At 45.2% G+C, this 72,089-nt stretch overlaps 3 protein-coding genes and 3 pseudogenes across 4 annotated transcripts; 1 reads left to right on the forward strand and 5 right to left on the reverse strand.

Annotated features, from left to right (window-relative positions):
- Nucleotides 1-9,271: 9,271 nt before the first annotated feature.
- Nucleotides 9,272-11,260, reverse strand: LOC147977924 (uncharacterized; annotated as a pseudogene).
- A 2,735-nt stretch (nt 11,261-13,995) lies between these two features.
- On the reverse strand, nt 13,996-18,221 carry LOC147977925 (deoxyhypusine synthase-like). Of its 2 annotated transcripts, none has more exons than XM_087546028.1 (8): nt 17,921-18,221; nt 17,559-17,813; nt 16,978-17,145; nt 16,614-16,832; nt 15,828-15,911; nt 15,254-15,359; nt 14,953-15,188; nt 13,996-14,439 (listed from the first exon to the last, which is right to left on the reverse strand). In XM_087546028.1, exons 1-8 carry the CDS (start codon nt 17,954-17,956, stop codon nt 14,353-14,355), a joined length of 1,191 nt encoding a protein of 396 aa, XP_087402154.1. In that variant the 5' UTR covers nt 17,957-18,221; the 3' UTR covers nt 13,996-14,352. The 2 variants fall into 2 exon arrangements, with proteins under 2 accessions (XP_087402154.1, XP_087402153.1); XM_087546027.1 differs by having other exon boundaries at nt 17,559-17,819.
- Nucleotides 18,222-30,996: 12,775 nt separating this feature from the next.
- Nucleotides 30,997-32,649, reverse strand: LOC147977926 (putative F-box/kelch-repeat protein At1g12870; annotated as a pseudogene).
- Nucleotides 32,650-34,551: 1,902 nt separating this feature from the next.
- LOC147977927 (F-box/kelch-repeat protein At2g43270-like) lies at nt 34,552-36,773 on the reverse strand (annotated as a pseudogene).
- A 31,126-nt stretch (nt 36,774-67,899) lies between these two features.
- LOC147977928 (F-box/kelch-repeat protein At2g43270-like) lies at nt 67,900-68,887 on the reverse strand. Its single transcript, XM_087514593.1, has 3 exons — nt 68,879-68,887; nt 68,559-68,819; nt 67,900-68,502 (listed from the first exon to the last, which is right to left on the reverse strand). Exons 1-3 carry the CDS (start codon nt 68,885-68,887, stop codon nt 67,900-67,902), a joined length of 873 nt encoding a protein of 290 aa, XP_087370719.1.
- Nucleotides 68,888-71,269: 2,382 nt separating this feature from the next.
- Nucleotides 71,270-71,808, forward strand: LOC147977929 (uncharacterized). Its single transcript, XM_087514594.1, has 2 exons — nt 71,270-71,422; nt 71,638-71,808. The coding sequence occupies exons 1-2, from the start codon at nt 71,270-71,272 to the stop codon at nt 71,806-71,808; spliced, it is 324 nt and encodes a 107-aa protein (XP_087370720.1).
- The last annotated feature ends 281 nt before the right edge of the window (nt 71,809-72,089 follow it).

Consider the following 72,089-nt stretch of genomic DNA (forward strand, 5'->3'; position numbering starts at 1 on the left):
GCAAGCATCTCGGAGTCGGAATATACGCTTTGATAAGTTGATCAAAGGATATAGTTTTATACAGACTTGCGGTGAAGCCTGTATTTACAAGAAAGTGAGTGGGAGCACTACAGCATTTCTGATAAGTATATGTGAATGACATATTGTTGATCGGAAATAATGTAGAATTATTCTGCAAAGCATAAAGGAGTGTTTGAAAGGAGTTTTTTCAAAGAAAGACCTCGAAGAAGCTGCTTACATATTGAGCATCAAGATCTATAGAGATAGATCAAGACGCTTGATAAGTTTTTTCAATGAGTACATACCTTGACAAGATTTTGAAGTAGTTCAAAATGGAACAGTCAAAGAAAGAGTTCTTGCGTGTGTCATAAGGTGTGAAATTGAGTAAGACTCAAAGCCCGACCACGGCAGAAGATAGAAAGAGAATGAAAGTCATTCCCTATGCCTCAGCCATAGGTTCTATAAAGTATGCCATGTTGTGTACCAGATCTATTGTATACCCTACACTGATTGGCATGGGAGTACAATAGTGATCTAGGAGTAGATCACTGGACAGCGGTCAAAATTATCCTTACTGGAATAAGGATATGTTTCTCGATTACGGAGGTGACAAAAGGTTCGTCGTAAAGGGTTACGTCGATGCAAGTTTTGACACTGATCCAGATGACTCTAAGTCTCAATCTGGATACATACTGAAAGTGGGAGCAATTAGCTAGAGTAGCTCCATGCAGAGCATTGTTGACATAGAAATTTGCAAAATACATGCGGATCTGAATGTGGCAGACCCGTTGACTAAACTTCTCTCACAAGCAAAACATGATCACTTTTTGGGTGTTAATCACATAGCGATGTGAACTAGATTATTGAATCTAGTAAACCCTTTGGGTGTTAGTCAAATGGAGATGTGAACCAATCACATAAAGATGTGAACTATTGATGTTAAATCACATGGCGATGTGATCTAGATTACTGACTCTAGTGCAAGTGGGAGACTGAAGGAAATATGCCCTAGAGGCAATAATAAAGTTATTATTTATTTCCTTATATCATGATAAATGTTTATTATTCATGCTAGAATTGTATTAACCGGAAACATAATACATGTGTGAATACATAGACAAACAGAGTGTCACCAGTATGCCTCTACTTGACTAGCTCGTTAATCAAAGATGGTTATGTTTCCTAACCATGGACAAAGAGTTGTTATTTGATTAATGGGATCACATCATTAGTTGAATGATCTGATTGACACGACCCATTTCATTAGCTTAGCACCCGATCGTTTAGTATGTTGCTATTGCTTTCTTCATGACTTATACATGTTCCTATGACTATGAGATTATGCAACTCCCGTTTGCCGGAGGAACACTTTGTGTGCTACCAAACGTCACAACGTAACTGGGTGATTATAAAGGAGCTCTACAGGTGTCTCCAAAGGTACATGTTGGGTTGGCGTATTTCGAGATTAGGATTTGTCACTCCGAATGTCGGAGTGGTATCTCTGGGCCCTCTCGGTAATGCACATCACTTAAGCCTTGCAAGCATTGCAACTAATGAGTTAGTTGCGGGATGATGTATTACGGAACGAGTAAAGAGACTTGCCGGTAACGAGATTGAACTAGGTATTGGATACCGACGATCGAATCTCGGGCAAGTAACATACCGATGACAAAGGGAACAACGTATGTTGCTATGCGGTCTGACCGATAAAGATCTTCGTAGAATATGTAGGAGCCAATATGGGAATCCAGGTCCCGCTATTGGTTATTGACCGGAGACGTGTCTCGGTCATGTCTACATTGTTCTTGAACCGTAGGGTCCGCACGCTTAAGGTTTCGATGACAGTTATATTATGAGTTTATGAGTTTTGATGTACCGAAGGAGTTCGGAGTCCCGGATGAGATCGGGGACATGACGAGGAGTCTCGAAATGGTCGAGACGTAAAGATCGATATATTGGACGACTATATTCGGACATCGGAAAGGTTCCGAGTGATTCGGGTATTTTTCGGAGTACCGGGTAGTTACGGGAGAAGCAATGGGTCTTGATGGGCTTTAGTGGGAAGAGAAGAAAGGGCTAAGGGGCTGCTGCGCCCCCCCTCCCCTCTAGTCCGAATTGGACTAGGGAAAAGGGGGTCGGCCACCTTTCCTTCTCCTCCACTTCCTTCTCCCTTCCTCCCCTCTTGGTGGACTCCTACTAGGACTTGGAGTCCTAGTAGGACTCCACATCTTGGCCGCAGCAAGCCTTGGCTGGCCTCCTCCTCCTCCATCCTTTATATACTGAGGCAAGGGGCACCCCATGGACACACAAGTTGATCTTCATGATCGTTCCTTAGCCGTGTGCGGTGCCCCCTCCACCATATTCCACCTCGGTCATATTGTTGCAGTGCTTAGGCGAAGCCCTACGACGGTAGAACATCAAGATCGTCACCACGCTGTCGTGCTGACGGAACTCCTCCCCGACGCTTTGCTGGATCGAAGCCCGGGGATCGTCATCGAGCTGAACGTGTGCCAAGAACTCGGAGGTGCCGGAGTAACGGTGCTTGGATCGGTCGGATCGGGAAGACGTACGACTACTTCCTCTACGTTGCGTCAACGCTTCCGTTGTCGATCTACAAGGTACGTAGATCACACTCTCCCCTCGTTGCTATGCATCACCATGATCTTGCGTGTGCATAGGAAATTTTTTGAAATTACTACGTTCCCCAACACCACTACCTCGGAGGAGGCGGGGGGGGGGGGGAGGTTGATGAAATATACTCCCGGTAACTTTCTTGTGAATAGCATGGTAGCTTACACGTCATAGACCTGGCAACTTTTGTACACTGGTCCTAATTACTTTAGCCGGGGGAGGGGGGTTGATGAAATATCCCCTGGTAACTTTTATGTGAATAGCATGGTAACTCACACATTGAGACCTGATAACTTATGTACCTCGGTCTTGATAACTTTGACATGGGGGGGGGGAGGGGTTGATGAAATACCCCCAGGTAACTTTTGCGTGAATAGCATGGTAGTTCAAACATCATATACCTGATAACCTTTGTGCCTCGGTGCTGATAACTTTGGCGAGCGGGTGATAAAATGTACCCATGGTAACTTTAATGTTAATCGCATGGCAACTCACTAATCGCAGACCTGATAACTTATGTACCCAGGTCCTCGTAACTTTTCCTCCAGTGGGGGAAGGGCAGGGGTGGTTGATGAAATATTCTCCTGGTAACGTTTATGTGAATAGCATGGTAACTCACACATCGCTGACTTGATAACTTATGTACCTCGGTCCTGATAACTTTGGCATGGAGGGGGGGGGGTTGATGAAATATCCCCCGTTAACTTTTTTGTGTGAATCACTTAGTAACTCATCATCGAAGACCTGATAACTTATGTGTCTCGATCCTGATAACTCGGTCCTGATATACCCCATTTTTATGGCCTGGCAATTTCTATATAAACAAGATGGTAACTTATATACCACAGACGTGGTAACTTATTTAGCATGGGCGTGATAACTTTTGACCCAAAAAAAAGTCGTAGGAACATATCAACATGGGATCTACTTTTGAAGGTCTCATTGCGACAAATCTTTTATGTGAAAATGGTTTTTCAATCGGAGCGACGGTCTGAGCTACAAAACATTTTAAAGTTTGAAATAGGGGGAAATCTAGCATGACATCAGCTTTTCGTCTTTTAGTGCATATATGCATGTAATTAGAGGTAGGAGTGCACATGAAAAGAAAATTAGTCATTTTAATGCATGCATGTATATAATTAAAGTGAAGTAAGGATCGTTCTTGCCTATTGCTAAAATACGAACGTTTGGTAGTTATAAAAGTCCTTTACTTATTATAGTATGCAGTGTTATTGCATAATAGGCATATTAAGCAGCAAGTAGCCAGGAGAAACCAGGGATTTGAGATCATCATGAACAAAATTTAAAGTTCATTACACACTTGATGAAACAAGTGACACATGCATCTTGGCTCTAACATCACATTGATAGAGTACTGAAATCATCTCCAAAAAAAGAATGAACAAAATAGTGACCGTGGATGGAGTGGCTTATCTTCACCTCGTGCTCAATGCATCCATTGTCCCAGATCCCGGGCTAGTCTTCGCCGCCGCCGCCGCCGGTAACCGCTGTATCTTTTTGAGCCTCACCTCCCAATTTCAGTGCAAAATGCAGCCATCATCTTGGAATTCCTTGATAATATCCCTGCCAAGTGCACCATATACAGCTACTCTAGTATGGTTAAAGCAATAAAGGAAGTTGGGTACCTTTTGTTGGATGTCATCCTTGGATTCATATCCAATTGATTGAGCAGCTCTATTGAGGGCATTGTTGGTGCTTCCACCTCCTTGGACATTCAAAGTAAGGCTCCAGATTTTGTCTTCCGAACCTAGTTCAGATTGTGAATAATGAGAGAAAAAACTATCGAATATGTCGCCTTTCATTTTCAGCAGTTTCCCTTCAAATGTGAATCCATCAATGCATGGATATGTTTTCTATTAACACCCAATCTGAAACAAAGCTAACTATAATAAATTAGAGAACACAATTCAATAGTTTTCAGTGATGTTACCAAAGAATTATATAATGTTATTTGAAAGCGTACATCATACCTTTACTGCATTGGTATTCATAATTATTTGAGTGGCGAACTGAGCTTTATTTACCTACTATATTTTTTTATTCGCCAAAGCCTAAAATAATATAACCTTGGCAAGACGTATCCGTAAACCTGCACAACCTCAGGTTGTAGTTCTGCTTGATCTATCTCCTCCAACACCCATGGTTAAAACTTTGAGAGTTATATATTGACCTTAACCGATAGGAAATAAACACAATAACAATGGACAAGAGCATAGTGCATTCAGTGCATCACTTTATGTTTATACAATGTACATGATGATCAAGCGAGTATCATATGTTGTAAGAACTAAAGCCTCTAACACAAGTTGAATTTGAAGATTGCAGAAATCATGAGAAGCAGATTGAACTGAAAGTAATTTATAAAAAAAATTGAAAACATAAGTAAAAAAATTGAAAACTATGAGAAGGTAGTGCCTGGAGCCTCTATGCTTGCTCTGTTTCGACTTCTTCTTGGACTAAAGATGTTGAGTAACTTCGTGCCTGCACGTCAGTTCTTGGTGTTCGGCTCGCTGTCCAAGTTAGCGCCATGGTCGGGGCCATCGCCAGCGGCCAGATGGCCGAGCACATTGGACAGAAAGGGGTGAGAAAATCTTGACCCCTCCCTCCCTCCGAATGAAAATTAAGAGTTGAGCTTGTATTAGTCTCAAATCTCATGAGTTATTTAATTAGTTGCGTGTGGCATTTGATACGATAATCAGAGAAGAGAAATTGGTGTTGTAGACAATGTGTAGGTGAAGACTTTTTCTGAAAAGGTTCATTATTTTGTTCATGTCATATGCTTGCAAGCTGCAACAAATTAATTCTTGACTACACTAAAGTTTTAATCTTTTATACAATGGACATGCCTACTGAATTTTCAGTCGTTAACGATGGTGGCGATTCAGAACATCATCGGTTGGCTCGCCATCTCCTTCACGAATGTATGGCATGATGCACCCACATGTTTCCCAAGCTTATTTTCTGTCATTTCTCTTCTCGCGACGATACGAGCTTCATGCTTGCTAATCGATGTTTAATCCACATGACTCATCACTTCTCTACATGGGACGACTGCTTCAAGGATTTGGTGTTGGTGTCATATCATACATGGTTTGTAATAAAGTATCTTCACTGCATGATTATTCTGTGCCTAGGATGTTCATGACTTTATGCTTTAAGGTTTTGAGTACTTCTCAGCTCGTTCAAAAATGTTCAGAAACAAGAGAGCAACTAATATGTCAATATACTGGATGCAGAATGGTCCAGGGTTTATTTTTTTGGAAAAGATGGTTCATTGTTTATACCTACGCACCCCTACCAAAACTAAATTAATCTTTTGAAATTAGAACATTTTTACTTTGTGCTTGGGCCTCAGTGCATGCTGATTTTTATGGCTTTATGCTTTAAGAGATTCAGTACTTCTCCATCGTATATACCAACTTATTTTATTGCCAACAGACTATTGAGCTACTTAATAGTTACAATACTAACTCCTATGTATGAATTAGGCATGCGATCATACCAGATGCCTGTATACATCAGAGCTCCTCAGAGCACAAGAGGATCGCTTGGCTTCATGAAATCCTCAAATGCAGAATCAGCAATAGCTATGCAAAAGAAAAGAAGCACAGTCAGTATGCTACATGACATGAGAACAACAGATGACTACCTAATCTAAGTACAACATAAGTTTCGTATAAATAGGATCGAAATGAATCATAATTGATGGTTATAGTCAATAAAATGCCAGAATGAGTTATATTGACCAACCTAAGTACCCAATATTGTTACGTCCATTAGACAGTGTGCAATCAAAATCATGTGATAGTTAACTATTTCTAATCCAATAGATTGTATACAACACAGACTGATATTTTAGATTCAAAAGAAGAATCCAGTATCAAAGGCTATCTGAACTTACTTTTGAATCACGCCACCGCTAGTCCACTGCCTCCTGATGATAACACCATCAATCATTAGGTTGGTTTCCATCCATCAGTATGTTCACCCTTGAGAAGTCCAGGCTAGGGTGCTACAATTAGGATCCCTATCAGATAAACGAAGAACTATATTTCTTGATATAATTGGAGGGATTCCACTACCATAACAACAGGTGGATGCAGCTGTTCAACCCGGGTGGGGAGCATACAAAATCTGCAAAATAGGGAGGTTAGAAGATGATAATTTCATTAATAGTTCGGTACACACAGTACTTTATAGATGGTTGCTCACATATCTAAATGCCGCATTTCTTGGTTCATACGTAGCAAAAATTCCTTGCAATATTTTCTAGAACCAGGAACAATCACTGCATTGTGAATGTTGCATTTCTGTTTCTCTCACGCAGCTTCAGAAGGAAATCGCGGATCATGAGCTTGCGGAGCAGATGGAGGAGCCCATGGCCCAGCAGCTGGAAGCGGACATCAATGCTCTGGTTTATAACAAGCAGCAACTGGCCCTGCGAGCAAAAGCCACTATCCATCAATGAAAAGAAAGAGGAGATCCAAAGGAAGGTGTGCAGATTCCTACCATGTGTCATCATGATTTCTTTTATTTCTTCTGTGAGCCCAAAACTCTATTATGGTAATATGATTACGTTCAATTTGGTTGAAACATGGCATGGCATATGATTAGTAATTTAGGTTCTGTTTGTGACATTGCATTCGTCAGAATCTAGGTCTACTTGAACCTCTGCTTCAGCTGCTAAACTGTCTTATACCATTGTAGAATTCTTATAATGATTCTACAGCGTCGCAAAGGCCTTCTGTTCATTGTAAATTTCTCAAAGCTTCATATACAATTAAGTTAATTAGAACGATGTGTTCCTGTAGTATCGCTTTCCATCCAAAAACTGATTATTTTTTGTGGATTTCTGGCATCATGAGTTTCAAATAAAGGATAATCCATACCTAGAGCCAAGCATGCTACATGGTCTATGAGTTTCTGATCAAAATACATCATGCATTGTCATACCAGGTCGAATATAAGACAGCTTTGCATAGTTGTGGTGTAATCAATTCAGCCTTGTGCGTTTGGCGTGGCATCGATCATGGTCTTGTAGATCAAAGCTAGAGCTACTTTGTTAAAAACCTTCCCTCTAATTTACGGAGGGGGATGAAGCAGGAAATCTACAGTTTACCATCTGCAAAGTGAACTCTCTGCACAGTCTGTTGAAACTACTTTTATATCCACCATTTAATCTTGCGTCTTGACATCTGCTTGTCACCGATTGGTATTCGGCTATACCTTGTGAATGAGGCTCTTGAACGCCTGATATATTGCTCTCGCTAACTTAAGCTGATAGTTTGATATTCTGCTCAAAAAGCAACAACTCACTGCATAATGTTATATTTGTTGCGTTTTTACTGCTGCATGTGACCCAGGCTGATTTTGAGACTTCTAAACATTCCCAAGAAAGCTCGAAATTGATGTCCAAATCAGTAAACTCGCCAGAAAAATTTCAGGTGGCTAGGCACAAATCTATCAAGGGATTAGAGGGCTAAGACAGGAATCAATAAAATTCAGAGTTTCGAATCTAAGTGAACACCTGTTATTGCTGCAACTCCCCTGCATCAACTAACAGTCTAATACATGCCCTATGGCAGCATATATTGAGTGATTCAACTCTGTTACTGCCTTACTCCTTACTGCAGCCATTACAACAAAATATGCAGATTATAAAACATGCAAGGAAAAAAGGGAGAGCTGCTATTGTGACACTACACTGCTCAAAGTAAATTGATTCATATGAACCTCCATGGGCAGTGCCCACCATGATTTAGAGAAGTATTCGGCAGTTGGAAAAGGTAGGATGCATCGTACCTGGTCGGATCTGGAACGGTTGGCCCTTGCCGGCGCAGACGAAGCGGATCCGTGTCGATAGTGTCTTGCCTCCGCATGATGGTGGTTCTTGTTGAGCTACTTTTGGCGCCGCCGGCAGCGCCCTCCAACACATACTCGTCCTCCCTGCTGGCTATCTCCATGGATTCAGATTGAGAAGAGAAAGGGGTAGGAAACGAGGCGGCAGAGAGGGGTCGGGGGTGAGGGAAGGGGAAGAAAGTAGGCGACTTGCCTGGGTCGAGAGAAGGTCTGGACGATTGGATGTCGAGTTTGTTTCCTTCTTCGGTGGTTGGCGTCGGAGGACCTGGCCATGGGCCGATGGGGCGAGGTAGTGGCAGCAGCAACCCTAGCGTGCGCCGAGGGAGAACGGGTGGGTGCGATTTCCTCCTCTCTCGTTTTCTTCTGGACAAAGCAAACAACGCGTTGGGGCAGCAAAGGTCAAACCGCCGATTTTTTTGTCTCTAGCTAATCTGACGTGGACTGCACGAGAGCACGCCCCGGATGCGCAGCTGAATGTGTTTAATAAAAATATAGTTCGTAGTAGTTTAGAGAGACGGTGGCCATCCGCATGACTCTGCCTCATCGAGTGGCGATCAAAGCACAGATGATAAAAATAAACAAAACACACAAACTGGTTCGACGCAAGCGATGGTCGCTTTATTCTGATTTTTAGATTTTCAAAATTTCTGTCGGAGCAAGTAAAGTGCTTGATAGATTATTATTTTTCAGAACTTGTTGGTCTGTATTTACAAAAATCATCTGGTCGCATGAACCAAAGAGAAAAATGAACTAACCTATGCTATGAGCTTCCATATTTAATTTCCTCCGCACGAGGAGAAGTTGAGGCCCGGTGAGTGCCGACTGGAAAAAGACTTTCCGTGTAAGGTATAAGGTTGAAGAAGTACACATCCTTCCAAGCAGGCTCAAGTTCAACTAACCCATGACGTTGGTATCTCAGCCTATTCAATTCACAAGCATTTGTCAGCTCACGTGTCTGCAGATCGTAGAGGCAGTGCATGACATTGGACCGTAGCATCAGCATGCCCGGAAGAAGAGCGATTGGCTGGCACGGGCCCATCCCATGCTACGTGTACCACGGTTCCCACACAGAGCTGGCCCCGTCTTCCACCAGCGACCAGACCATCACTAGCCGATGCACGTCACTAGTCTCATTGACACTGTAACTGGTTAGACACAACTCCTCATGCAACACACTCAAGTTCAAGTGTTCAACATCTTTGTTGCTGCCATCGATCCCGAGGTTCGATAGATCAGGAGGCAAATGGATGACGCTCAACGCCTCATCATCCAAGCCGAAGCGGAGGAGGCGGCGTGGGTGCGGCTCCAGGTTGGTATCGATGTCGGCGATCCAGTACACACCCCCATTCACAGATTGCGCGGTCACCCATGGATAGGCGTGGTGCCACTGATCTGCCGTGATTTCTCTCCATCAAGGAGGAACATGGTCACCCACGGTGCACACCTCCACCCCGTTGTAGAATTTATTGTCTCTCAAACGAATGAAGAACTAGACCACCTTGTACATGCCACAACGAAGATCACGGCCTAACCCAATGATGCATTGGGAAGGGGGGAAAAGGTTCGCCTTGGTGTCTGTGGGGACAAGCACCAGGCCTCGGAGGCGCCTTGCTGCCACTGCTATAACTCAATGTATCATTTGATGTCGCGATCCAGGCAGTGTCGGGTGATGAGAAAGGATGGGTTCTGCTTCCATCTACAGGCGGATATCTTAAGGTGCCGGTCGGACCAAGGAGGGGGCGGATGTGGTTGTGCCTGATTGTATCAATCCATCGAACCAGCTTTGAACCGTTGATTTGTTCTTCATCCCACGATCCGTATGACTCTTTATTCTTTTTCCATGCACGGTCCGGTTAATCGCAACAACCACGAATCAACACGTACACCCACCTCGTGGCAGCCAAGTAAGACTAGCTAGTAGTTTACACGGACGGGTGGCTCGTCTCTCACTCGATGGAATGCTACACATACATCGGTTTACATGAGTTTTACAAACAGATGGGTTATGATTGGAGGTTAAGGGCATCTCCAACAGGTTGTATGTTAGTTTTGTTAGTAAAATATCCATGTCATCAACCAACAAGCTATCATACAACTACTCTAATAGGTTGTATGTAAACTATCCAATAGATGGTGAGACAATAAATGTGATTGCTCTCTATTTCACCTTGGAGCTTGTGCAAAGGTTGTTGGTTAATCTACATACAACTTTGCTCTCTCTCCACATTTAATACATGCCACATCATCACTATGTCCTAGGTGGCAAATTTACCAACACCTATCTCACAACTGTTGGAGATGCCCTAAGGGGGAGGAGGGGCCCACTCCCATGAAAATCAGGGGAAGAGTGTATGTTTAGCATTAGGGCGCTTATAGGCGCTGGCGCACCGGCCGAGCGTTTCGGCCGGTCCAGCTCAGGCCATCGGATTTGAGCCACGCAGCCGTTGGATCCAGGCAAAAAAAAACAAATCACCCCCAACTTCTTCTTCCTTGGGCAGTCGGCCTGGATCCGCGTCTCCCGCTCGGGGAGCACGGCACCGCGCCTCCTGTCCCCTCCGGTGGTCGTCCCCGTCGTCAGTCCCCACCCTCGCCGGTCTTCCTCGTCGCCCGTCGGATCCCGCCCTTGCCGGCCATCCTTGTCACCGGTCCCCCACCCTCCCAGTCTCGTTGTCGCCTCGAACCATGCAACTGCTCCACCTGCTGTTGCAGCTCTTGATGACGACGGTTGTAGCTCCGCTGCCCTCGCCATTGATGCTTGCTGCAGGAAAATACGTCGCCACCGGCCGCGAGTCAATCAACGCCATTTGAATGGCTGTAGCAAAAAACTCCAATGGTAGTAGCAAAATCCTGCTACGGTTGCAGCAAAAATATCATTGTCGTCCTCACGAGGTCGCAGCTCTGCCTGATGGATGTAGCAAAAAGCTTTGCCGGTAGTAGCAAAATTCAACTACAGTTGCAGCTTCCCCTTGTTGTGCAGTGCCATTGAAGCTTTCTATGTCCATGGTTGAAGCTTTTTTCAACGACTGTTGAAGCTTTTCTAGGTGACGGTTGCAACACTTATATACGCGGGAGGATCTGGGCATGGCGGCAGGCAGCCATGGCGGCCGGCCACGAGTCAATCAACGCCATTTGAATAGATGTAGCAAAAAACTCCAACGGTAGTAGCAAAATCCTGCTACGGTTGCAGCAAAAACATCATTGTCGTCCTCACGAGGTCGCAGCTCTGCCTGATGGATGTAGCAAAAAGCTTTGCCGGTAGTAGCAAAATCCAACTACGGTTGCAGCTTCCCCTTGTTGTGCAGTGCCATTGAAGCTATGTCCATGGTTGAAGCTCTTTTCAACGGCTGTTGAAGCTTTTCTAGGTCACTGTTGCAACACTTGTATACGAGGGAGGATCCGGGCATGGCGGCAGGCAGCCATGGCGGCCGGCCGCGAGTCAATCAACGCCATTTGAATAGATGTAGCAAAAAACTCCAACGGTAGTAGCAAAATCCTGCTATGGTTGCAGCAAAAACATCATTGTCGTCCTCACGAGGTCGCATCTCTGCCTGATGGATGTAGCAAAAAGCTTTGCCGGTAGTAACAAAATTCAACTACGGTTGCAGCTTCCCCTTGTTGTGCAGTGCCATTGAAGCTTTCTATGTCCATGGTTGAAGCTTTTTTCAACGGTTGTTGAAGCTTTTCTAGGTGACGGTTGCAGGGCATGGTGGCAGGCAGCCATGGCGGCCGACGAGGGAGCGTCTAGCCACCGGCGATGGAGCTTGTGGTGGCCCAAACGCAACCCGAGAGGAGGGGGAGGGGGGAGGGGATGCGCGCGTGTGAAGGCTATAGATAAGGGATGGATCTGGCCATGGCGGCCGGCGAGGGAGCGCCTGCCCGCCGGCGATGTAGCTCATGGTGGCCCAGTCGTTGTCCGATGGGGGAGGGGGGGGGGGAGGGGAGGGAGAGGGAAGGATGCGCGCGCGTAAGGCTGAAGGTAGGGGATGAAGACGCTGAAAAAAGGCGAGGCGCGTTTTGCCAGCGTGGAGTGCAAACCGGCCGAAAGTTGGACCGGCGCACCGCATCCAAACATTTACCTTAGCATTATTGGATGGAATCCCCACCTAACTTAAACACAGGCACAACACGTACGTCCTCCTTCCTTGCCCGTCGCCCGCCTCGGATTCCGGCTGGCCTGTACAGTTTCACGGCGTGGCGTGGCGGCTTCCGCTGTCCTGTTTGCTGGGCTGGGCCTCAAGCTTAAGCTTCCCGTCACCCTTCCTGAGCAAAAACATCAAGGCCCAAAGGGGAGGCCACGACTGGGCCGCCCATTTAACGCTCACGGTCACGACCGATGCACTGTGTCGTGTAGCAGTCCTTTTTAGATGGTACTTTTAAATTTCGATTTTTCTAGAAAATACGATTTTTTTATAAAAGATAGTGTTTTTTGGAAAATGCGAACAGTTTTTGTAATTTCTGAACATTTTTTAAAGGCGAGCATTTTTTAATTTATGAACAAATTTTGAAAACACAAACATTTTATGAAATTCCCAAACTTGTTTGGTTTCCTTTCGTGCTCTTGTTCTTCTTTCCGTTTGTTCGACGATGCAAGAACGATTTGATAACCTGTCATTGTGAGGACTGTACGTGTCTCTAGCCATTATTATTTGACGGCTCGTTCGGTTTACAGGATTTCCAAATCACAGGGGTAGGAAAAGCAAATGGTTAGAATGAGATTCCAATTCAAATCCTTAGAAAATTTCCATGAGGTCTCACGTAATAATGCTAAGAATGCTCCTCGGGAATGAACAAAATAATCCTGCAAGGAATGAGGTCAATATAGACACAATCCTCTGAAATCTTGTACCTATGTTCCGTGAAACAAATTCTACACAGATGAAAAATTCCCGAGGATCAAAATCATGTAAGAATCCTCTAGGAAAACCACAAACCGAACAAGCACTCAGCTGGTTAATTATGTCTCTTCACCGGATGTTTAAGAGATGATCATGATATAAATGAAAAAGAGGAATACGACTTGACGTAACTTCCAATTTTCTCATTGAGGACCTTCTTGACCCCTCTTCGAGAGAATGCACATTGGGCGCTCGACATAATGTAGGGGGGGGGGGGGGGGGGGGGGGGCATCTCGTCCGCTTGGCATTCGCTGTTGTGTCTACTTGCAGATGTCATGCTCGTGCAAGATGGTTGCGGATGAGATGGCGCACAAAATGCTGGACATAGGAAAGCTATATGGCAATGCTATTTTGTGTTGAAAATGCAAAATAACCTTCAGCAGAACTGAAGGGTACAACAATGTTGACTTGGTGAGGGGTGGTCGGTCATTCTGCTTCAGCTGTGGCAACGCAGACGCTGGTCAACGAACCGTGATGTAATAGGGACCATAGCATTTGCAAGAATTTTCATAATACCGTATCACGATCTGTATTTACAATTTTAGCAAGAATTTCTCACCCGGTTTGTATGAGGGATCAAGCAACAAACTGATTCAACCAAACAACTTTATTTTGTTGGCCCAATGCTGTAAGCCTTTCCACTTTTTCAAGTCCCCCGTCTTACAAAACCAAATGATCCTCACCAGGTACTTTGCTTGTAAAGTCGCAGTTTTTTCCAGAGTCAGATAAAGAGAGGAACGACTCAATAGTCCATTTCCTCTTACACAATCTCATTACAAAGCATACATTTGGTATTACAATCTCAGGTGTACATCGAGCAAAAGAAACCAGTAATCGTGTCCGGCATCTGACAAAAAACCTTCTATGTTATCCTCCAAAGAGCCCGGACAAATGGTTGGAGATCAATAAAAAATAAATTTCAGGCCCTTGGTTCACAGCCAGAAATTCAGTTGGTTGAATTTGCACTACGAGACCTCCGTGCAAATGTTGCGGCTACAAGTAATGGGAAAGCGATAGTAGCATCACAGTGAACCTGGATTTCCAAAAGCTGGAATGTTAGATTACAATAATGATGATCATCAAATATGATGTATGACACCATTGCATAGCAAAAGTACGTCTCTTGAAATCACTCGTACTGCCATAAACTCATAGGCTGCAATATTATTCTACAGTGTACATGGGAAAATGATAAATCAAGATGGTCTAGATATTATAAGCAAGCTCAGGATCATGCATGCAATTTTCTACTCCCTCCGTTCCCAAATATAAGTCTTTCTACAGATTCCAACAAGTGACTACATACGGAGCAAAACAAGTGAATCTATACTCTAAAATATGTCTACATAAATTCGTATGTTGTAGTCCATTTGAAATGGCTAAAAAGACTTATATTTAGGAAGGTAGGGAGTATAAACCAATTGCAGGACACATAAGCAGGTGCATCATGATCATTATACCCTAATACCTAAGGAAAATATTACCTAGTACTGGTATGCAAAACACAAAACAAAAATATCTCAAACTTGTGAACATCTATATATACCTTTACAGGCTTTGCTGAACCTTTGATCTTTCCCCATGAAACTGCTTCATCTGGGTGTGCTCCTGAGTCGCTTCCATCAAACTCTTGAGCTGTGTTGATATAGGCTGCATAATCTGCACCATTGCGAAACATATTTGCATTGCATATGTGATGCTTTGGAAGGCCTCCACCAAGAATTATGGCCCCCGTCTTCCTTGGGCTTGCATGAATGGCTTCACCATTTATCAGCCTTATATCTGCAAACCATTCAAGCATTTGAAAACAAACACAAAGTAAGGATATCAAATAAAGTGGAACTTACCTTGTACAATGTCGATAATAAGACCAGGATTGCGAACTGCATGACAAAACAGCATGTCTCCGAGTGATCCATCAGTCAATGCTGGGCAGTATACAGGAATATTGTTCTGGTCGATTTTAACGAGTCAGCACTTTGCAACTTCAGCCTTTGCACAAATAGTTCTTGAAAGTAAGAATTTCAACACAGAAAAAACAACCCAGTGTTAAGCATATTCTCCATGGAATAAAGTGAAGGACAACCCAACAAGTGTAACAGCCAGCCAGCAACTCTACCATGCTACATCTCCTAAACTGTGACCAACCACTTCACATAAAATAAAAGTTTGGTTCAGGAATGATTACTATTTCTGGGTAAAATCATGATACTCAATACGGTAAAGAATTTTTTATGGTAAAATAAAACCAATATGAGAATCAAACTCAACAAAATTCTTAAGAAACCCTAGTTTATCTCCCTGTTTAGCAAACATAGTTATTTACAGGCTTCCTAAATATGATCAGCATTTACACAAACACATGCTTGCAGACTTTTTGATAATTTGAAAAATAACGAAGAACTTTCAAAAGCATACTACCTTGTATGCCCAGTAAAGGTAGGAGCTTTCATCATTTATTTCTTTGCCAAGACGAGCAATCACTTTTGATGGTGTCCAGACATTCTATAGGTAACAAGAAGTTAAAAGAAACATAAGTATGGTCAGCAGTGAAGCTTGTAGAAAGAACTCACATTGTAGGAAATGCTGGATTATCTTTAATTAAACAATCAAATATCAACCGAGCTGCAACAATATCTGCGTAGACTTCAGCAACTTGTGCAGAAACCTATAAAGTGTACTTCACACATTAGGTTTGACAAGATTCTGTAGTCTGGATGTTTTATTCCTGCATATACTGCTAGATGCATACATCTGAAAGAAAGGAAACTCATGGAGCCGGGTTACAATAAAGTTCGTGACTTCATGTTATGTAGAATTTCAGTTGTTTTAAGCATCCTTACTATAGCATGTGAAACAAATAGTGTCTGCTTATTTGCTGTTCCAGAAAAGTAATTGTGTACCCTTCAATTAAGGAAATTTTCAAAGATTAGAAGACAACCCTATCAAAATTATATCACTACTAGTTTCGCTAAATACAAGATATAATTAATGTACTCTCCTATTCATGCATCCCCTGCAAATTACCAACTTTGCAGCTAATTTATGCATCAGAAGCTTCCATGTGCACTATAATGGGCCCATGACACGTACAAGGAAGGGTAGCCATAATCCACAGTATCAGGGGATTTCGGTAACTAGGGACATACCGAAGGAAAACTAAAACAGATTATTACCAACTGTGTTTAAGCCAAGAGGAATGATTACCTCAGCAGATTGTTCTTGTAGCATCTGGTCAAAGAGTGGCATGATCCAGTTTTCAAACTTGCAATAGTTATCATTGGGCACCAACAGATTTCCTATCCGGTTAAGTCCTTTTGACCGTAGAAGTGCCCCAGGTAAAGAAAATTCACCTCGGTAAGTTGGTGCGAGGCATTTTATGAGGTCTTCCTCTATACCCCCAGCTGTCGTAACAATAACATCCACCTGAAGAATTTTGTGGAAAATATCATCAATGGCAATGCAGTTAGTGAAGTTAGTAATTGACTGGAACAAACACAGGTTCTTAAAATGATATTTAAAGTTGTTTTCCTTTCAGATTTGCAAACGTGACACAAGTTGGAGCACTTACCATGTGATGCTGAGCTAGAAACCGTATAACATCCCGTATACCGGAAGAAACAAGGTTTGAAGTGAAACCAAGAAATATCTTGCACCTGACAGATTCTCTGTATTTCGGGTCAAGTTCAGCTTCATCACAGTCCTCGCTTGGCTTCTCATGCGACAAGCTCCAATCTAACTTCATTGTAGAAAATTATTACAGTGGAGGAAGTGTCAGTAGAATGTAAGGAGTAGCGAAAATCGGCAGAAATTCTGGAAACGAGTACTTAATTTTCGGAAGCATGCATAGTGATATGACAGGCATTCCTTCATATAGATCATCTCCAGCTAATTTAATGCAAAGCACTTGGATTAAATAGGAGACGCACACACATTCAGCTAGACTGTTCAGATACATCTAAAAGATTTACTTTGGGGAAGAAAAAACACTTATCAGCTTCACCCTGGCATCGAAACGATATATATATCCAGCTATCTAAGTGCTCCAAATGGCGAAATAAATTACTCCGGTGCTGGAGTATCTGCGAACTAATCCCATGCTGAAAAGGGCAAAGCTCGCGGCTGAGGGAGAAAGGGAAAAGGCGGGCATACCATCTGATTGACGACGTCGATGGCGTCGCCGAGGTTGGACGCCTGGAAGCCCGTGGAGGCGAGCGAGCCAAGAAGGCCGTCGAGGCCGAGGCCGGCGTCGTTGAAGTCGGCGCCGGCGATTTTCATGAATCGCGACTCGTCGAGGGACTCGGACGGCTTGAGCACGATGGCACGGACGCCCTCCATCTCCTTGCTAACAACCTCAGTGGCCCTCATCCCGTCACCTCCCATCTCCTCCTCCTCGCCGCCTCCTTGCTGCTTCTAGAAAAGAAAAGGGGAGTAAAATCAAAATCAAAATCAAATCAAATCCCGTGCGGTTCGCAGGCTAAGAAGTGGAAGCCAGGGGATGCAAGGGAGCTCACCTTGTCGCGGGGTACCACCTTAGCGCCCAGAAGCATGGCGGCGGAAGGGAGGGGAGAGACGAAGGAGGTCAGCGGCGGCGGGGATCCGGCCGGCGTGGTGGAGAGAGGCCTGGCCTACTCGTCGGAGAGGGCGTCGGCGGCCGGCGGGCTTGGAGAGGCGTGCGTACGGTGTTTTGTGGGGAGCTCGGCGCGGTGGAGAGGGAGGGAGAGGCGCCGTCGGATTCCGGCTCCGGCTGGCCTGTACAGTTTCACGGCGTGGCGTGGCGGCTTCCGCAGGCAGGCGGTGGCTGCCCTGCTGTTTGCTGGGCTGGGCCTCAAGCTTAAGCGTAAGAGAGGGATGCACGGCAAAAAAGATCAAGGCCCAAAGGGGAGGCCACGACTGGGCCGCCCATTTAACGCACACGGTAGCGACCGATGCACTGTGTGTCGTCATGGCACTGTAGCAGTCTTTTTTAGATGGTATACTTTTAAATTACGATTTTTCTGGAAAATATGATTTTTATATGAAAGATAGTGTTTTTTGGAAAATGTGAACAGTTTTGTAATTTCTGAATATTTTTTTAAAAGGTGAGCATTTTTTAATTTATGAACAAAATTTGAAAACACAAACATTTTATGAAATTCCCAAACTTGTTCGGTTTCCTTTCATGCTCTTGTTTTCCTTTCTGGTTTGTTCGACAGTGAAACAACGGTTTGATAACCTATCTTGTGGGGAGCGTGCCTCTAGCCATTATTCTTTGAGGGCTCGTTCAGTTTACAGGATTTCGAAATCACACGGGCAGGAAACGTAAATGGTTAGAATGAGATGCCCACTCAAATCTTTAGAAAATTCCATGAGCTAGCTCTCACGTAATGCTCCCCCTCAGGATTGAGGTCAATATAGACACAATCCTCTAGAATCTTGTACCTCTGTTCCTCTGAAACAAATTCTACACAGATGAAAAAATCTTGAGGATCAAAATCTTGTAAGAATCCTCTAGCAAAACCGCAAACCGAATAAGTCCTCAGCGGGTTGCTTATGTCTCTTCACCGGATGTTTAAGAGATGATTACGATATAAATGAAAAAGAAGAACATGACTTGATGTAACTTCCATTTTTCTCATCGAGGATCTTGTTGACCCCTCTAATTTTGAAGATCTCGACGCGAGGAATCCAACGATGAAAGCGGTTCGAGATTTGGACGCACGGTTTGAGAGATAAAATGTTTTGAATAAACGGATCTACGAAAAAAGGGAAAACTCCCAGGCTGCGATAAGTGGCGTGCTGCATGTGCGCCACTTGTCGCAACTAGGAAAATTGGATGATCTTTGCAACAAGTACTCCTTAATTAGTGATTTCGGCTACAAGGCCTTCTAGAATTAATGCACTACTGGGCCATCTCTTATGGGCCAAAGCCACGTTACAAAATTTATTTTATACACTAGTAGAAAACAGGGCTATGGTCCAGGCCGGCTCAGCCCATTAGTCCCGGTTCAGTCTAGAACCGGGACCAATGAGGGCATTGGTCCCGGTTCGTGAGCCCAGGGGGCCGGCCGGGCCACGTGGGCCATTGGTCCCGGTTCGTCTGGACCTTTTGGTCCCGATTGGTGGGACGAACCGGGACCAATGGGCCTCGCTCCTGGCCCACCACCATTGGTCCCGGTTGGTGGCTTGAACCGGGACCAAAGACTTCCCTTTAGTCCCGGTTCATGTCATCAACCGGGACCAATGAGGTGCCTATATATACCCCCTCGCGCAAGAGCAGAGCACAGTGCTCTGTTTTTTCTGGCCGAGGGGGAGAGGGCTTTGTGGTGCTCTAGCTCACCTCCTATGCACATGAGGTGTTCGATGGAATGCCCGAGCCACACTACTTAAGTTTTCTCCTCTCGATGATAATGGACTTCTATTAATTTGGACACTTAATTATATATAATGCACGCAGATGAACCGGCAATGGATGTACGGTGACAGACACACCCGCGAGTACATTAAGGGCGTGCATGAGTTTCTCGGTGCAGCTGAGGCAAACAAGCAGAATGGTTTTATGTGTTGTCCATGCACTGAATGTGGGAATACGAGGTCTTACTCTAACCGGAAAATCCTTCACTCCCACCTGCTTTACAAGAGTTTCATGCCACATTATAATGTTTGGACGAGGCACGGAGAAATAGGGGTTATGATGGAAGACGGCGAAGAAGAAGAGTACGATGACAACTATGTGCCCCCTGAATACGGTGATGCTGCAACGGGGGGAAATGATGATACCATGCCAACTTTCAACCTTTTCAGAGTTCATTTTGAAATGCTTTCCAATTTCAGAGTCATTTAGCTCAAAGAATGAATTAATAGCAAACAGAATGAACTACAAAACTTTTATGAAAATAAAAACAATCAATTAAAATATTATGTTATGATCAACTAAAATAAAACTATAATATTCTTCAATAGCAAAAAGAATATAATTTTTGTGACCTAAAATCAAACTATAAGTATTTAATTGTAAGTATAAATAAAAAATAAATAGCAAAGAAGAAAAAAAATTCTATTTTTATAGTAAAGTTATTCATAAACTAGTGATTCACACAAATTTTTAAAAATTCAAATTTAAACTATTCAAAATTTAAAACTAATGGCACTAACAGAAAGTTTATAATTTTTGTGACCTAAAAGCAAAAATAAATCACTAAAAAACTGTAAGTATTTAGTTGTAAGTAGAAATAAAAAAATAAAAAACCAAAAAAATGTAGAAATAAAAAAGAAAAAACCAAAAAAAAATGCCTCCTACTGGGCCTCCACGGCCTGAATACGACTAGAAACCCTACATGGGCCAGGATTCAGGCCCGCAGAAGGCCCAATAGGCCCACAGGCAGTAGCAAGTTTAGGCCCGAAAGCCTGCATTAGAGAGGAGCTCGAATGGGGAGGCACACCAGCGCTTATAAACCAGTGCCGGCGCCCTTCAGCTAGCGATGTGGGACTAAACTTTTGGGCGCGGGGCAGCACAAGGCCATTGGTCCCGGTTGGTGGCACCAACCGGGACTAAAGTGGGCATTGGTCCCGGTTCGTGGCACCAACCGTGACCAATTTTCGGCAGCCCAAAGGGCGGGAAGCGGCGGCCTTTGGTCCCGGTTGGTGGCACCAACCGGGACTAATGCACACCTTTGGTCCCGGTTGCTGCCACGAACCGGGACTAAAGACTCTGCTATATAAGCCCACACTTTGGAAATTTTCGCCAACTGCTCCATTCCCCATCGCCGACGCCGCCAGGCTACTCGTCCTCCTCGTCGCCGTCGCCGCGCCCTGCCCCGTCACCGTCGCTGCGCCCTGCCCCATCGCCGTCGCCGCGCCCTGTCGCTGTCGTCGTCGTCGCGCCCTCCTGCCCGTCGCCGGCCGCCCTGCCCCGAGCTCGCTGCCGTCCGCGCGCCCTGCCCCGAGCCCCGCCTCCTCGATCGTCCCCGTCGCCGTGTGCCGCCCCGAGCCCGCGGCCGTCCCCGTCGCCGTGTGCCACCCCGAGCCCGTCGTCCCCGAGCCCCGCACACGCCGTCCCCGAGCCCGCCGTCCTCCTTCCCGTCGCTGGCCTCCTCTCCCCGTCGCTGCCCGCCCCCAGTGAGCTCCCCCCTTTCCCATCCCCGTCGCCGACGATGCCACCCATTGCCGCCGCTGCTCTCCTGTTCATATATGCAAAAGTTACATTTTTAGAAAATCATCTATATATGTTCAGAAAAGTTTATATGAATGTGGCTATATATGTGTGGCTATGTATGTGTATATGAATGTTCAGAAAAGTTTATATGAATGTTCAGAAAAGTTCTATATGTATGTGTGGCTATGTATGTGTATGTGGCTATGTGTATGTGTGGCTATATATGTTCAGAAAAGTTCGAACATGAGAGGGGGGATGATAGATGATGATGAGGGGGGGGGGGAGGGGGGACGTCTGACATTCATGAGAGAGGCGGGGAAGAAGGGGAAGAAGAGGGAGAAGAAGAGGGGGTCGAGAGGGGGTCTAGGGTCGCCGAGGGGTCAAGGGTCGTCGAACATGAGAGGAGGAAGAGGATAAAAAAAGAAGAGGAATAAGAAAGAAAAAAGAGGAGAAGAAAGAATAGAGGAGATTCTTCTTCCTCTTTTTTTTATCGGGAACGAAGGTCGTCGAGGGTCGCCGAGCGGTAGAGGAAGAAGAGGATAAAAAAGAAGAGGAAGAAAAAAAAGAGAGGGGTCGACGGTCGCCTAGGGGTCGAGGGTCGAGAGGGGGTCTAGGGTCGCCGAGAGGGGAGAGGAAGACGAGGAGAAATAAATAAGAAGAAGAAAAAAGAAGAAAAAGAAGAGGAGAAGAAGAAAGGAATAGAGGAGAAGAAGAGAAAAATAGAATATATATATATATATATATATATATATTCTATTTTTCTCTTCTTCTCCTCTATTCCTTTCTTCTTCTCCTTTTTTTTCTTTTTTTTTCTTCGACACGTGGGGGGGGGGTCGAGAACGTCGGGCATTCATGAGAGAGGCGAGGAAGAAGGGGAAGAAGAGGGAGAAGAAGAGGAGAGTAAGAAGAGGAAGTCTTCTCCTCTATTCTTTCTTCTCTTCTTTTTTCTTCTTCTTCTTCCTCCTTATTTTATCGGGAACGAGGGTCGTCGAGAGGGTCACCGAGCGGTAGAGGAGAAACCCTAAATAGAAAGTATTGTCGGTGTGAGATACATGTACCGTCGGTGTCGAACACTACATCCACATCCCACAAGTGGCGCGGGCTTCGACGCCCACGTCACTTGTGGGACGTGGATGTAGTGTCCGACACCGAAGGCCACATGTATCTCACACCCACGATACTTGCTAGCTATTTAGGGTTTCCTCTACCGAAAAGAAGAGGAGAAATAAATAAGAAGAAGAAAAAAGAAGAAAAAGAAGAGGAGAAGAAGAAAGGAATAGTGGAGAAGAAGAGAAAATAGAATATTCTATTTTCTCTTCTTCTCCACTATTCCTTTCTTCTTCTCCTCTTTTTTTCTTCTTTTTTTTCCTATAGGGTCGAGGGTTCCAGCAGGGTCGTCTAGGGGTCGAGGGTTCCAGGGTCGTCGAGGGTTCGAGGGGTCGAGGATCGCCGAGGGGTCGAGAGAGGTTTCCTAGTGTCAAAGTATTGAAGAAATCCATGCCTTCATCATTAGCCGGAAGTAACCAGGGCATGTTGGTACGAAGTTCTGCAAAGTTGTTCTGGAATGGAGTCCCGGATAGAATAATCCGCCTTTTGGTACGAATTCAGCACAGGCCTTCCAAATAGCGATATTCGGAAGGCTCTTGCTGAACTTTGTACCAAAAAGCGAATTATCCTATCTGGGATTCCGTTCCAGAACAACTTTGAAGAGCTTCGTACCATCATGCACATGTTACTTTCGCCTAATGATGAAGACATGGTTTTGTTGAATCCTTTGACACTAGGCAACCTCCCGACCCCTCGGCGATCCTCTCGAACATGAGAGGAAGAAGAGGGTCATCTAGGGGTCGAGGGTTCCAGGGTTCTTCTCCTCTATTCTCGATATATACCCCCTCCCGATAGCTTACTATGATTAGGTAGCTAGTTCTACGTTTGGCACTAATATATCCATCTGTCATGTTTGAATAATAATTGCCATGTTGTAAATATTTGTAGAAACTATGGACAACGCCCTAGACGAAGCAACAAAAGAAGCGTTGTTGAGGGACATAATCGTAGAAGGAAGTGATGCCATCTCGTTGTTTCTCAACGAAACCGATGGTCTGGAAGGAGAGGGTGAACAAGCTGGCTACGGTGACCTAATGCCGGTGCAAGAAGAAGAACATGAGGACGGCTCCGGTGACCGAACCGAGTCCGGCCAGGTATATATATTAGTTAAGCCTATGCTGACTAGCTGATTGATGCATTCATTGTTTTGGTATGTACACATATTAATTAAGTCTTTGTTCTTTTTTCCAGCCCTCTGGATCGAGCACAACTTCGGTAAAGAGACGAGGCCCGAAGAAAAAGTTGAGCTCGGATGAAAAGTTTGAGATCATAGCAATCGCGCCCGACGGCCAACCTATTGAACCCCTCCAGACAAAGAGCGCATTTGTTGCTCAGTGCGGGGTTCTGGTTAGGGACAAGATCCCGATAAGCATCCAGCAATGGTTTAAGCCGGCTACAGAAGACCCTGAGGTCTCTTATGTCAATGATATGCAGAAAAATGATCTTTGGACTGAGCTGAAGTCAAATTTCACCCTACCGCCTGAGGATAATCCAGAGAACCCAGTTAAAGAGAAATTAATCAAGTCTTTTGCTCTGAAGAGGATGGCAGAACTATTCAGGAGGTGGAAGAAAGGGCTGAATAAGTTTGTCGAAAATAATGAGACACCAGAATTCAAGGGCAGATATGAGAAGATCAGAGATCACTGGCCCGCATTTGTGGCCCACAAGACATCGGAAAAGAGTCAGAAGATGTCGGCGACAAACAAGCAAAATGCTGCGAAGAAGAAGCTTCACCATCGCACGGGGTCAGGTGGCTACCTCGTAGCCCGGCCTAAGTGGTCCAAGACTGAGAATGATCTGGTTCATAAAGGGAGCGAACCAGAGACAATTAACTGGCCAGACCGTTGCCAGACTTGGTTCTTCGGGGCTGGCAGAACCCTGGACCCTGTAACAGGGAAGTGCATTTGGACGAACGATCAAATGGACATACCAGTCAGTAAGCTTAAGCAGTATATCGAAGCAGCGCAGGAAGGGACGTTCTTTCCAGACAGAGAGAACGACGAGCTCACAATGGCCCTCGGGAATCCTGAGCACCCTGGACGGACACGAGGCATGCCAGGCTTCATTCCGTGGAAGGTTGGGTTTTCGGACGCAGGCGGTTACAAATCCCATGAGAGGAGGAAAAAAGTGCAGCAGACCCAAATGCAGGCGCTGCAAGCAAGGGTAGACGCGATAGAGGAACGAGAAGCAAATCGCAGCAAACGTACTGCCGAAGCCTCCCCCGAAGCTACCCCGCCATCTCAGCGCAGAAGCAGCGTGGCTTCCACCTAGCTGCTTCAGCCAGAGCATGCCTTGATGGCTCCTGCCAGCTATCCCGTGGATGCTATAACGGAGTCTCAAAATTGCCACCTTATGACGCAATGGATGAATTTGAAGGTCAAGGCGGCTGTTGGCTCTGTTTATCCTACTGAACCCGGCGCAACTTTTCACTGCCGGCCGATTCCAGAAGGATATGCTAGGGTGATGGTGGATGAGATAACGGAGGGATTTGAGGACCTCCAGCTTGACCACCCTACCGGTGAAGGGGAGACTCGGCTGGGGTCTGCTCTGAAGACTCCATGCCTATGGCAGAAGGAGCTCATCAACCTTCCGAACTGGACGCCACCGCCTCCTCCTCCTCCTCTGGCGAGTCAGGGCACTCCGCCTCCACCGCCTCCTCCTTCGGCGAGTGACGATCAGGGCCCTCGGCCGGCTCCTTCTCCGGCGCGTGGCGGCACTCCGCCTCCTTCTCCGCCTGCGCCGACGCACCCGAGCAGCCAACCTCCTCCTTCTCCGCCTCGTCAGCAAGGGCGGAAGAGACCTGCCGCCGCTCCAGCTGCTCCGGCGCGTCGTAGTCCTTCTCCTCCGCCTCTTAAGCAAGTAAAGAAGACAACCGCTACGTCTGCTCGGTCAGCGTCTAGCAGTACAACCAGAGGCGGGAGGACATACATATTCGGTCCTTCTCTGAAGACTCCAGAGAAGTTACCATATGAGAGGACCCTGGAGGAGAACGCCGAGATCGCGCGAGAAGAAGTGAGGAACTTCTTTGAAGGGGTGAAAGCAAAGAAACATCCACCTCCGGAGGAGAAGGTAGATCGGGTGAAAGTGAAGCGCACTCTGGCTGCCCTGACAAAACCACCGAAGTCTGATCCGCCGAAAAGAAACTATGACCGCATTATTGGAAAGGAATTTGCCGAAGCGGAGCGGTCGGGAAGTACTGTCAGTGATCAAAGGCTGAAAGAACGACGAGCTAGGAAACAAATTGCCCAGCTCGACGAACAAGCGAAGCAATCGTGCCCCCCGCTTAAGGTGCCTAGCCACAACGTCGCTAATGATCCGAGGATGGTGCCCGGTTATAGCAATCTTGCAGATTACCTGCCCGACGAAGTACATTATGAACCCATGGACGTGCAGATACAAAGATACGAGTACGGGAAGCCTCTCGTCAAAGATGAAAGATCTCTATCAACGATGATGCGAAGATTGCATGATTGGTACTTGAAAATCTGCAGAGACTCTGGGGGGAGGAGTACTTTGTATGTGAAAGTTAAAAAGGAGCATGACCTCGTCGGAATTGATCTGTTGTCTGTTCCATTTGAGGAGTTCTATCAGTTTTTTAATCAATTGGCCCTTGATAAAACAACGGTCGCCTGCTACTGTCTGTAAGTAGTACTACTTCTGTCATTAAGTTTCTCTATATAGCTTAGCTCTTTCATTGCATGTATTTATAATCATCCTCACTATATTATGCAGATTGAAGATCGCCGAATTGAAGAAAAGACAAGTCGGTGATATTGGGTTCATTAACACATATCTCATAGATGCAACTGAGGTTAAACTTCATGCCGCAGCTACCGAGGCCAACTTGCTACGATCGTTCGTAATAAATCAAAACAAAGATATAATACTCTTTCCTTACAACTTCAGGTGAGTGTTACTGTCTTGTGCATATTCGGTTTCCCTTATATATTAGTCAAGGTTATAGTAATGTAATTGATGAGTTATGCATGTGCGTGCAGTTTCCACTATATTCTCCTAGAGATTAAGCTTGAGCAGGGAGTAGTAACCGTCTTAGAATCTAAACGAAAAGATCCCCAGGACTATGCAGACATGACTCAAATACTCCAGAAGTAAGTTAAATCGATCATTATCCACCATATCAGCAACTTTGTTCATTTCCTGATATCAAGTAATTGTTTTCTTTGTCCGGCAGGGTTTGGAGAAAATTCACCAAAACAGTTCCGGGACTGCCGAAGGAGCTGGAATTTAGACACCCGAAAGTAAGTACTATAGTAGCATGTTCCGCGCATCTCCTAGTGATTCAAGCGCTAGTTTCATCAATACCATTTAGCATTCTTGCTTATCAGTTTGATTGACCTCTATTTCTTGTAAAGTGGTTGTGGCAGGAACAAGGGAATGATTTCTGTGGATACTACATCTGCGAGTCCATCCGTCACACGACCTGTGAGCGGGGCGGGTACTCTAACGAACAATATGAAGTACGTAAATAACAACATTCACAATTTTATTTTATTACCATCATTTGTGTTGAGTTTCATTCATTCATATATATATGTATTGACCCCCTTCTTCAAATTAGATGTTTCGGAAGCGGGATGAACTCCTAGCACCAGCTCGCATGCGAGCAATTCAAGAGGAATTGGCGGCATTCTTTCTTGACCACGTGATCCCTGAAGACGGAGAATTCTATGTGGACCCTGAGTCCGTATGATTATATTTGTAAGAGATAATTATTGTATATATGTAGCCGGTAGTGTCAGATAGATATACGAGAACTTGTTGTTCGACCAATCTCTCGGAGAAGGAGAGGTGGTCAATATCACTTCTCTCTGTATGCATATATGTTCATGACGATCTTCTGTTTCCTTCGTTTGCTTACTAGCTAGCCAGCGTGTCTAGTCCTCTCTATACGTATGTATAGTACGTAGCGTCGACCAAGCACGGACATAAGAGAGGACACTTCTCTTTATTAATTATAGCTAGCTAACACAATATATGAAACAGCTAAATTAACCCCCCAAAACCCCCAACCCCCCCCCCCTTTCAAAAAGCAAACAAAAACCCCAGCCACAGAAATGCTGACGCGTGGATGCCTATTGGTCCCGGTTGGTACCACCAACCGGGATCAAAGGGTCTCCTGACTGGGCTCTGCGCACTGCCCACGTGGAGGGCCTTTAGTCTCAGTTTTTGATTGAACTGGGACTAAAGGGGGGAGATATTAGTACCGACACTTTAGTCCCGGTTCCGGAACCGGGACTAAAGGCCCTTACAAACCGGGACTATAGGCCCTTTTTCTACCAGTGATATGGGCAGGTCGTCTTCATAGAATTTCATGGAGAAGGCGTTTTTCTTTAGCAGTACTATAAACTAGAGAGGATGCATGCATCTTTTTTGTCAAATAGTCTCACCTTGCTTTCTTATACCAATTTCCACCAATTCATAAACGCTGACAAGTTGTCCGAAATATCAACAAGCAGCCTACACAAACAGAGGAACACAGAAGAGAATCCATTGCCAGAGAGATTAAGTAAATAGAGGGTTTTCCTGCAAAAAAAAGTAAATAGAGGGTTAGTACAGGAGAGACGTCCATGGACTACGAGCTTGGACTGCACATTGAGATTGTGGGCTCGGACGTGTAGAGAATTTAAACCGGATTTCCTACTGAGAGGAAGGAAGACAACCCGGGGGTCGGCGAGACATCCGATAATGATGGTTGAGACGTGCTTGGCTACAAAAAAAGTGCTCCGGTGAGAGTTGAATTGCATGTACATCTCTAATATATCATGCTAAAAGTATATATTTTTCCAACGCCTCTCTCTCCCTAGAGTAAACGACGTCATCGGCCCCAATTCCCGACCGTCGCTGGTCGTGCCACACGCCGCTCTATATCGGCGTAACTACTTCTTTTTCTTCTCTTGCGAATACCCGTGCCTTCTCTGTGTGCAGCCTGCCGCTTACTCTATCTGCTCGGGTTTCTAGCATTGCTGTCGCCATGGACATCGAAACGGCCTTCCTCTATTGGACTACCTTGACGTTCTTCACACGGTTTACATATACTTATTCGGCTACGAAGTGCATTGTTTTTTTTCCTGTTGCAACGCACGGACCTATTTGCTAGTATTTATTAAAGTTAGTATAAAATTGAGTCACTTATTTCGGGCCAGAGGGAGTAGAAGACATATCGAAGAGGACGATGGCGAAGATCGGATGGCCGGACCTCCCGCCCGAGCTGTTGGGTGACGTGCTCTCGCGCTTGCCGTCCTACCTCGAGCACGCCCGCGTCCGCGCCATGTGCCGCTCCTGGCGCTCCAGCGCGCGGACGCAGCCTCCGCTGCTCCCGTAGGCCGGACTCCGCAGCGGCGCCGTCCTCGACCTGGCCGAGGGTGCACTTGACCGTCCGCCTGTCCCAGAAGAAGACGTCGTCACCCGGGTCTCCACAAGCCGTCTGCTCTTTCTGGTGCGCCGGGACGGCAGTGCTTCCTGATTAACCCTCGCCCCGGCGACGCGGCCCCTCAACGCATCGAGCCTGAGTACCTCTGTGCTCACCTCCAGTTCAGCGACTTCCTTCAAGTGCACCCTCGCTGCTCCAGGGACACGACAGTCCCTGGACAGATCACCCACCTTGTCGCTAGTAGCATCCGCAGGTCATCGTGTCCGATCACCTTGTCGCCATCATGATCAGGCGTTTGCACACGAGCAATAACTACAACATCTACACTCGTGGCGGAACAATGCGCATGGCGTGGGCGCCTCCTCCTGAATTCCCCGGACGTGCCGTCGACATGGCACTCTTCAAAGGGAAGCTCTATATCCTCGTGTCAGAAGTGTTGCGCCGCAGCTATGAGCTCCACGCCCTGGACATGGCCACTGGAGAATCCGTCCGATGCATACGTAGCAGCACGCCGCCAACAAGAGTGGACGAGGGCTACAACCGCGTACGCGAGGTTTGCTTCTACCTGGTCTCCTCCGGTGACCGCCTATTCATGGTCGAACACACGATTGATCACATGACGTATCAACAGACGACATATTTGTCGTCTTAGTTTGAAGTCTTCGAGGCGGCTGACCTGGACCTGGCCGACGGCCTTGGACAGTGGAGCGAGGTCGACACGCTCATGGGACGCGCCCTCTTCGTCAGTGAGGGATGCTCCGAGTCGCTCCCCGCCGGCGGCATCAGAGCTAGGGAAGATTGCATCTACTTTATGAGTGAGCGTCCAAGGCTCAGCCCAAGGGCCATGAAGGCTACCACGACAGAGCTTGAATCAGGGTTGTACAACATGAGAGATGGGACGACAATAGCGCCATTGCCACCGTTGGAGACGGCGATGACATCTTTAGTGGATGGTCCATGGTCTTCCACTTGGCTTTTCCCACCGACACTTTTGAGTTCGCCGCGACAGGGGTTTGAGCTGCTCTGTCACTCCTTTCAGAAGATTGAAGCTAAGTAAGACTAGTTCATACTCCCTCAGTTCTATAATGGAGTGTCTATAGATTTTTTCTAAATGTCAAACATTACAATTTTTGACCATATTTATAGAGAAAAATGGGTACATCTAGAATGCCAAATGCACATCATTGGATACATGAGTTATATTTTCATAATGTACATGTTTTGTACCGTAGATGTAAACAGTTTTCTCTATAAACTTGGTCAATGTTGGCAACGTTGACTTTCAGAAAAAAAATTCTATATGCACTACATTGTGGAATGGAGGGAGTAGTTTACAGACACCGACCTTCACGAGCTCATTTAGGGGGGCAGGTTTAACTAGCAAGAAGGATCTTGTAAAAACCGTGTAATTCTATGTACCTCTAGCATTACTCATGAGTGTAGCATTTTCGCTTTGTTGAGCAGGTCGACAGCTATATGCTTGCGCGTGACTCTGTCGCCCTCTGCCTCATCGAGTGGCGATCAAAGCACGGATGATAAAAATGAATGAAATACATAAGTGGTTCGGCAAGAGATAATCCCTTTGTTTTGTTTTTAAGAGTTTTTGTTAGAGCAAGTATTATGGTCGAATAGGTTATTACTCCCTTTGTAAACTAATATAAAAGTGTCTAGATCACTATTTAAAATAGTGATCTAAACGCTTTTATATTAATTTACGCAGGGAGTATTTTTCAAAACTCGTTGACCTGTAGTATTCACAAAAATCATCTGGTCGCATGAACCAAAAATAAGACTGACCTATGACTATGAGCTTTTATATTTGATCTCCTCCTTCTTTTTTAACACAACTCATATAAACACGCATACACTCATCCCTATGAAGCTCACCAAAAAGAAAAGAAAAATAAGTATCTCAGAAAAAGAAGGGCGGGGCGGGGAGGGCGAAGGCTATCAGAGAGTCAGGCCGGGTGAGCACCGACTGAAACAAGACTTTCTGTATAGAGTATCACGTTGAAGAAGTGCACATCCTTCCAATCACGCTCAAGTTCGCCTGACCCATGACGAAGGTATCTTAGCCTGCTCAACTCACAAGCATTTGTCAGCTCACGTGATTGCATATTATAGAGGCAGAGCCCGCCATTGTACCATAGCAACAACGTGCCCGGGCCTGGAAGAAAAGCGACTGGGTGCAACAGGTTCATGAGATACAACGTGTAACGTGGTTCCCACATAGATGTTGCCCCATCTTCTTCCACGAGCGCCCAGATCACCACCAGCCGATGCTCATCATTAGGCTCCTTGACGCGATAACCAGTTAGACACAACTCCCCGTGCAACACACTCAACTTGAAGTGTTTATCAACATTGTCGTCATCGTCTTCAGGGTCCGACAGATCAGAAGGCAAATGAGTGAGGTTCAACGCCTCATTCTCCAAGCCGAAGCAGAGGAGGCCGCGGTCGGTATCATCGACATCGACGATCCATTACACACCCCCATTGACAGATTGCGCTGTCACCCATGACACGGCATGGTACCATCGATCTGCCGTGATTTCCCTCCATGCAGGAGTAGCAGGGTCGCCCACGGTGCACACCTCTACTCCCATATAGAATTTATAGTCTCTCCAAGCAAAGAAGAACTGGACTACCTTGTACATGCTAGTGCGAAGATCATGACCGAACGCAATGGGGCGGTGGATGGAAGCGGGTACCAGGTAGTGGCTGCTCTCCGGAAGCGTGACGATGCCCCTGGTGGCCGGGTTGATGAGGTACATCTTGGTGTCCGTCGAGACGAGCACAAGGCCGTCGCAGTGGCAGAAGCAGAGAAACAAACAAAACTTGCCGGTGAAGTCCGATGCGTGTACGAGCGAAGCGTCGGAGGCGCCTTGCTGCCATTGGGTGTGCGGGGTGATGAGCAAGGATGGGTTCTGCTCCCATCTGGAGATGGATATCTTGAGGTGCGACAGGACGAAGGAGGAGTCCGATATGGCTGTGCACCAGGCCTTGCTGACGCACTTGAAGCGAATAAGAGACTTGATGGGCAGTCGGGTCATGATCTCTGAAACAACCTCGTCCGGCAGCTCAGGAGTCGGTTCCTTATTCCTTTTCTGCTCATTGGTTGTATCAGGTGGTTGCTATATCAATATAGCGGGGCGTAAGCCTATTTCGGTAAGTCGTCATGGCGTCCATGGAGAAGTAGGGAAAAACATATAGGAGGAAAAAGAAAGAAACAGCTCGGGATTGCTAGTAGTTGTGGGTATACGTGTGTGCATATATATACACAACATACCTGAGGTTTCCCACTTGAAGACGGTGTCCATGGCAGCCTAAGATTAGGTTTACACCTTTTTTTTCTGAAACAAAACAAGGTTAGACGGTGTTGGATTTGTATCGGATTTACGTGTGCCTAGCGCAAGATGAGTCTGTCACTACGGCGGTGACTTTGCGTGCCTGTGCATGACTTTTTCTCTACCACGTGTGTGGAAAACTAAACTAGCAATGGAAACTCTCCACCTCAGATGACTGATCCTATCAATCCACCGGACTAGCTCCGAGCCGTTGATTTGTTCTCCATCCCACGATCTGCATGACTCTTCTTTTTCTTTTTCCATGGCCCCGTTAATCACAACCACGAATCAACACCCCGGTCTGCCCGTTCCCTAAACTATATATGCCTCCTTCCTTCCCTAAACCTAATTCTTCATGGCTGCCGCCGAATACAAGCTGGAGTCGAGACCTCCCGTAGTGCGCGAGTCATGTGGTGTTCGTGGTGGGCATGCACCAGTTTCATCTTGGAAAACGAGGACGGCGAGGTAGACAAAGACATCAGCGACATGTCAAACATCGCCCTTGGGAACAAGAACTCCAGAATGTTAAGCGGCGGGAGTCGGTTTGGCCAGCAGCATCGTACTCCGACTGTTTTGTGGTGGTTGTTGTTTCATATAGCGGAGGACCATAGGTCTCTATCGTAATGCTAAATCTAACAGTAAGATAGGTATGAGAACGAAGGTTAATCTATCGAGATACAATAGGGAACACAAGAACGTATACAGTTTCGACAGTGGAGATAACAATCCTAGTGTTGTTTCTCTAGCAGTTGCTCTTGCATACTTTTATTTCTATTTTTATTTTTATTTTTGCCATGAAGTTGGTCTTGCATATTAACATTACAAGAAAAAGTATGTCCGCCGAGTGCTTTGGGCTACGCCGAGAGCCAGATCACTGACACTCGGCAAATACAGTGTACGCCAAGAGCCATACTCCACAAAAAGTGGAACATTGTTGAGAACTCGCTGTCTTGTACTGATTTACGTAGCAATGTTTACAGGCATAAAAAAATCTTCTGGTCGCATGAACCTAATAGAAAAACGAACTAACCTATAACTATGAGCTTTCATATTTGATCTCCTTCCATCATGGTGGCACTCGGCACAACGAAAAGTTGACGCGTGCATTTTGGCTCAAAGGTGCCGGATGTAGCCCTTTCGCCACTCAGAGCATCTAGAGCCGGACTTGTAAATTCGATCCCTCAAACACTCATGGATACGTCCGGATGCGTCTGCGGGCACTGGCCGGCCACTCAAAAAGTATCATCCACATCTGTGTATCTCAAATCTGATACCTATATTTATGGTTTTGCTATAACTCAGCTAGCTGAATTTTAATTTGGTTTCATTCACTTTGTCAGCTGTCAGATCTTGTGGCATTGTGATTCACGTTTTCTTGAGCTGACAAGCGTTGTGGTGGTGTGGTGGTGAGTTGACAAGCGGAAGCGGAGGCGGAACGATGCGCATTGTGTGGGCGCCTCCTCCTGAATTCCCCGGACGCGCCATCGACATCACGCTCTTCAAAGGAGAGCTCTACATCCTCGCGTCAGAAGTGCTGCGTCAGAGCTACGAGCTCCATGCCCTGGACATGGCCACAGGAGAATCCGTCCAATGCATACGTAGCAGAACACCGCCAACAAGAGTCGACTAGGGCTACAACCGCGTATGCCAAGTCTGCTTCTACCCGGTCTCCTCCGGCGACCGGCTACTCATGGTCGAACACACGATTGATCACATGACCTATCGACATACGTATTTGCCGTCTCAGTTTGAGGTCTTCTAGGTGGCCGACCTGGACCTGGGCGACGGCCATGGACGGTGGAGGGAGGTCGACACGCTCATGGGACGTGCCCTCTTCGTCAGCGAGGGATGCTCCGAGTCACTCCGGCCGCCAGCGGCATCAGAGCTAGGGAAGATTGCATCTACTTTATGAGTGAGCGTCCAAGGCTCGGCCCAAGGGCCAGGAACGCTACCATCACGGAGCTCGAATTGGGGGTGTACAACATGAGAGATGGGACGATAGTAGAGACGTTGCCACCGCTGGAGTCGGCCACGTTATCTTCAGTGGATAGTCCATGGTCTCCAACCTGGCTGTTCCCACCAACGATTTGAGGTTTTGAGCTGGCGGTGGCAGGGAGCCGGGCAAGGTGAAATCCACTAGTTTCAGAAGATTGAAGCTAAATAAACCTATAGTTCATAGTAGTTTACAGAAACGATGGCCATGCGCATGACTCTGCATCATCGAGTGGCGATCAAAGCACGGATATACAAATGAACAAAATACACAAACCGGTTCCGACTCAAGCGATGATCGCTTTGTTCTGATTTTTAGAATTTTCAAAGTTTCTATCGGAGCAAGTGAAGTGCTTGATAGATTATTTATTTTTTTAGAACTCGCTGGCATGTATTTACAAAAACCATCTGGTCGCATGAACCAAATAGAATAATGAACTAACCTATGACTATCAGCTTCCATATTTAATCTCCTCCGTTCATGGAGGCACTCCCGCACCAGGAGAAGTTGAGGCCCGGTGAGTGCCGACTGGAAAAAGACTTTTCGCGTAGGGTATAACGTTGAAGAAGTATCATCATCGTCATCATGCCGTCATGCTGACAGAACTCTCCTTCGGCCTCAGCTGAATCAAGAGTACGAGGGACGTCACCGAGCTGAACGTGTGCTGTTCGCGGAGGTGCCGTACGTTTGGTACTTGAATCGGTTGGATCGCGAAGACGTTCGACTACATCAACCGCGTTACTAAACGCTTCCGCTTTCGGTCTACGAGGGTACGTAGACACACTCTCCCTGCTCGTTGCTATGCTTCTCCTAGATAGATCTTGCGTGATCGTAGGCAATTTTTTTGAAATACTACGTTCCCCAACAATGGCATCCGAGCCAGGTCTATGCGTAGATATTATATGCACGAGTAGAACACAATGAGTTGTGTGAGATAATAGTCATACTGCTTACCAGCATGTCTTACTTTGATTCGGCGGTATTGTTGGATGAAGCGGCCCAGACCGATATTACATGAACGTGTTCATCAGACTGGTTCTACCGACGTGCTTCGCACACAGGTGGCTAGTGGGTGTCTGTTTCTTCAGCTTTAGTTGAATCGAGTTTGACTATGCCCGGTCCTTGTTGAAGGTTAAAACAACACACTTGACGAAAAATCGTTGTGGTTTTGATGCGTAGGTAAGAACGGTTCTTGCTAGAAGCCCGTAGCAGTCACGTAAAACTTGCAACAACAAAGTAGAGGACGTCTAACTTATTTTTACAGGGTTTGCTGTGGTGTGATATGGTCAAGACATGATGATACCGGTATCTCAGGCTACTCAATTCACAAGCATTTGTCAGCTCACGTGTCTGCAGATCGTAGAGGCAGAGGTTGACATTGGACCGTAGCATCAGCGTGCCCGGAAGAAGAGCGACTGCCTAGCACGGGCCCATGCCATGCAACGTGTAACGCGGTTCCCACACGGAGCTGTCCCCGTCTTCCACGAGCGCCCAGACCATCACTGGCCGATGCACCTCACTAGTCTCATTGACGCGATAACCGGTTAGACACAACTCCCCGTGCAACACACTCAAGTTCAAGTGTTCAACATCTTTGTTGCCGCCATCGATCCCGAGGTCCGACAGATCAGAAGGAATATGGGTGACGCTCAAGGCCTCATCATTCAAGCCGAAGCGGAGGAGGTGGCGTGGGTGCGGCTCCAGGTTGGTACTGATGTTGACGATCCAGTACACACCCCCATTCACAGATTGCGCGTTCACCCATGGATCAGCGTGGTACCACCTATTCACCATGATTTCCCTCCATCAAGGAGGAGCAGGGTCGCCCACGGTGCACACCTCCACCCCGTTGTTGAATTTATTATCTCTCAAACGAATGAAGAACCGGACTACCTTGTACATGCCAGTGCGAAGATCATGGGGCGGAGAGAAGGGGGAACATTGCCCTGGCTGCTCTCGGGTAGCGTGACGACATACCTGGTGGCGGGGTTGAAGAGGTACGCCTTGGTGTCTGTGGGGAAAAGCACCAGTCTGTCACAATGGGGGAAGAAGCGAGGCAACTGAAACTCGCTGGTAAAGTCCCTGCTGTGCATGGGCCATGCCTCGGAGGCGCCTCGCTACCACTCTGGTAGAACCCAATGTTTCCTTTGCTGTCGCGATCCAGGTTGTGTCGGGTGATGAGCAAAGATGGGTTCTGCTTCCATCTGCGGGCGGATATATTGAGGTGTCGTTGGACGAAGGAGGTGTCAGATATGGTTGCACCCAAGGCCTTGTTGATGCACTTGAAACACAGGAGAAAGTTGACCGGCAGTCGGTTCAGGATCTCTGAAACAAGCTCGTCCGGCAGCTCAGGAGTCGGTGCCTCATTGCTTTTCTGCTCATTGGAAGTCATCATGGCGTAAGTGGAGAAGGAAGCAAAAAACACAGAAGACAAAAGAAACAAACACTACGATGTAGTATTAGAGCTCGGAATCGCTGGTAATTGAGGAGATAGGTGTGTATATATTCACAACATACATGATCCAACTTGAAGACGGTGTCCATGGCAGCCTAAGATTAGGTTTACAGCCTTTTCTTTTTGGACTGTGCTAGCTATGATTCCTTCGATCGTCCCGCTTTTCCTGTTTTCTTCGATCGTTTCTGAGTTTCTCGTTCGATTCTAACAGAAACTGGCCCATTACCAAAAGATTTTATGGACCCAGGTAAGTGCAAGGCTTCGGACCAGGCCCAGTTGACCTCATCGAGAGAAAAAAAGAAAGATTCCATCTAAAATTTTATATTCAAAACGTTTTGTAGCTCAAACCGCCGCTCCGATTGAACACGACGAGGCCTTCGAAACTAGATCCCATGTTGGTATGTTTCGATGACTTTTTTTTCGGGTCAAAAGTTACCAAACCCGCACTAAGTAAGTTATCACATATATGATACATAAGTTACCATCTTATTTATATAGAAATTACCGGGGCATAAAAAGTGGTCCTCCAATTCTCCCCTGTGCAAATGATTTAGAAGACCGAAAAGTTGATATCATCCTTGATTCCCCCTTATTTTCAAATTTCAAAATGTTTTGTAGCTCAAATCTTCGGTCCGATCAAAAAATTGTTTTCATAAAAAAACACGGCGAAGAAGGCATCGAAACTAGATACTATGTTGATATGTTCCGACGACTTTTATTTTAGATCAAAAGTTACCAGTTCTGGGCTAAGTAATTTATCACACATGTGCTACATATATTACCACGTTGTTTATACAGATATTACCAGGGCATAAACGTTCTAACCTTCTTATCAGCTTGGGTTAAAGTTACTGTGGTGATTGTGCATGTGTTATCACGTATATGATGCGTATAGTACCAAAAAATTACACGAAAGGTGTCGGGGTATGTTATTAAACAACTCCCTTGCCAATGTTATCAGGACCGAGGCACATACGTTATCAGGTCTGAGATGTGTGAGTTACCATACTATTCACACAAAAGTTACCGAGGAGATATTTCATCAACCCCTCCCCCCATGCCAAAGTTATCAGGACTGATGTACACAAGTTAGCATGTCTGTGATATGTGAGTTAACCATGCTATTCACATAAAAAGTTACCAGGGGGTATGTATTTCATCAACCCCCCCCCCCCACACACACCCCATGGCAAAGTTATCAGGATCGGGATACATAAATTATCAGGTGTGCGACGTGTGAGTTATCATGCTATTCACACAAAAGTTAACGGTGTTGGGGAACGTACTAATTTCAAAAAATTTCCTACGCACACGCAAGATCATGGTGATGCATAGCAACGAGAGAGGAGAGTGTGATCTACGTACCCTTGTAGACCGACAGCGGAAGCGTTAGCACAATGCGGTTGATGTAGTCGTACGTCTTCACGGCCCGACCGATCAAGCACCGAAACTACGGCACCTCCGAGTTCTAGCACACGTTCAGCTCGATGACGATCCCCGGACTCCGATCCAGCAAAGTGTCAGGGAAGAGTTCCGTCAGCACGACGGCGTGGTGACGATCTTGATGTACTACCGTTGCAGGGCTTCGCCTAAGCACCGCTACAATATTATCGAGGATTATGGTGGAAGGGGGCACCGCACACGGCTAAGAATATGATCACGTGGATCAACTTGTGTGTCTAGGGGTGCCCCTGCCCCGTATATAAAGGATCAAGGGGGGGGGGGGTGCGGCCGGCCAGGAGGAGGGCGCGCCAGGAGGAGTCCTACTCCCACTGGGAATAGGATTCCCCCCCTTTCCTAGTTGGAATAGGATTCGGGAGGGGGAAAGAGGAGAGAGAGAAGGAAGGGGGGGGGGGGCGCCGCCCCCTCTCCTTGTCCTATTCGGACTAGGGGGGGAGGGGCGCGCGGCCCAGCCCTGGCCACCTCTCCTCTCTTCCACTAAAGCCCACTAAGGCCCATATACCTCCCGGGGGGTTCCGGTAACCTCCCGGTACTCCGGTAAAATCCCGATTTCACCCGGAACACTTCCGATATCCAAATATAGGCTTCCAATATATCAATCTTTATGTCTCAACAATTTTGAGACTCCTCGTCATGTCCGTGATCACATCCGGGACTCCGAACAAACTTCGGTACATCAAAATGCATAAACTCATAATATAACTATCATCGAAACCTTAAGCGTGCGGACCCTACGGGTTCGAGAACAATGTAGACATGACCGAGACTCGTCTCCGGTCAATAACCAATAGCGGAACCTGGATGCTCATATTGGCTCCCACTGTTGGAAATATGCCCTAGAGGCAATAATAAATTGATTATTATTATATTTCCTTGTTCATGATAATCGTTTATTATCCATGCTAGAATTGTATTGATAGGAAACTCAGATACATGTGTGGATATATAGACAACACCATGTCCCTAGTAAGCCTCTAGTTGACTAGCTCGTTGATCAATAGATGGTTACGGTTTCCTGACCATGGACATTGGATGTCGTTGATAACGGGATCACATCATTAGGAGAATGATGTGATGGACAAGACCCAATCCTAAGCATAGCACTAGATCGTGTAGTTCGTATGCTAAAGCTTTTCTAATGTCAAGTATCATTTCCTTAGACCATGAGATTGTGCAACTCTCGGATACAGTAGGAGTGCTTTGGGTGTGCCAAACGTCACAACGTAACTGGGTGGCTATAAAGGTACACTACGGGTATCTCCGAAAGTGTCTGTTGGGTTGGCACGAATCGAGACTGGGATTTGTCACTCCGTGTAAACGGAGAGGTATCTCTGGGCCCACTCGGTAGGACATCATCATAATGTGCACAATGTGACCAAGGAGTTGATCACGGGATGATGTGTTACGGAACGAGTAAAGAGACTTGCCGGTAACGAGATTGAACAAGGTATCGGGATACCGATGATCGAATCTCGGGCAAGTATTGTACCGATAGACAAAGGGAATTGTATACGGGATTGATTAAGTCCTTGACATCGTGGTTCATCCGATGAGATCATCGTGGAACATGTGGGAGCCAACATGGGTATCCAGATCCCGCTGTTGGTTATTGACCGGAGAGTCATCTCGGTCATGTCTGCATGTCTCCCGAACCCGTAGGGTCTACACACTTAAGGTTCGATGACGCTAGGGTTATAAAGGAAGTTTGTGTGTGGTAACCCAAAAGTTGTTCAGAGTCCCGAATGAGATCCCGGACGTCACGAGGAGTTCCGGAATGGTCCGGAGGTAAATAATTATATATAGGAAGTGCTATTTCGGCCATCGGGACAAGTTTCGGGGTCACCGGTATTGTACCGGGACCACCGGAAGGGTTCTGGGGGGTCCACCGGGTGGGGCCACCTACCCCGAGGGGCCACATGGGCTATAGGGGGTGCGCCTTGGCCTATATGGGCTAAGGGCACCAGCCCCAAGAGGCCCATGCGCCAAGAGAAGGGGAAAAGGAAGAGTCCTAAAGGGGGAAGGCACCTCCTAGGTGCCTTGGGGAGGAGGGACTCCTCCCTGGCCGCACCCTTCCTTGGAGGAAGGGCCAAGGCTGCGCCCCCCCTCTCTCCCTTGCCCCTATATATATGTGGGGGGTGGGAGGGCAGCCATACCAATGTTCTGGTGCAGCCCTCCCCTTCTCCCAAGTACTTCTCCTCTCCCGTGGTGCTTGGCGAAGCCCTGCAGGATTACCACGCTCCTCCACCACCACCACGCCGTTGTGCTGCTGCTGGATGGAGTCTTCCTCAACCTCTCCCTCTCTCCTTGCTGGATCAAGGCGTGGGAGACATCGTCGGGCTGTACGTGTGTTGAACGCGGAGGTGCCGTCCGTTCGGCACTAGGATCTCCGGTGATTTGGATCACGACGAGTACGACTCCATCAACCCCGTTCTCTTGAACGCTTCCGCGCGCGATCTACAAGGGTATGTAGATCCACTCCTCCCTCGTTGCTAGATGACTCCATAGATAGATCTTGGTGACACGTAGGAAAATTTTGAATTTATGCTACGTTCCCCAACAGTGGCATCATGAGCTAGGTCTATGCGTAGTTTCTATGCACGAGTAGAACACAAAGTAGTTGTGGGCGTTGATTTTGTTCAATATGCTTGCCGTTACTAGTCTTATCTTGATTCGACGGCATCGTGGGATGAAGCAGCCCGGACCGACCTTACACGTACTCTTACGTGAGACTGGTTCCACCGACTGACATGCACTAGTTGCATAAGGTGGCTAGCGGGTGTCTGTCTCTCCCACTTTAGTCGGATCGGATTCGATGAAAAGGGTCCTTATGAAGGGTAAATAGCAATTGGCATATCATGTTGTGGTCTTTGCGTAGGTAAGAAACGTTCTTGCTAGAAACCCATAGCAGCCACGTAAAACATGCAAACAACAATTAGAGGACGTCTAACTTGTTTTTGCAGGGTATGCTATGTGATGTGATATGGCCAAAAGGATGTGATGAATGATATATGTGATGTATGAGATTGATCATGTTCTTGTAATAGGAATCACGACTTGCATGTCGATGAGTATGACAACCGGCAGGAGCCATAGGAGTTGTCTTAATTTATTTATGACCTGCGTGTCAACATAAACGTCATGTAATTACTTTACTTTATTGCTAACCGTTAGCTATAGTAGTAGAAGTAATAGTTGACGAGACAACTTCATGAAGACACGATGATAGAGATCATGATGATGGAGATCATGGTGTCATGCTGGTGACAAGATGATCATGGAGCCCCAAGATGGAGATCAAAGGAGCTATATGATATTGGCCATATCATGTCACTATTATTTGATTGCATGTGATGTTTATCATGTTTATGCATCTTGTTTACTTAGAACGACGGTAGTAAATAAGATGATCCCTCATAATAATTTCAAGAAAGTGTTCCCCCTAACTGTGCACCGTTGCGACAGTTCGTTGTTTCGAAGCACCACGTGATGATCGGGTGTTAGATTCTAACGTTCACATACAACGGGTGTAAGACAGATTTACACACGTGAAACACTTAGGTTGACTTGACGAGCCTAGCATGTGTACAGACATGGCCTCGAAACACAGAAGACCGAAAGGTCGAGCATGAGTCGTATGGTAGATACGATCAACATGAAGATGTTCACCGATGTTGACTAGTCCGTCTCACGTGATGATCGGACACGGCCTAGTTGACTCGGATCATGTAATCACTTAGATGACTAGAGGGATGTCTATCTGAGTGGGAGTTCATAAGATGAACTTAATTATCCTGAACATAGTCAAAAGATCTTCGCAAATTATGTCGTAGCTCGCGCTTCAGTTCTACTGTTTAGTTATGTTCCTAGAGAAAATTTAGTTGAAAGTTGACAGTAGCAATTATGCGGACTAGGTCCGTAAACTGAGGATTATCCTCATTGCTTCATAGAAGGCTTATGTCCTTAATGCACCGCTCAGTGTGCTGAACCTCGAACATCGTCTGTGGATGTTGCGAACATCTGACATACACATTTTGATAACTACGTGATAGTTCAGTTAACGGTTTAGAGTTGAGGCACCGAAGACGTTTTGAAACGTCGCGAAACATATGAGATGTTTCGAGAGCTGAAATTGGGATTTCAGGCTCGTGCCCACGTCAAGAGGTATAAGACCTCCGATGATTTTCTTAGCCTGCAAACTAAGGGAGAAAAGCTCAATTGTTGAACTTGTGCTCAGATTGTCTGAGTACAACAATCGCTTGAATCGAGTGGGAGTTGATCTTCCAGATGAAATAGTGATGGTTCTCCGAAGTCATTACCACCAAGCTGCCTGAGCTTCATGATGAACTATAATATATCAGGGACATATATGATGATCCTTGAGACATTCGTGATGTTTGACACCACAAAAGTAGAAATCAAGAAGGAGCATCAATTGTTGGTGAAACCACTAGTTTCAAGAAGGGCAAGGGCAAGAAGGGATACTTCATGAAACGGCAAATCAGCTGCTGCTCTAGTGAAGAAACCCAAGGTTGAACCCAAACCCGAGACTAAGTGCTTCTGTAATAAGGGGAACAGCCACTGGAGCAGAGTTACCCTAGATACTTGGTAGATAAGAAGGCTGGCAAGGTCGATAGAAGTATATTGGATGTACATTGTGTTAATGTGTACTTTACTAGTACTCCTAGTAGCACCAGGGTATTAGATACCGGTTCGGTTGCTAAGTGCTAGTAACTCGAAACAAAAGCTACGGAATAAACGGAGACTAGCTAAAGGTGAGATGACGATATGTGTTGGAAGTATTTCCAAGGTTGATCAAATATCGTACGCTCCCTCTACCATCGAGATTGGTGTTTGCGTTGAGCATAGACATGATTGGATTATGTCTATCGCAATACGGCTATTCATTTAAGGAGAATAATGGTTACTCTGTTTATTTGAATAATACCTTCAATGGTCTTACACCTAAAATGAATGGTTTATTGAATCTCGATCGTAGTGATACACATGTTCATGCCAAAAGATAGTAATGATAGTACCACCTACTTGTGGCACTGCCACGTAAGTCATATCGGTATAAAACGCATGAAGAAGCTCCATGTTGATGGATCTTTGGGCTCACTCGTTTTTGAAAAGTTTGAGGCATGCGAACCATGTCTATTGGTGTATATGCATGAAGAAACTCCATGCAAATGGACAGTTTGGACTCACTTGATTTTGAATCACTTGAGACATGCAAATCATACCACATGGGCAAGATGACTGAAAGCCTCGTTTTCAGTAAAATGGAACTAGAAAGCAACTTGTTGGAAGTAATACATTTTGATGTGTGCAGTCCAATGAGTGCTGAGGCATGTAGCGGATATCGTTATGTTCTTACTTCACAGATGATTTGAGTAGATGTTGAGTATATTTACTTGATGAATCACGAGTCTGAATTATTGAAAGGTTCAAGTAATTTCAGGGTGAAGTTGAAAGATCGTCTTGACAAGAGGATAAAATATCTATGATATGATCATAGAGATGAATATCTGAATTACGAGTTTGGCATAGAATTAAGACATTGTGGAAATTGTTTCACAACTAATACAGCCTGGAACACCATAGCGTGATGGTGTGTCCGAACATCATAATTGCACCCTATTGGATATGATGCATACCATGATGTCTCTTATCGAATTACCACATTAGTTTATGGGTTAGGCATTAGAGACAACCACATTCACTTTAAAAGGGGCACCACGTAATTCCGATGAGATGACACCGTATGAACTATGGTTTAGAGAAACCTAAGCTGTCATTTCTTAAAAGTTTGGGGCTGCGACGCTTATGTGAAAAAGTTTCAGGCTGATAAGCTCGAACCCAAAGCGGATAAATGCATCTTCATAGGACACCCAAAACAGTTGGGTATACCTCCTGTCTCAGAACCGAAAGCAATAAGGGATTGTTTCTAGAATCGGGTCCTTTCTCGAGGAAAAGTTTCTCTCGGAAGAATTGAGTGGGAGGATGGTGGAGACTTGATGAGGTTATTGAACCGTCTCTTCAACTAGTGTGTGGCAGGGCACAGGAAGTTGTTCCTGTGGCACCTACACCAATTGAAGTGGAAGCTTATGATAGTGATCATGAAACTTCAGATCAAGTCACTACCAAACCTCATGGGATGACAAGGATGCGTACTACATCAGAGTGGTACGTGATCCTGTCTTGGAAGTCATGTTGCTAGACAACAATGAACCTACGAGCTATGGAGAAGCGATGGTGGGCCCGGATTCCGATAAATGGCTCGAGGCCATAAAATCTGAGATAGGATCCATGTATGAAAACAAAGTGTAGACTTTGGAAGAACTACTTGATGGTCGTAAGGCTGTTAGGTACATATGGATTTTAAAAGGAAGACGGACAATGATGGTAAATGTCACCATTGAGAAAGCTCGACTTGTCGTTAAGATGTTTTCCGACAAGTTCAAGGAGTTGACTACGATGAGACTTTCTCACTCGTAGCGATGCTAAGAGTCTGTTGGAATTATATTAGCAATTACTGCATCATTTATGAAATCTTGCAGATAGGATATCAAAACATTGTTTCCTCGATGATTTTTGAGGAAAGGTTGTATGTGATACAACCGGAAGGTTTTGTCAATCCTGAAATATGCTAATAAGTATGCAAAGCTCCAGCAATCCTTCTGAGGACTGGAGTAAGCATCTCGGAGTTGGAATGTATGCTTTGATGAGATGATCAAAGATTTTGGGTGTATACAAAGTTTATGAGAAACTTGTATTTCCAAAGAAGTGAGTGGGAGCACTATAGAATTTCTGATGAGTATATGTTGTTGACATATTATGGATCAGAAATGACGTAGAATTTCTGGAAAGCATATAGGGTTATTTGGAAAGTGTTTTTTCAATGGAAAGCCTGGATTAAGCTACTTGAACATTGAGCATCAAGATCTATAAGGATAGATCAAAACGCTTAATAGTACTTTCAAATGAGCACATACCTTGACATGATCTTGAAGGTGTTCAAGATGGATCAGTCAAAGAAGGAGTTCTTGCCTGAGTGGTAAGGTATGAAGTTAAGACTTAAAGCTCGACCACGGCAGAATAGAGAGAAAGGACGAAGGTTGTCCCCTATGCTTAAGACGTAGGCTCTACAGTATGCTATGCTGTGTACCGCACCTGAAGTGTGCCTTGCCATGAGTCAGTCAAGGGGTACAAGAGTGATCCAAGAATGGATCACAGGACAGCGGTCAAAGTTATCCTTAGTAACTAGTGGACTAAGGAATTTTTCTCGATTATGGAGGTGGTAAAAGAGTTCGTCGTAAAGGGTTACGTCGATGCAAGCTTAACACCTATCCGGATAGCTCTGAGTAGAGATACCGGATACGTATAATGGAGCAACAATTTAGAATAGCTCCAAGTAGAACAGTTATTTGGAATGGCTCCAAATGTAGCGTAGTAGTTGCATCTACAAGATGACATAGAAATTTGCGAAGTACATACGGATCTGAATGTTGCAGACCCGTTTACTAAAACCTCTCTCACAAGCAACATGATCAAACCTAGAACTCATTGAGTGTTAATCACATAGTGATGTGAACTAGACTACTGACTCTAGTAAACTCTTGGGTGTTAGTCACATGGCGATGTGACCTGTGAGTGTTAATCACATGGCGATGTGAACTGGATTATTGACTCTAGTGCAAGTGGGAGACTGTTGGAAATATGCCCTAGAGGCAATAATAAATTGATTATTATTATATTTCCTTGTTCATGATAATCGTTTATTATCCATGCTAGAATTGTATTGATAGGAAACTCAAATACATGTGTGGATACATAGACAACACCATGTCCCTAGTAAGCCTCTAGTTGACTAGCTCGTTGATCAATAGATGGTTACGGTTTCCTGACCATGGACATTGGATGTCGTTGATAACGGGATCACATCATTAGGAGAATGATGTGATGGACAAGACCCAATCCTAAGCATAGCACTAGATCGTGTAGTTCGTATGCTAAAGCTTTTCTAATGTCAAGTATCATTTCCTTAGACCATGAGATTGTACAACTCCCGGATACCGTAGGAGTGCTTCGGGTGTGCCAAACGTCACAACGTAACTAGGTGGCTATAAAGGTACACTACGGGTATCTCCGAAAGTGTGTGTTGGGTTGGCACGAATCGAGACTGGGATTTGTCACTCCATGTAAACGGAGAGGTATCTCTGGGCCCACTCGGTAGGACATCATCATAATGTGCACAATGTGACCAAGGAGTTGATCACGGGATGATGTGTTACGAACGAGTAAAGAGACTTGCCGGTAACGAGATTGAACAAGGTATCGGGATACCGACGATCGAATCTCGGGCAAGTATTGTACCGATGACAAAGGGAACAACGTATGTTGTTATGCGGTCTGACCGATAAAGATCTTTGTAGAATATGCGGGTGTTGGGGAACGTAGCATAAATTCAAAATTTTCTAAATCTTTCTCGGGAAATTTCCAAAGTTTCTACCTCGAGAGAAGCTTTGTGAAGTAAATACTAGCTAGGCTTACCCAAATGATCTGAAAATTTACCAACGCATGACCATACCTAAGTAACTTACCTACACCAATTTTGAGCTCATTTAATTCATCCAATCTCTCTCACTAGTTTTCCCAAGTTTCTGTCCATAGAAGAGCATTGTGAAGGAAGTACTACTTTGGCATGTCCAAATGGTATCAATTTTCTACAATGCTTTCCTATGCCCAAATAACCATCCTCCACAATTTTTTTTGATTTTTTTTGAATTTTTTATGCCCGTTTCAAAATGCGGTCAAAACGGCGGGAATGACCGTTCCTAGCTAGTGGTTGAATCTTGGAATTTTTTTGGTGTTTCTCTGATAAAATAGATACTTATATACCTAGAAATGATTTTTAGAAAAAATAAAGAGCAAACTAGAAGGCAGCTACAGTTCAAATTTGACCCGCTTCCAGCTGAATCGGCGAAAATTTGTCTTTTTCACGAGAGGTGGATAAAAACTTTTTACACCCAACCATTTGGTCAATTGTGCATTAAATATGGCCTAGTATTTTAGAAAAATGATTTGGTCCAATTTTGCAACAATTATTTGGGAGGTCCTTCACAAAAAAACCTCCTTTTGGGCACTCGAAAAATGGAAAATGGTTTTTTCGTCCAAAGAAAATGAAAACTTCCTTAGGCAACATTGTTTGCCATTCCAATATGCACCCTTGTACACAATATGAGATCATTTAAGCAAACTATGCCATGAATGTGGCCATAAGATTGATCATTTGGCTTGAAAGCCATTGATCTCCACACGTGATAGCTCGTTTCTGAGAACACTTTTTTAAAATAATTGCCGTATTACAAGTTTGTTATTTTTCCTGGGAACTTGGCCACATATAATGACACAATGCGAAGGTTTCCCAATTTTTTGATTTTTTTATGCCTGTTTCAAAATGCGGTCAAAACGGTGGGAATGACCGTTCCTAGCTAGTGGTTGAATCTTGGAATTTTTTTGGTGTTTCTCTGATAAAATAGATACTTATGTACCTAGAAATGATTTTTGGAAAAAATAAAGAGCAAACTAGAAAGCAGCTACAGTTCAAATTTGACCCGCTTTCAGCTGAATCGGCGAAAATGTGTCTTTTTCACGAGAGGTGGATCAAAACTTTTTACACCCAACCATTTGGTCAATTGTGCATTAAATATGGCCTAGTATGAGATAATTTCCTTAGACAACATTGTTTGTCATTCCAATATGCACCCTTATGCACAATATGAGATAATTTGAACGAACTATGCCATTCCAAAATGCACCCTTGTGCAAAAAACACAAGAGAAACAAATAGAAAAACACAACTACATAAGCTTGAAAAAGTATTTGATGTGCTCCACACGTGCTATGATTGTGAATTATAAAATTGATGTGCTCCAAATTTGCAACAAATATTTGCTAGATTCTTTATAAAAATATCATTTTGGACACTCGAAAAATGATTCTCTTACAAAAAACTCATATCTTAGAACACTTTTTTAATGATATTAACAATATTCAAAGTTTGTTATTTTTACTGAAAAGTAGTTCACATTTGGTGACACAATGCGAAGGTTTTCTATTTCCATATTTTTATAAATTTCTTAGGTAGTCAAATAACAGACTTGAGTCAAAATCTTATTTTCAATCGATTATGACCAATTTAAATGGTCTTAACATCATCAAAGGGGATACTCTGTTCTGATTGGTCTAAAATCAGCTCACGCGGATCATGGCTTAAGCACCGTCGGATGCGCCCGGATCCGACGGCAGCCCACACCCCCCTCGTCGATCTCACCCCCTCCCGAATCACCCCGTATCCCTCTCATCCTCGTCCACCCATGAAACCCTAGCCCCCTTCTCCCAATCGCCGCCGCCGCCCAGATCCAATCCAAGTCAGAGCCCCCGGCCTCCATCTCCATTCCTGCGTGCGTCGGCCACCTCCCTCCGGCGGAGCTCGACCCCCAAGCGCCGCTGCTCCACCCTCTCCCGCGCCCCTCGATCCCAGATCCCCATCTCCAAGTAACCCTCTCCCGCGCCCCTCGATCCCAGATCCCCATCTCCAAGTCACCCTCTCCCTCCCTCAGATCTCGATCCGCCACCGCCCACCATCGACGACCCTCACCATAGACGAGATCGAGCTCCTCCCTCCCTCCCGTTCTCCCCTAGCCTTATCCACTCCGAGCCAACCAACCACTCCGTCCTTGGGATCCGGCGACCACAGGCAGGCAGTCCACGGCCAGGATGGCGGCGTGCCCCGCCACGACCACGTACGCGCACGACACTCCGCACCTCCCCTCCCTCTCCTGCGGTTCCTAACATATGCGCTCCTCTCCTCTCCTTGGGTGACATGCAGGGCTCGCGTGGGAGCAGCGCACGGCGGAGGCCTCTGGAGGAGAAGCGGGAGGAGCCCGACCGTCCTCGCGCGCCCGCCCATGGCAGGAGCACCACGACGCGCGCCTCGGAGCTACAACATCTCCTTTGGCGACTTCGTCTTCGGCATCCTGCCGGCCACGCTCGTCGGCGTCGACCAGCCTGGGTCGTCGGCTCCTCCGAGCCCGAGGTACGGATTTGGGTCCATTCCTTTTCCTTCTCGAGCAACCTTGGTGAGCCAGCCGAAGCGATGTCGATTCATCCACCTGAACCCGGTTGATTCCGCTCTGTAATGTCTGCGTAGCATCGCCTCTGCACCTGCTCTGTTAGTTCCATCGCGTACTGCCTAGGTCGACTTCTTTGTAGTGCTTAGCCCTGTCAAGGGAATCAAGCCGCTGTTGTGTACGGACCTGTAATCTCTGTGAAATACTAGAGGAAATAGGTTGGTTTAGTCAGTAACACCAGCTCTGGAGTGTGCAGAAATTGCTATGTTTGTCTGATTTGTTGGTTTGTATTTCCATATACGAGTTTAGTTCGGCAGGGGAATGTGGATATGGATATGTGACAAATTCCACCTGCACAGGGGATGTGGATATGTGATGGTGATATGAGGAAATGTGGTTGTAGTATTTTCTGCACAATTTCCTCATGTCTCCATCACGGCCTCTTTGCAGGTTTAATTTCCTTGAGACTCCCTGTAGCTTCCTTCTGAAGGATGGCAATGTTGCACACATCTTAGAATGAAAGCTGAACCATCCTGAATTTAGAGCAATCTCTGAAGATACAGTGAAAATTATTAGAACAAAGATACATAGCTCCTTACTGGGTTCCCACTTTACTAAATTTCTGTGCTGGTTAATGATAATGCTGCTTCTTTTTCATTGTCTAGACATTTCGGATAGCAGGTTCTCCAGCCAGCCGTATTTTCTTCCAAGAAATATTGAATAACTTGTTTACTTCATTTTTTAAAAACATATAATACATATTGAATTATTCATATTAATCTAAAATAATAACCAAACAACTATAGGACAGTGGATTACTAGCATGCATGTGTGACTTAGTTTTTGGTGTGTTTTGCTTGCAGGTCATTGTTGTGAAGGCCGCCACGGGAAGGCGTGGGGGACTTGGCACAAGGCCGGTGATCGAATCTATGCTCTCTGCTCCATGGAAAGGCCTAAATTCAGCTTGACAGAGAGCACACAAATGGTTGCATAGTGTGTTTAGGTTGTGGAACTTATAATTAGAAGGTTTAGAAAATGTTAGTCGAGCTAACTGTTCACAATCTGAAGTAACTTTAACTTGGTACAAAATTGGTCTGATATTAGTTTTATATCACAAAAGTAGGGAGGTTCCTACTGCTTATTAGTATCACCTTTGGATTATTACTGCGTTCGGTTCACCACTGTACTGATTATCTTGGCGAGCATTTGTTTAATAACTAGAATACATTGTTTGCTGGGAACTCTATTTACCTTACCTTACATGTACAATGCACAAGGTCAGTTTGCGTACTATTACAAATGTCTGTGAGGGTCCTTTGTGCTACTAGTGATTTTGATCGATTCTTTGCAAGACAATCACGTACACAGATGCCTAAGCAGCTTAATTGATTCCGACTATCTGAACAAGTTACTGTTATCCAAATGATTTTGCCTACAATAAGCTATTATTCACCATTGGTTCAGTAGATGTTTATGTAGTAGAAAATTACACTACCAGTGATAGTCTGAATCTAACATGATCAACATCTTACTCCTGTATTTGTCTTGCCCATAGTACTCCCGTATGAGTAGCTGTATACTCCTATAGTTTTTCCTGCCTGTAGTGCAGAGATGGAGTAGTTTGTCCTGCCTGTGTGATGTTCTTTCCAGCATCTTAGCTATGTACTCTAATTACTGGAGTATTCTATAGATTTTTTTTCAATTAAAACTACTCCAGAGATGTTATTTCCAGCATCGACATAATTTATTTTCTTTTGTTAATGGTTACTGCTGATGGTGCAGACTTTCCATGTATGCTCTCACAATCTAAACTAATTTATAGTTTTACTGAAACTGTAGTTTTTGTAGTTTTATTTTGTGTTCTTATAGTTTTACTTAAACTGTAGTTTGGTCCATCTTTACACCAGCTGTAGTTTTCTGAATTTTTGTGCTTGCTATGATGCAGTATGCTTCGACGGGAGCATCTGCGGAGAGGGTCAGGGAGTGGGTCTCAGAGCTCGCTCATCCACTTGGAGGTACGCACCTTGCTAAATCTTGGTGCAACTTATCATCAGATTTTCTTTGAAACTTGGCGTTGATTGGTCTGAAGATGAAACTATAGTACTATACACACGACATGCAGCAGCCACTTATATCAAACAGTGGAGCAGTGCTGCTGTCCTGAATGGAACGACATGATATTCAGCATCGTTGATAAATCGTTGTGTGTATAGCAGGGTTTAATTAGATACTTGGAATTAATGTCTGCGTACATGTATAACCGATTGGATTCTGTATGTATGCTTAGATGATTGTTTGGCTCTATATAATTGTTGACATGAATATCTTGACTTTCCAAACAAGTATAGGACTGTGCCTATGCATACAGATTATCCTAACAAAACTAAAAGTAAAAATTGAAGCATGAAATAAGCAATAAGTGGCTGATTTTTATCTGCATGTTAAGCGGAAAGTTGCAGCCAAGGCTTATATATTACAAAATATTGTCTCACATTTGAGCTTCTACCATTATGAGGGACATTGTAATCAATATCCTCACTGCTAATTTACCTCAAGTTTATCGTTTACCGGAAGTTTCAAATTAGAAGAAGTTTCAAATTCTTATGCTGGTTTATGTTCTCTTTGTAGGTTATGAGATATGGTGCTGGAGAGATGCCATTAGCAAACTGGAAGGGCTGCAACCAAATCCAATCGGCAGCATGGCAGTGGTCTCTGAATATTCAGCGATTCCTTTTTTGTTTGGCCTTGTAGGTTTGCACATAAGTGGAAGTTGTAGTGTATATTAGTAGTCGCTGGAGCTGTGATGGTGATCTTTCTTTTGAGTGGCTGTCGTTTGTTATGACAATCTTTTAGTTGCTGCTTCTTATGTATAGATAATGTGATGAAGATGTAACTGCAACAGATGATGTATGATTGTACAGTGAAACAAATGTTGCTTTGATAGCAAAATTGAAAAAACTGAATTGTTTCTCTGTTGTCCAGTCCTTTGAATTAGCGGGCTGAAAATATTGATGGGCTGGAAGAGGCCTTAGCCCAAACAATATTGGACAAAAAAATGAAAGAAAAAACGTCTTAAAAAATTTAAAAAGTTAGATGGACCGCAAAAAGGCTGAGGCCCAAAAAATGGAAGAAGCTCAGAAAAAGGCTGGCCCAAAAGAATAAATGGCTGTTGGGCTTGGCCCATGAACCCAACAAAAAATTGATGAAAAAAAAACACAAATAGGCTGAATTGTTGGGCTAGGCCCATGTAGAAAATCGAATTGGACCGGGTTGAATCTTGTGCCACATCAGATTGCCACGCTGGATGCCTACGTGGCCTGGGGAGGTTGCTAGTGACCAAAACACCACAGTAGACGTATTTTGGTCATAAACGTCTACGACCATTCCAGAAGAAAGGTCGCTATAGTCAGTTTACGACGGCCAGCTTTTGACCTTATGTTTTTGGTCACAAAAAGGTCACAAATGGAAATTTGTGACCATTCAGTGACCAATAGTGGTGGTCACAAGTTGACATATTTCTTGTAGTGTTGGGTTGCGCTTCTCCTTGCTGCCCCTAGTACTTCTCTATGATCGTTAACAATTTTGCTCCAATATTTCACTATTAAGCATTCTTCGCTTTCAGAAATTCTGAATGCACTCACGTGCAATGTAGGATATCTTTTCCGTAAGCTAACCATTGACATGTCACCTTTAGTCTCGATCCACTAAGGCACAACTGTCATCGGAAGTCCCTGTTGAAGAACATCGTATAGTAATTAATATACTAAGCAATGAAAGTTTAGCTTCAAAAATAATGTATGCAAAAGATGCACTAATTAAGGACAAATAGTAAAAATCTTACCATCTTTCGATTATAGATGTGACCGTAGTTCAATACGATCACTATTGGTCGCACGTTTTGAGTACTAACATTTCTAAGTTCAGGAAATTTTTTTGTCTTGATAGTATTAAGATCCTCAAGCCATGAAACATAATGACTTATCTCCTCGCAGTTTAGTTGAGCCTCGGGGCAGTAGTAGGTCCTGTCTACCAAGCGCCGGACATGTTTGCTTGAACCGAAATAAGCTGGCAATACAAATTAGTTGTCAACTATTTTTGAATAAACTGTATCAAAGACATAAACATATGCATGCATGGTTGAGAAAAACTCACATAATGGTAGAACTGGAGGTGTTTGCACATCGACCCAGATGTCTATATTACCTTCAATATCATCTTCCGGACGAATATCAAATGTGACAACCATACCAGGCTCAAATGCATAAGCCTTGCATAGTGCTTGCCAAGTTTTGCATTCAAAATGGGTGTATGTGTCTCCATTATATAATTTGACGTTGAAAGTATACCCATTCTCCGTCTTCAAGTAAACTCTCTTTACCTCCATATCATCTATAGCACTAAAACCTATCTTATCCAAGACAAAAATTCTTGCATGGCAGGGGATGCGCTAGTAGAATAGTGAAAATTTAAATTTATAAGTTGAAGCAAATGAAGCATAAGTCATGCTTTAAAATTATAAGTTGAAGCAAATGAAGCATAAGTTTTGCATTCAAATAATAATTGCCGTTGTGACTTACTGTATCCACTTCGAATGTCTCATCGAGCTTGATGCTGAAGCGCCTACCATCAACAAGGAAATTTCTGTCGCACAGGCCGTGCTGGTCTTCACAGTGTTCGCACATAATGAAATCTTTTTTGTCGTCAGATGACATTTCCTATATATGTTCATATAGGTGAAACATTAAACACTTATTACTATCTAACATTAATTAATATCTAGTCAAATATATATTCATCTAACATTTGACATTAATATATCTAACTATATTCATCTCTAACAATTGAAATTACTATATATTTAACTTTTCTATCTAATTTATCTAACATTCGACATTAATGTAACATTTATATAAACTCAAAATATATAAAAAATTAAATAAACAGAAAAACTTATTAACAAATAATATCTTAATTAGATCATCAAATCTTAGATACCTAAATTTTCTTACTAAGAAAAAACTAGTTATATTAATTATTCAACTAGTTCAAATCTCATAAACCTAAATAAACTAGTTCGACAATTTTCTTACTAAAAATAAATTAGTTATATTAATTATTCAACTAGTTCAAATCTCTAGTTCGACAATTTTCTATCTAGCTAATTCATCTAACATTCGACATTAATCTAACATTCGATCATCTAATTAACTTTTCTAAAAAACAGAAAACAGAAAATAAGTAAAAAAATGTATGTGTGTGTGTATGTATGTGTATGTATATATGTGTGGATGTGTGTGTCTGTGTACGTATATGTACGCACACTGCAGTGCGGCCCCGTACGCCGCCGCCCCGTACATACGAGCGGGGGGCGCCGGCGTACGGGGCGGGGGCGCCGGCATACGGGCCGGGTGCGACGACGACGGACGGCGGCGCGGGTACACGAGAGCGAGAGACGTACGGGACCGCGGCGCGACAACGACGGACGGCGGCGCGCGGCGTTCGGGGCAGCTGCGCGAGACGACGACGACGACGGGCAACGGCGGGGACAGCGAGGACGAGGACGGACGACGGGCGACGGGCGGCGACGACGGGTTCGAGCGGCGCGCGGCGATGTCGCGAGAGGTTGGAGACGAAAGTGGGGAGATGTAACTGAAATTTTCGTAAGTGTTGTATATATAGGAGAGGCCTTTAGTACCGGTTGGAGCTACCAACTGGTACTAAAGGCCAACTTTGGCCAGGCCAAGAGGCGGGAAGAGCAGGCCTTTAGTACCGGTTGGTGGTTCCAACCGGTACTAAAGGGTGGTCTTTAGTACCGGTTGAAGCCACCAATCGGTACTAAAGGCCTCGCGCTGCCACCCCAAAGTTTAGTCCCACCTCGCCCGGCGAAGGGCAGCAGCACTGGTTTATAAATCCAGCCGCGGCTACCTCTTCGAACTCCTCTATATATAGCAGGCTTCTGGGCCTAATTAATTAGGGCGCGCTGCCCTGTGAGTCTGCTGGCCCTTCTGGGCCTGCATTTGCACACCCTAGGTCTGGCAGGCCCACTGGGCAGTGTGCCAACAAATTTTTTATATAGTTTTTTCTTTTCTGCATTACTTATTTTCTTCTATTTATTTTTGAGTAGTTTTTTATATAGTTTTTTCTTTTCTGCATTATTTATTTTCTTATATTTATTTTTGAGTAATTATAGTTTTTTATTTTCTGCATTATTTATTTTCTTCTATTTATTTTCTTCTGGAAATTGAATGCTGCATACTGAACAATTAGGTAAATGACCAAAAACAACAAATGATGTCAGAACATGTTGGAAATTGATGACGTCGCTTTGAATGCTGCATACTGAACACAAAAGAAGTCCGGAGTTCAAATAAGTTTAAAAAACATTGAAGTGGCCGTGTAACAGATGAGTTCTCGTCCGAAACCCTGATACTCCGAAAGAGTATGTCCAGTTTGTACATGAAGTGCGTCCAGTTTTTGCCGTGACCCTCTCTACTCTTTCGCGCATGCTATGCGGGTGATATGATGATACCATGCCAAGTTTTAACATTTTCAGGATTCATTTTGTAGTGATTTTCAATTTCACGGTCATTTAGCTCTCTAAAAGAATTAGGTAAATGACCGAAAAACAACAAATGATGTCAGAACATGTTGGAAATTGATGACGTCGCTTTGAATGCTGCATACTGAACACAAAAGAAGTCCGGAGTTCAAATAAGTTTAAAAAAAATTGAAGTGGCTGTGTAACAGATGAGTTCTCGTCCGAAACCCTGATACTCCGAAAGAGTATGTCCAGTTTGTACACGAAGTGCGTCCAGTTTTTGCCGTGACCCTCTCTACTCTTTCGCGCATGCTATGCGGGTGATATGATGATACCATGCCAAGTTTCAACATTTTCAGGATTCATTTTGTAGTGATTTTCAATTTCACGGTCATTTAGCTCTCTAAAAGAATTAGGTAAATGACCAAAAAACAACAAATGATGTCAGAACATGTTGGAAATTGATGACGTCGCTTTGAATGCTGCATACTGAACACAAAAGAAGTCCGGAGTTCAAATAAGTTATTAAAAATAAAAAAGAGGTGCAATGCTGGTTAATTTTCTTCAAGCCATTCGGAAGAGTGTAGTTAGTACATGCGTTAAATGACCGAAAAACAACAAATGATGTCAGAACATGTTGGAAATTGATGACGTCGCTTTGAATGCTGCATACTGAACACAAAAGAAGTCCGAAGTTCAAATAAGTTATTAAAAATAAAAAAGAGGTGCAATGCTGGTTAATTTGCTTCAAGCCATTCGGAATAGTGTAGACTGCACTTCACATAGCTCAGTGCAATCTATGCTATTCCGCAAGGCTTGAAGCTAATCAACATGTAGGTGAGCATTGCAACTCTTCATCATTGTCTGTACACTCACGGCTTATAAACCGCTCATAATGCCTCTCTCTTGGCGAGGTGGGACTAAAAATCAGCTTACAAAGAAACTCTAGTACCGGTTCATGGCATGAACCGGTACTAAAGGTCTTCGTGGGGGACCCAGACCGACCATTGCCTGACACAGCCTCATTAGTACTGGTTCGTGGCATGAACCGGTACTAAAGGTTACCCACGAACCGGTACTAATGATGCCCGCCCGCCTAGCCATTGGAACCGGCACTAATGGTCACATTAGTGCCGGCTCAAATTCAAACCGGCACTAATGTGCTTCACATTTGACCCTTTTTCTACTAGTGTAACCATCTTCGATCAACGAGCTAGTCAAGTAGAGGCATACTAGTGACGTTTAGTTTGTCTATGTATTCACACAAGTATTATGTTTCCGGTTAATACAATTCTAGCATGAATAATAAACATTTATCATGATATAAGGAAATAAATAATAACTTTATTATTGCCTCTAGGGCATATTTCCTTCAGTCTCCCACTTGCACTAGAGTCAATAATCTAGTTCATATCGCCATGTGATTCAACACTAATAGTTCACATCACCATGTGATTAACACCCATAGTTCACATCGTCATGTGACCTATACCCATAGGGTTTACTAGAGTCAGTAATCTAGTTCACATCGTTTATGTGATTAACACCCAAAGAGTACTAAGGTGTGATCATGTTTTGCTTGTGAGATAATTTTAGTCAACGGGTCTGTCACATATAGATCCGTAAGTATTTTGCGAATTCTATGTCTACAATGCTCTGCACGGAGCTACTCTAGCTAATTGCTCCCACTTTCAATATGTATCTAGATCGAGACTTAGAGTCATCCAGATCTATGTCAAAACTTGCATCGACGTAACTTTTTACGATGAACCTTTTGTCACCTCCATAACCGAGAAACATATCCTTATTCCACTAAGGATAATTTTGACCGCTGTCCAGTGATCTACTCCTAGATCACTATTGTACTCCCTTGCCAAAATTAGTGTAGGGTATACAATAGGTCTGGTACACAGCATGGCATACTTTATAGAACCTATGGCCAAGGTATAGGGAATGACTTTCATTCTCTTTCTATTTTCTGCCATGGTCGGGCTTTGAGTCTTACTCAATTTCACACCTTGTAACACAGGCAAGAATTCTTTCTTTGACTATTCCATTTTGAACTACTTCAAATTTTGTCAAGGTATGTACTCGTTGAAAAAACTTATCAAGCGTTTTGATCTATCTCTAGAGATCTTGATGCTCAATATGTAAGCAGCTTCACCGAGGTTTTTCTTTGAAAAAAAAACTCCTTTCAAACACTCCTTTATGCTTTGCAGAATAATTCTACATTATTTCCGATCAACAATATGTCATTTACATATACTTATCAGAAATGTTGTCGTGCTCCCACTCACTTTCTTGTAAATACAGGCTTCACCGCAAGTCTGTATAAAACTATATGCTTTGATCAACTTATCAAAGCGTATATTCCAACTCCAAGATGCTTGCACCAGTCCATAGATGGATCATTGGAGCTTGCATATTTTGTTAACACTTTTAGGATTGACAAAACCTTCTAGTTGCATCATATACAACTCTTCTTTAATAAATCCATTAAGGAATGCAGTTTTGTTTATCCATTTACCAGATTTCATAAAATGCGGCAATTGCTAACATGATTCAGACAGACTTAAGCATAGATACAAGTGAGAAACTCTCATCGTAGTCAACACCTTGAACTTGTCAAAAACCTTTTTGTGACAATTCTAGCTTTGTAGATAGTAACACTACTATCAGCATCCGTCTTCCTCTTGAAGATCCATTTAATCTCAATGGTTTGCCAAACATCGGGCAAGTCAACCAAAGTCCATACTTTGTTCTCATACATGGATCCTATCTCAGATTTCATGGCCTTAAACCATTTTGTGGAATCTGTGCTCATCATTGCTTCCTCATAGTTCGTAGGTTCATCATGGTCAAGTAACATGACCTCCAGAATAGGATTACCGTACCACTCTGGTACGGATCTCACTCTGGTTTAGCTACGAGGTTCGGTAGTAACTTGATCTGAAGTTACATGATCATCATCATTAGCTTCCTCACTAATTGATGTACTAGTCACAGGAACAGATTTCTGTGATGAATTACTTTCCAATAAGGGAGCAGGTACAGTTACCTCATCAAGTTCTACTTTCCTTCCACTCACTTCTTTCGAGAGAAACTCCTTCTCTAGAAAGGATCCATTCTAAGCAACGAATATCTTGCCTTCGGATCTGTGATAGAAGGTGTACCCAACTGTCTCCTTTGGGTATCCTATGAAGACACATTTCTCCAATTTGGGTTTGATCTTATCAGGATGAAACTTTTTCACATAAGCATCACAACCCCAAATTTTAAGAAATGACAACTTTGGTTTCTTGTTAAACCACAGTTCATATAGTGTCGTCTCAACAGATTTAGATGGTGCCCTATTTAACGTGAATGCAGCTGTCTCTAATCCATAACCCCAAAACGATAGTGGTAAATCGGTAAGAAACATCATAGATTGCACTATATCCAATAAAGTACGGTTATGACGTTCGGACACACCATTTTGCTGTGGTGTTCCAGGTGGCATGAGTTTGTGAAACTATTCCATATTGTTTTAATTGAAGACCAAACTCGTAACTCAAATATTCGTCTCTGCGATTAGATTGTAGAAACTTTATTTTCTTGTCACGATGATTTTCCACTTCACTCTGAAATTCTTTGAACTTTTCAAATGTTTCAGACTTATGTTTCATCAAGTAGATATACCCATATCTGCTCAAATCATCTGTGAAGGTCAGAAAATAATGATGCCCGCCGCGAGCCTTAACACTCATCGGATCACATACATCAGTATGTATTATTTCCAATAAGTCAGTTGCTCGCTCCATTGTTTCGAAGAACGGAGTCTTAGTCATCTTGCCCATGAGGCATGGTTCGCAAGCATCAAGTGATTCATAATCAAGTGATTCCAAAATCCCATTAGCATGGAGTTTCTTCATGCGCTTTACACCAATATGACCTAAACGACAGTGCCACAAATAAGTTGCACTATCATTATTAACTTTGCATCTTTTGGTTTCAATATTATGAATATGTGTGTCACTACGATCGAGATCCAGCGAACCATTTTCATTGGGTGTATGACCATAGAAGGTTTTATTCATGTAAACAGAACAACAATTTATTCTCTTACTTAAATGAATAACGTATTGCAATAAACATGATCAAATCATATTCATGCTCAACGCAAACACCAAATAACACTTATTTAGGTTCAACACTAATCCCGAAAGTATAGGGAGTGTGCGATGATGATCATATCAATCTTGGAACCACTTCCAACACACATCGTCACTTCACCCTTAACTAGTCTCTGTTCATTCTGCAACTCCCGTTTTGAGTTACTACTCTTAGCAACTGAACCAGTATCAAATACCGAGGGGTTGCTATGAACACTAGTAAAGTACACATCAATAATCTGTATATCAAATATACCTTTGTTAATTTTTCCATCCTTCTTATCCGCCAAATACTTGGGGCAGTTCTGCTTCCAGTGACCAGTCCCTTTGCAGTAGAAGCACTTAGTCTCAGGCTTAGGACCAGACTTGGGCTTTTTCACTTGAGCAGCAACTTGCTTGCCGTTCTTCTTGAAGTTCCCCTTCTTCCCTTTGCCCTTTTCTTGAAACTAGTGGTTTCGTCAACCATCAACACTTGATGTTTTTCTTGATTTCTACCTTCGTCGATTTCAGCATCACGAAAAACTTGGGAATCGTTTCTGTTATCCCTTGCATATTATAGTTCATCACGAAGTTCTACTAACTTGGTGATGGTGACTAGAGAATTCTGTCAATCACTATCTTATCTGGAAGATTAACTCCCACTTGATTCAAGCGATTGTAGTACCCAAACAATCTGAGCACATGCTCACTAGTTGAGCGATTCTCCTCCATCTTTTAGCTATAGAACTTGTTGGAGACTTCATATCTCTCAACTCGGGTATTTGCTTGAAATATTAACTTCAACTCCTGGAACATCTCATATGGTCCATGACGTTCAAAACGTATTTGAAGTCCCGATTCTAAGCCGTTAAGCATGGTGCACTAAACTATCAAGTAGTTATCATATCGAGCTAGCCAAACATTCATAACGTATGCATCTGCTCCTGCAATAGGTCTGTCACCTAGCGGTGCATCAAGGACATAATTCTTCTGTGCAGCAATGAGGATAAACCTCAGATCACGGATCCAATCCGCATCATTGCTACTAATATCTTTCAACACAATTTTCTCTAGGAACATATTAAAATAAAACAGGGGAGCTAAACGCGAGCTATTGATCTACAACATAGATATGCTAATACTACCAGGACTAAGTTCATGATAAATTAAAGTTCAATTAATCATATTACTTAAGAACTCCCACTTAGAAAGACATCCCTCTAATCTTTCTAAGTGATCACGTGATCCAAATCAACTAAACCATGTCCGATCATCACGTGAGATGGAGTAGTTTCAATGTTGAACATCACTATGTTGATCATATCTACTATATGATTCATGCTCGACCTTTCGGTCTCCGTGTTCCGGGGCCATATCTGTATATGCTTGGCTCATCAAGTATAACCTGAGTATTCCGCGTGTGCAACTGTTTTGCACCCGTTGTATTTGAACGTAGAGCCTATCACACCCGATCATCACGTGGTGTCTCAGCACGAAGAACTTTCGCAACGGTGCATACTCAGGGAGAACACTTCTTGATAATTAGTGAGAGATCATCTTATAATGCTACCGTCAATCAAAGCAAGATAAGATGCATAAAAGATAAACATCACATGCAATCAATATAAGTGATATGATATGGCCATCATCATCTTGTGCTTGTGATCTCCATCTTCGAAGCACCGTCGTGATCACCACCGTCACCGGCGCGACACCTTGATCTCCATCGTAGCATCGTTGTCGTCTCGCCAATCTTATGCTTCCACGACTATCGCTACCGCTTAGTGATAAAGTAAAGCATTACAGCGCGATTGCATTGCATACAATAAAGCGACAACCATATGGCTCCTGCCAGTTGCCGATAACTCGGTTACAAAACATGATCATCTCATACAATAAAATTTAGCATCATGTCTTGACCATATCACATCACAACATGCCCTGCAAAAACAAGTTAGACGTCCTCTACTTTGTTGTTGCAAGTTTTACGTGGCTGCTACGGGCTTAAGCAAGAACCAATGTTACCTACGCATCAAAACCACAACGATAGTTTGTCAAGTTGGTGCTGTTTTAACCTTCGCAAGGACCGGACGTAGCCACACTCGGTTCAACTAAAGTTGGAGAAACTGTCACCCGCTAGCCACCTTTGTGCAAAGCACGTCGGGAGAACCGGTCTCGCGTAAGCGTACGCGTAATGTCGGTCCGGACCGCTTCGTCCAACAATACCGCCGAACCAAAGTATGACATGCTGGTAAGCAGTATGACTTATATCTCCCACAACTCACTTGTGTTCTACTCGTGCATATAACATCAACACATAAAACTTGGGTCTGATGCCACTGTTGGGGAACGTAGTAATTTAAAAAAAATTCCTACGCACACGCAAGATCATGGTGATGCATAGCAACGAGAGAGGAGAGTGTGATCTACGTACCCTTGTAGACCAACAGCGGAAGCGTTAGCACAACGCGGTTGATGTAGTCGTACGTCTTCACGGCCCGACCGATCAAGCACCGAAACTACGGCACCTCCGAGTTCTAGCACACGTTCAGCTCGATGACGATCCCCGGACTCCGATCCAGCAAAGTGTCGGGGAAGAGTTTCGTCAGCACGACGGCGTGGTGACGATCTTGATGTACTACCGTTGCAGGGCTTCGCCTAAGCACCGCTACAATATTATCGAGGATTATGGTGGAAGGGGGCACCGCACACGGCTAAGAATATGATCACGTGGATCAACTTGTGTGTCTAGGGGTGCCCCCTGCCCCCGTATATAAAGGATCAAGGGGGGGGGGTGTGGCCGGCCAGGAGGAGGGCGCGCCAGGAGGAGTCCTACTCCCACTGGGAGTAGGATTCCCCCCTTTCCTAGTTGGAATAGGATTCGGGAGGGGGAAAGAGGAGAGAGAGAAGGAAGGGGGGGGGGGCGCCGCCCCCCTCTCCTTGTCCTATTCGGACTAGGGGGAGGGGCGCGCGGCCCAGCCCTGGCCACCTCTCCTCTCTTCCACTAAAGCCCACTAAGGCCCATATACCTCCCGGGGGGTTCCGGTGACCTCCCGGTACTCCGGTAAAATCCCGATTTCATCCGGAACACTTCCGATATCCAAATATAGGCTTCCAATATATCAATCTTTATGTCTCGATAATTTTGAGACTCCTCGTCATGTCCGTGATCACATCCGGGACTCCGAACAAACTTCGGTACATCAAAATGCATAAACTCATAATATAACTGTCATCGAAACCTTAAGCGTGCGGACCCTACGGGTTCGAGAACAATGTAGACATGACCGAGACTCGTCTTTGGTCAATAACCAATAGCGGAACCTGGATGCTCATATTGGCTCCCACATATTCTACGAAGATCTTTATCGGTCAGACCGCATAACAACATACGTTGTTCCCTTTGTCATAGTATGTTACTTGCCCGAGATTCGATCGTCGGTATCTCAATACCTAGTTCAATCTCGTTACCGGCAAGTCTCTTTACTCGTTTCGTAATACATCATCTTGCAACTAACTCATTAGTTGTAATGCTTGCAAGGCTTATGTGATGTGCATTACCGAGAGGGCCCAGAGATACCTCTCCGACAATCCAAGTGACAAATCCTAATCTCGAAATACGCCAACCCAACATTCACCTTTGGAGACACCTGTAGAGCTCCTTTATAATCACCCAGTTACGTTGTGACGTTTGGTAGCACACAAAGTGTTCCTCCGGTAAACGGGAGTTGCATAATCTCATAGTCATAGGAACATGTATAAGTCATGAAGAAAGCAATAGCAACATACTAAACGATCGGGTGCTAAGCTAATGGAATGGGTCATGTCAATCACATCATTCTCCTAATGATGTGATCCCATTAATCAAATGACAACACATGTCTATGGTTAGGAAACATAACCATCTTCGATCAACGAGCTAGTCAAGTAGAGGCATACTAGTGACGTTTAGTTTGTCTATGTATTCACACAAGTATTATGTTTCCGGTTAATACAATTCTAGCATGAATAATAAACATTTATCATGATATAAGGAAATAAATAATAACTTTATTATTGCCTCTAGGGCATATTTCCTTCAAACGGTGGTATATTTCATCAACCCCCCCCCCCTCCGCCCCCACCGGCGGCAAAGTTACCAGGACCGGGGTACATAAGTTATCAGGTTTGCGATGAGTGAGTTACCGTGCTATTAACATTAAAGTTGCCGTGGGTACATTTTATCACCCCTCGCCAAAGTTATCAGCACCGAGGCACATAAGTTATCGCCGCCCTTTGCCTTGGGAGGTGCCGCCTGCACTTGGTGTTCAGTGAAATGCCGGGACGGACTTCTCACCAGCTGGAGCAGCACCGTTGGGTTTAATGGCTCTGTCCGGACGCGTACGTCGGTCCGGTCTCCATTTTAGGCTAGTCATAGTGAGAGTAACTTAGCTAGTAACATAGCACACTTCGAGAAAATTCTGCTTATGTGGCAAGTAATTAATGAGAAATGGTAACATAATATGTTACTGTAACATAGAGCTTTCCAAGACAAAATGAGTCTATGAGCTAATAAATGAAGTCATCTATAATACTACTATTATGTTACTTTGCATTATAAAGGTAGTAACTTAGACTAGTGCCATATGCATGACACTAGTCTAAGTTACTCCCCACTATTACCAGCCTTAGTGACCCAAACATACATAACGCGAACACCAAGGACAAGATTTGTGTTTCCTGGTTGGAGTTGCCGTGTACAAAAAACTATGACTAGTACTTTATTCATCCCATTTTATTGGTTCCAAAGACCAAAACACGTAGTAATTAGCCTTATTAAATGGCCCTGGTTATCCATCTGCACATAGAGAAAAATGACTTACCTGTGCATGGGCTCATGGAGCCGCATACGACATGCATGCATGCCCACATAAAAAAGGCCAGCTCATGCAGTACCACGCAAACATGCATGTATGGTGTATCCCTGAAAAAGGTCATGTCATCTCATCCATCTCTCACGTCTCCCTCTCTCTCTCACTCTACAACCAGGCAGTCTCTCACACGGGGAGAAAGACAACACTTGCATTCACATGGAGAAGGGGGTGGGGGACCAATGGCCAACATGCAGGAGGTAGAAAGATCACATAGTTAATTGTCATTTACAGGACATCAATTGAAGATTGGTGAGTTGGTTGTTCGCTTCAAACAAACACCAGCCGGGCTGGGTTCGATCCCCACTGGATGCGTCTTTTTAGCGCTCAAGAAAAAAAAAAGGCGGGAGGAGCGACAGTACCAGAAAGAAGGATCGAAGGGAGCGAAGTAGTCGGGCCGGAGCGATGGTACGTGCCAGTCGGCAGGAAAATAGCATTCTCGTTTCTTTTTTGAAGAGTTTTTTGGATTGGATTTACGTGCAGCGCTAGCGCTCAAGGAAAAAAAGGCGGGAGGAGCGACAGTACCAGAAAGAAGGATCGAAGGGAGCGAAGCAGTCGGGCCGGAGCGATGGTACGTGCCAGTCGGCAGGAAAATAGCATTCTCGTTTCTTTTTTGAAGAGTTTTTTGGATTGGATTTACGTGCAGCGCTAGTGCTCAAGGAAAAAAAAGGCGGGAGGAGCGACAGTACCAGAAAGAAGGATCGAAGGGAGCGAAGCAGTCGGGCCGGAGCGATGGTACGTGCCAGTCGGCAGGAAAATAGCATTCTCGTTTCTTTTTTGAAGAGTTTTTTGGATTGGATTTACGTGTAGCGCTAGCGCTTAAGGAAAAAAAAGGCGGGAGGAGCGACAGTACCAGAAAGAAGGATCGAAGGGAGCGAAGCAGTCGGGCCGGAGCGATGGTACGTGCCAGTTGACAGAAAAATAGCATTCTCGTTTCTTTTTTGAAGAGTTTTTTGGATTGGATTTACGTGTAGCGCTAGCGCTTAAGGAAAAAAAAGGCGGGAGGAGCGACAGTACCAGAAAGAAGGATCGAAGGGAGCGAAGCAGTCGGGCCGGAGCGATGGTACGTGCCAGTTGACAGAAAAATAGCATTCTCGTTTCTTTTTTGAAGAGTTTTTTGGATTGGATTTACGTGTAGCGCTAGCGCTTAAGGAAAAAAAAGGCGGGAGGAGCGACAGTACCAGAAAGAAGGATCGAAGGGAGCGAAGCAGTCGGGCCGGAGCGATGGTACGTGCCAGTTGACAGGAAAATAGCATTCTCGTTTCTTTTTTGAAGAGTTTTTTGGATTGGATTTACGTGCAGTGCAGGACAAGTCTGTCACTACGGCGGTGACCGTGCGTGCCTGTGCATGACTTTTTCTCTACCACATGTGTGGAAAACTAAACTAGCAATGGAAACTCTCCACATCAGATGACCTCCACATCAGATGACCGATCCTATCAATCCACCGGAATAGCTCTGAGCCGTTGATTTGTTCTCCATCACCAGGGACGTAAAAGAAAAGAAAAATATAACATAAAAGAAAAGAAATAAAAAAATAAAAATAAAAAACTAAAAGAGAAAAAAGAAGAAAAAACAGGTAAAAAAACAATGGAAAAAGAAAAAGAAACTAGTTTAGGGGAGGTTCTAGAACCTTCACAAAACCGGTACAAGGAAGAACTCAGAATGGGCCGCCCCAAAAAAGACCACACGAACGAGAGGGTACTTGCTAGGTCGTTTCATAGCGACCTACATGCAGAAGCACGGGGTATCATATGATACACTCATGGGACGTGCCTTCTTCGTTAGCGAGGGATGATCCGAGTCACTCCCCACCAGCGGCATCAGAACCAGAGAATATTGCATCTAATTTATGAGTGAGCATCCAAGGCTAGGCCCAAGGGTCAAGAGCTCGAATCGGGCGTGTACATAATGAGAGATGGGACGACAGTAGCGCCGTTGCCGCTGTTGGAGACGGCGACAACATCGTCAGTGGACAGTCCATGGTCTTCAAACTGGCTTTTCCCACCGACGATTTGAGGTTTTGAGCTGGCGGTGGCAGGGAGCCGGGCGAGGTGAAAGCCACTAGTTTCTGAAGATTGAAGCTAAATAAAACTAGTTCGTAGTAGTTTACAAGACGGTGGCCATGCATGCTGGTAGCACTTTGTTGACCGGGTGGCAGCTACATGCATGCACATGGCTCTGCCGCCCTCTGCCTCATCGAGTGGTGATCAAAGCACGGATGATAAAAATGAACAAAATACATAACTGGTTCCACAAACGATGATCGTTTTGTTTTGTTTCTTAGATTAGAGTTTCTGTTAGAGCAAGCAAAGTGGTCGAATTGATTATTATTTTTGACAAGTCCCTGGCTTGTATTTAGGTAGCAATTTACCCGCATACAAAATTCACTGACAGTGAAACAGAAAAACAAAAACGAACTAATAAGCTATGACTAAAAGAGAAAAACAAAGGTACCAGATGTATATAGCCCTTTTCCATTTAACACACACATAAGCATTGCGGAAAAAAAACAAGCTCACTAAAGTAAAAAGAGAAATAAAGTATCTCAACAGAAAAAAAAGGACAAAAGACAAGCTAGTCTAAAACTGGCTATAGCCAGGCCGGGCGAGCACCGACTGGAACAAGACTTTCTGTGTAGGGTATCACTTTGAAGTAGTTCACATTCTTCCCGGCAGACTGAAGTTTGCCTGACCCGTGATGTTGGTATCTCAGCTTGCCCAAATCACACATGACTGTCAGCTCATGTGACTGCAGATCATGGCGGTAGAGCGTGCAGTGGAACCATAGAATCAACATGCTCGGAAGAAAAACGACTGGGTGCAACAGGTCCATGACATATGTGTAACGCGGTTCCCACATAGACCATGCCCCGTATTCTTCCACGAGCGCTCAGGCTACCACAAGCGGATGCACGTCGTTAGGCTCCTTGACGCGATAGCCGGTTAGACACAACTCCTCGTGCAACACACTCAAGTTCAAGTGTTCATCATCGTCACCATCGCTATCGTCGTTGTCTTCGGGATCCGACAAATCAGAAGGCAAACATATGACACTGAACACCTCGTTGTCCAAGCCGAAGCGGAGGAGGCTACATGGGCACGGCTCACGGTGGGCATCATCGACGATCCAATACACACCTCCCTTGACAGATTGCACGGTCACCAATGACAAGGGGTTGTACAACAGATCCGTCGCGATTTCTCTCCATTGAAGAGGAGCGGGGCCACCCACAATGCACACCTCCATCCCCATGCCGAATATGCCGGTTTTACGGTCTCTGGGACGGAAGAAGTACCGGACTACCTTGTACATGCCAGTGCGAGGATGACGGCCAAATCCAATGGGGCGGTGGAAGAGGCCAGGCACCTTGTTGCAGCCGCTCTGTGGCAACGCGATGACGTCTCTGATGGCGGGGTTGAGGAGGTACACCTTGGTGGCCGTGGGGACGAGCACCAAGCCGTCGCAGTGGCAGAAGCAGCTAACCGAACGAAACTCAGCCAACAAAGTGCCAAACGTGCACAAGCGGATCCTTGACAGTACCGTGCTGCCATCGATGGAATCTGATGCTCCCGGAAAAAGTAGTTGGGGAAAGTGGACGTTGTGGGATGATGAGCAAGGACGTTTCCCTCCCATGTAGACGAGGCAGATATTTTGAGTTGCAACCGAACCAAGAATAGGTTGGATATGGTTGCGCGCCAGGCCTTGCTGACGCACTTGAAGCGCAGGAGACACTTGACCGGCAGCCGGATGAGGATCTCTAAAACAAGCTCATCCGGTAGCTCGGGAGTCGGCTTCTTAGGGCATCTCCACTAGGCTCCCCAACAGCCCTCCCAGGACCACTTTTTTTGTGCCGATGGTAAAAAATCGCCCCAGCCATGCACCAAAGACCACATTTTTCGCCGGATTTGAGGAAAGTTACGGCCGGCGCTGGTATGAGAAACCCAACGCGCAGGGGACGAGCTGGGGGCGCCGGCACTACTTTTTGGCATGCACTGGCCCGCAGCCAGCCACTGTTTCCCTCTCTCTCCTCTCTTTCCACCTACCCCACGCCTCCCTGCTCCCCTCTCGATCCTCGCAGCGCCCCACCTTTTGCTCATTTCTCCTCGCCGAGCTCTCCCGCGCCTGCTCCGGGTGGCCGGCCGGCCATCCCGCCTCCGCACGCCGGCCTCGGGCCGGCTCGCCTCGGCACCCCACTCCAACCGGCCAAGGCGGCCGTCGACGCGGCCCCTTTCGCCGTGTGCCTCGACGACGACATGTCTCTGCCGGGGGCGCTGCTGCTCAACGGCGCGGGCTCAGTGCCGTCACCGCGCCACCCCGCCAAACGGAGAGCTCGCGAAGCCGCTCCAGCCCCATACCCGACGCCCTTCAAGACCCCACTTCTCCTCCCCTTCGCCCTCCCGGTCGGCCGGTGCATCGGCCAGATCAGTGGCGATGGCGACGACAATAACGGGCTGGCGGAGGCCGCAGTCGACGAGGAGGAGGAGGCGCTCTGCCCCATCTGCCTCAACGCCATGGAGCTGGGCCGCACCGTGCGCGTCCTCCCCAGCTGCAACCGCGCCTTCCACCAGGAGTGCGTCGACCGGTGGCTGGCCATCTCGCCTGGGTGGCCGCCCTGCTCCGCTCGGGCCGCACGGTCGAGCTCGTCCGGCCGGACAGCGCCATGCCCGCCTCCTGCAGGACCATGGTGCGCACGCTCTCGCGCTTGCCTGTGCGTGGCCAAGGAGGACGGCGACGAGTTCGCGTGCAAGTCCATCCCCAAGCGCAAGCTGCTGGCACGAGTTGGTGCTGCCGTGCGCGCTGCTCTGCTGCTGCCGGTGCTCATCAAGGCGGGCAAGCGACGGGGCATGGCGAGTCGCGCGAGATGGCGAGGACTGCGGCTGGATCATCGTTTTGTCTTCCTCGCCTCGCCGTCGAGCTAGTGGGGGGCACAACGAGTGGGTAATTTTGGCCTCCCAGGCTAAAAATTTCGCCGGCAGCCCCCCAGGAGGCGAAAAATATGCCTCCTGGGGAGGCCAACGGCTGGAGATGCTCTTATGCCTTTTCTGCTTATTGGTAGTCATCACGGCGTATGTGGACAATAATCTATATCTATACCAATATAAAAAGACCCAAAGGGGCAGATCCAAACTATCACGACCGTCAAATCATATTATCTAGCGGTTGAAATCGCTCCTATATTGAGCCCCAAACATGTTTAACGCTCTAATTACTCACCACTGCCATTGGTTATAAACACATTTTGACTCAACGCTATCCCATGAAATCTGTCATGTAATTAATATCCTACCATTCCCGCCAAAAAGTAATCGATATCTTACCAAATACCAACGTGAAACAGATATATCTTACCTAATATAACGTGTAACTAATATCCTACCTAATATAAATGTGCATTGCACCTACATTACTACTAGTGAAAATAAGAGAGAAAAGAAACAAAACACTGCGATGTAGTAGAGCTCGCGATTGCTAGCAGTGGATACCGGTGTATATATTCTTTTTTTTTGGGTAGGGTGTATATATTCAGAACCAACATGAGGTTTCCCGACTTGAAGACGGTGCCCATGGCAGCCTCGGATTAGGATTAATACACTCTTTAAAAACAAAACAAGGTTTAAACACTGTTAGGTTTGGATTGGATTTACGAGTGCGTAGCGTAGGGTAGTCTGTCACTACGGAGACGGTGACCGTGCGTGCATGTGCATGACTTCTTTTCTACGCGTCCGCGAAACTAAAAAGTAAGACCATCTTCAATAAATGATTTAGATATAAACATAAGTAAGTTATACATCCCTAAGGTCCAAAAACCCACCTTTTCCAAATGACTAAGATATAACACCACCTCCAGCTAATGTAAAACAACCAGTCGCGCGTCAACTGTCCAACTACCTTCATTTCACTTTTCCCCACAGTGCGTCTTCTTCCTCACTCCACCCGTCGCACTGCCGCCACCACCCACCCGCCCACCGCACCACGCCGCTGTCGACCTGCGCTAGATCCAGCAGCCAACCACCCCCCGGCCGCCGCCGCTCGCCGTCAAACGCCTCGAATCGGGCCTCATTCGACACCTTCGTCACCGCCCAATTTGCCACCGCCAACCCCTCGCCCAACCGCTGCCCGCCGCCCCACGCCTAAAATCCGGCCCGATTCAACACCGCCGCCACCGCCACCGCCAACCCCCCGCCCAGCCCCCACCCCACCGCTGCCCGCCACTGCACGCCTCCAATCCAACCCGATTCGCCACCTCTCCATCGTCGCCATGCCGCCGAAGAAGCTGTCAAAGAGCAAGACGGATTTCTTTGCTGTGCGGCTGAAGTCATCCGGCAAGTTCGACGTCGGTTTCTCCAACGAGGGCCACCGCTTCTGGATCAGCACATACCCCACCGCCGACGAGGCCGCGTGTGCCTATGACGTGGCGGCGTGGTGTGCCGGGAGGCCGAGGACATACCTCAACTTCCCGTAGATTGAGAGCCGAGCGGCTGCGGAGTTTCTCGTGCCAGAGGGTATTCGGATGACGAAGAACAACAACAAGAAGTTGTTGCTCCCGGCGATAGCGATGAGGTGGCGATGGCGAGGTTCGCACCCGAGCATCCGGAGTATGTCCAGGCCGAGCGCGAGTTCTTCTAGAAGCGGGAGGCCAAGCATAAGAAGAAGGGGGTGAAGAAGGAGGACGAGGCCGGCCCCTCAACGGTGATCCCCGTCGAGTCTGAGTCGAAGGACTGGGGTGACTCGGAGGAGGACGACGACCTGGACAAGGATGAGTTCTGGGAGCAGTTCAAGAGCTCTGATGAGGAGTAGTTTTATCTTCGATGTAGTTTAAGTAGTTTTATCAACTAGTAGTAGCCCTTCGGGTAGTAGTAATTTGATGGATGTAGTAGTTTGAATTAGTTGTAGTAGTCGTTTAATTTGCGCTTTAAATTATAATTATGTTTAATTATGTTTCAAATGAAGTAGTAGTTGTACTTGCTATGTTTGAATTATGTTTCAAATGAAGTAGTAGTTGAAGTTTCTTGTTTTACATCTTCACATTTGCATTATCTATTGGAGTTGGAGTTTTACATCACAAATATCCATCATCT

This window comes from Triticum urartu, chromosome 3A (assembly GCF_056163025.1).
Source record: "Triticum urartu cultivar PI428250 chromosome 3A, HENAU_Tu73, whole genome shotgun sequence".
Classification (NCBI taxonomy): Eukaryota; Viridiplantae; Streptophyta; class Magnoliopsida; order Poales; family Poaceae; genus Triticum; species Triticum urartu.

Excerpts from the sequence above, each read along its gene's own strand:
- LOC147977925 (XM_087546027.1), bottom strand. The coding sequence starts at position 17,956 with ATGCTTCTGGGCGCTAAGGTGGTACCCCGCGACAAG. Across the intron at positions 17,820-17,920 it reads AGGTGGTACCCCGCGACAAG|AAGCAGCAAGGAGGCGGCGA; the intron begins GTGAGCTCCCTT and ends TTTCTTTTCTAG. Across the intron at positions 15,360-15,827 it reads ACCTTTACTGGGCATACAAG|AACAATATTCCTGTATACTG; the intron begins GTAGTATGCTTT and ends AAAATCGACCAG.
- LOC147977928 (XM_087514593.1), bottom strand. Across the intron at positions 68,503-68,558 it reads AGCATCAGATTCCATCGATG|TTTCGTTCGGTTAGCTGCTT; the intron begins GCAGCACGGTAC and ends TTGTTGGCTGAG.
- LOC147977929 (XM_087514594.1), top strand. The coding sequence starts at position 71,270 with ATGCCGCCGAAGAAGCTGTCAAAGAGCAAGACGGATTTCTTTGCTGTG. Across the intron at positions 71,423-71,637 it reads AGGCCGCGTGTGCCTATGAC|AAGCGGGAGGCCAAGCATAA; the intron begins GTGGCGGCGTGG and ends GAGTTCTTCTAG.